This window comes from Hemiscyllium ocellatum, chromosome 14, assembly GCF_020745735.1.
Source record: "Hemiscyllium ocellatum isolate sHemOce1 chromosome 14, sHemOce1.pat.X.cur, whole genome shotgun sequence".
Taxonomy (NCBI): domain Eukaryota; kingdom Metazoa; phylum Chordata; class Chondrichthyes; order Orectolobiformes; family Hemiscylliidae; genus Hemiscyllium; species Hemiscyllium ocellatum.
This window is the reverse complement of record NC_083414.1, coordinates 33399802-33471890: the sequence shown is the minus strand read 5'-3', so window position 1 is coordinate 33471890 and position 72089 is coordinate 33399802. Positions and strand designations below refer to the sequence as shown.

The 72089-nt window shown below is 40.3% G+C and overlaps 1 protein-coding gene across 2 annotated transcripts; it reads left to right on the top strand.

Annotated features, from left to right (window-relative positions):
• The first annotated feature begins 40525 nt into the window (after nt 1–40525).
• Nucleotides 40526–69426, top strand: wnt5a (wingless-type MMTV integration site family, member 5a). 2 transcript variants are annotated; one of them, XM_060835587.1, is made up of 5 exons: nt 40526–41489; nt 50772–50902; nt 52269–52516; nt 55561–55853; nt 67220–69426. In XM_060835587.1, exons 1-5 carry the CDS (start codon nt 41484–41486, stop codon nt 67676–67678), a joined length of 1137 nt encoding a protein of 378 aa, XP_060691570.1. In that variant the 5' UTR covers nt 40526–41483; the 3' UTR covers nt 67679–69426. The 2 variants fall into 2 exon arrangements, with proteins under 2 accessions (XP_060691570.1, XP_060691571.1); XM_060835588.1 differs by lacking the exon at nt 40526–41489 and adding an exon at nt 42880–42904.
• Nucleotides 69427–72089: the final 2663 nt, after the last annotated feature.

The following is a 72089-nucleotide window of genomic DNA, read 5'->3' as shown; positions in this document are numbered from 1 at the left end:
GAGAACAGAACTGAGTCAGTCAGGGCAGGTAGGGACAAGGGAGGACTAATAAATTAAACTGCATTTATTTCAATGCAAAGGGCCTAACAGGGAAGGGAGATTAACTCTGGACATGGTTAGGAGCATGGGACTGGGATATCATAGCAAATACAGAAACATGGTTCAGGGATGGGCAGGACTGGCAGCTTAATGTTCCAGGATACAAATGTTACAGGAAAGGGAGGCAGAGAGGAGGGGGAGTGGCATTTTTGATAAGGGATAGCATTACAGCTGTGCTGAGGGAGGATATTCACAGAAATACATTCAAGGAAGTTATTTGGGTGGAACTGAGAAATAAGGAAGGGATGATAACCTTATTGGGATTGTATTATAGACCCTCTAATAGTCAGAGGGAAATTGAGAAACAAACTTGTAAGGAGATCTCAACTATCTGTAAGAATAATAGGCTCGTTATGATAGGGGATTTTAACTTTCCAAACATCAACTGGGACTGCCAGAGTGTTAAAGGTTTAGATGGAGAGGAATTTATTAAGTGCGTACAAGACAATTTTTTAATTCAGTATGTGGATGTACCTACTAGAGAAGGTGCAAAACTTGACCTACTCTTGGGAAATAAGGCAGGGCAGGTGACTGAGGTATCAGTGGGGGAGCACTTTTGGGCCAGTGACCATAATTCTATTAGTTTTAAAATAGTGATGGAAAAGGATAGACCAGATCTAAAAGTTGAAGTTCTAAATTGGAGAAAGGCCAACTTTGATGGTATTAGGCAAGAACTTTTGAAAACTGATTGGAGGCAGATGTTCACAGGTAAAGGGACGGCTGGAAAATGGGAAGTCTTCAGAAATGAGATAACGAGAATCCAGAAAAAGTATATTCCTGTCAGGGTGAAAGGAAAGGCTGGTAGGTATAGGGAATGCTGGATGACTAAAGACATTGAGGTTTTGGTTAAGAAAAAGAAGGAAGCATATGTAAGGTATAAGCAGGATAGATTGAGTGAATCCTGAGAAGATTATAAAGGAAGTAGGAGTATACTTAAGAGGGAAATCAGGAGGCAAAAAGGGGACATGAGATAGCTTTGGCAAATAGAATTAAGGAGAATCCAAAGGGTTTTACAAATACATTAAGGACAAAAGGGTAACTAGGGTGAGAAGATCAGCAAGGTGGCCTTTGTGTGGAGCCACAGATAATGGGGGAGATATTAAATGCATATTTTGCATCAGTATTTATTGTGGAAAAGTATGTGAAAGATATAGACTGTGGGGAAATAGATGGTGACATCTTGCAAAATGTCCAGATTACAGAGGAGGAAGTGCTGGATGTCTTGAAATGGGTAAAAGTGGATAAATCCCCAGGACATGATCAGGTGTACCCGAAAACTCTGTGGGAAGCTAGAGAAGTGATTGCTGGACCACTTGCACAGATATTTGTTTCATCGATTGTCACAGGTAAGGTGCTGGAAGACTGGAGGTTGGGTAACATGGTGCCACTGTTTAAGAAGGGCGGTAAGGACAAGCCAGGGAACTATAGACCAGTGAGCCTGACCTCGGTGGTGGGCAAGTTGTTGGAGGGAATCCTGAGGGACAGGATGGACACGTATTTGGAAAGGCAAGGACTGATTAGGGATAGTCAACATGGCTTTGTGCATGGGAAATCATGTCTCACAAAACTTGATTGAGTTTTTTGAAGAAGTAACAAAGAAGATTGATGAGGGCAGAGCAGTAGATGTGATCTATATGGACTTCAGTAAGGCGTTCAACAAGTTCCCCATGGGAGACTGATTAGCAAGGTTAGATCTCATAGAACACAGGGAGAGCTAGCCATTTGGATACAGAACAGGCTCAAAGGTAGAAGACAGAGGGTGGTGTGGAGGGTTGTTTTTCAGACTGGAGGCCTGTGACCAGTGGAGTGCCACAAGGATCGATGCTGGGTCCTCTACTTTTGTCATCTACATAAATGATTTGGATGCAAGCATAAGAGGTAAAGTTAGTAAGTTTGCAGATCACACCAAAATTGGAGGTGTAGTGGACAGCGAAGAAGGTTACCTCAGATTACAACAGGATCTTGACCAGATGGGCCAATGGGCTGAGAATTGGCAAATGGAGTTTAATTCAGATAAATGCAACGTGCTACATATTGGGAAAGCAAATCTTAGCAGGACTTATACACTTAATGGTAAGGTCCTAGGGAGTGTTGCTGAACAAAGAGACCTTGGAGTGCAGGTTCATAGCAGGTAGACAGGATAGTGCAGGCGGCGTTTGGTATGCTTTCCTTTATTGGTCAGAGTATTGAGTACAGGAGTTGGGAAGTCATATTGCGGCCGTACAGGACACTGGTTAGGCCACTGTTGGAATATTGCATACAATTCTGGTCTCCTTCCTATTGGAAAGATGTTGTGAAACTTGAAAGAGTTCAGAAAAGATTTACAAGGATGTTGCCAGGATTGGAGGATTTGAGCTGTAGGGAGATGCTGAACAGGCTGGGGCTGTTTTGCCTGGAGCATCAGAGGCTGAGGGGGTGACCTTATAGAGGTTTACAAAATTATGAGGGGCATGGATCGGGTAAATAAGCAAAGTCTTTTCTCTGGGGCTGGGGCATCCAGACTTAGAGGGTATAGTTTTAGGGTGAGAGGGGAAAGATATAAAAGAGACCTAAGGGGCAACTTTTTCACATAGAGGGTGGTACGTGTATGGAATGAGCTGCCAGAGGAAGTGGTGGAGTCTGGTACAATTGCAACATTTAAGAGGCATTTGGATGGGTATATGAATAGGAAGGGTTTGGAGGGATGTGGGCTGGGTGCTGGCAGATGGGACTAGATTGGGTTGGGATATCTGGTCAGCATGGACAGGTTGGACCGAAGGACCTGTTTCCTTGCTGTACATCTCTATGACTCCAAGACTCTAATTGCCTTGCGAACATTTTTTATTATCTGTAATTTTGTGTGCACTCCTGATGTTGGAATGTAGTGCGTCATGATCCAAGATGTTCATAGCAAAACAACATTCTGATTTTACAAAGGAAAGGTAATGGAGATCATCTTGCCAATGTATATCATATCTTGAAATCTGATTAAGAAAGATAAAGCATTATGCTTTGGAGAATAGGACTAATGCAAATAGTAATTTGACAAAGACAATATGGAGAAAGTGAAGACTGCAGATGCTGGAGATCAGAATCAAAAGGTGTGGCGCTGGAAAAGCACAGCCAGTCAGACAGCATCCGAAGAACAGGAGAGTCGATGTTTTGGGCATAAGCCCTTCATCAGGAATGTTGAAGCAACTTATTTTTGCAGTTCTTTGTCTTCAATATTTTTTTCTTATATTCAAGTTAGACCACAGTTCCCATCCATGCAGAATGTGTCTGTTGTGAAGCTGTGATTTTATTATCCATGCATTGATTACCATCAATAAGTTTAACAAACAATGAAGGAATGCACTGAACTTCTGCCAGAGGAAAATAACACACCAGTATCTCGAGGCACTAAATTGGATTTAACTGCAGATCAAATAAGTTACACTAACATAAGGCTATCGCGCATACTTTAAAAACAAAAATGAACTCAAAATTCTTGTGATTTTTAATTTATATATAACAATTTCTGATAGTGACCCTGGGACAACATTACCTCCTGAGTTTCTTTCATGACTCCACAAGAGGGCAAGGTTCTGTCCAATAAACAGCTTGTCATGAGTTAGTTTTTCCTTTGAAGCCCAACTAATTTATTATAGATCACTGGACTCCAAAACATTAACCATTTTTAATACTTCAGAGGGAAAGATCTGAACTGAAATTTCCAAGCAACCTTATAGTCTGTTTCAGAAAATCTGAAATAATTGGAAAACACAGCTGTATTTTAATGGTTGATTAACTTGGGAACAAAGACATACAGCAGCTTATTTTCATTCTTTGGACAAAAAATACTTTTGTCATATATATTTCTTTATATGCTTATATGTGGTGAATCCTTTGAATATTATTTGACCTTCTGTGGAAGGAATAGCTTTGTATTCACTAATCTACATATTGCATATGTATCTGTCAATTGCAATATTGGTGGGAATGACCACCACATAGTCCTTGTTGAAATTAAATCTTGACTTCAGACTGACGACATTGTCCAGTTTATGTGATTCATGCCAAATAACATAGGTTCAGAAATTTAGCAACTGAAGATTGAAAAATCCATGAGACATGATGTTACATTAATGGCAGTAGCAATATATTCAATCACAATCCATGCTCTCTTTCTTTTGAATAATGCATAATTTGTAAGCTCATGGTCTGGCGTATCCTCCAATCTTTATATCCAGTCAACAAATTGATCATGGTTCAATAAGGAAAGTAAGAGAATGGGCTAGGAAAAACATGAGGCATACCAAATCATGAGGTGAAAACAATGACTGCAGATGCTGGAAACCAGATTCTGGATTAGAGTGGTGCTAGAAAAGCACAGCAGTTCAGGCAGCATCCGAGGAGCGCCCATACCTCCTCCCTCACCTCCATCCAAGGCCCCAAAGGAGCCTTCCACATCCATCAAAGTTTTACCTGCACATCCACCAATATCATTTATTGTATCCATTGCTCCTGATGCGGTCTCCTCTACACTGGGGAGACTGAACGCCTTCTAGCAGAGTGCTTTAGGGAACATCTCTGGGACACCCACACCAATCAATCACACCGCCCTGTGGTCCAACATTTCAACTCCCCTTCCCACTCAGCCGAAACATTGAGGTCCTGGGCCTCCTTCACCGCCGTTCCCTCACCACCCGACACCTGGAAGAAAAACGCCTCATCTTCCACCTCGGAACACTTCAACCCCAGAGCATCGATGTGGACTTCAACAGTTTCCTCATTTCCCCTTCCCCCACCTCACCCCAGTTCTAAACTTCAAGCTCAGCACTGTCCCCATGACTTGTCCTCCCTGCCTATCTTTCTTTCCACCTATCCTATCCACCCTCCTCTCTGACCTATCACCTCCATCCCAACCCCCATTCACCTATTGTACTCTTTGCTACTTTCTCCCCACCCCCACCCTCCTCTCATTTATCTCTTCACCCTTCAGGCACTCTGCCTGTATTTCTGATGAAGGGCCTTTGCCCGAAACGTCGATTTTCCAGCTCCTTGGATGCTGCCTGAACTGCTGTGCTTTTTCAACAGTACTCTGATCCAAATCATGAGGTGGTGCCAACGTGGGGAAACTACAACATAGAATGACAGACATGCTAAACAATGGAAGCAGACTGCCGTGGTCAGAGCTAAGCAATCACCCAACCAATGGATCTGATCAAGTACTTCAGCCAATTAAATTTGTTGTGTTATTTTTCATGGTCTGTGTGTCAGTACACCTTTATCACATCTTATGATACCAAGGGTGGGTCATAGCATGGGACCTGAGGATATAAAGATCTCATACCCCTCCTTACCTCAGGTCACAAGAAGCATGAAAGTCTACTCGAAGCATGCTCCCTGGTCATAACTTAATAGCTAAATGTTAGCCTAAACAATTATATACCTGAGCAATGTAATGGTTAGTTGTAATTAAATATCTGTTGCCTTATTCAATACCATGATGTGTATGCCTAGTTTATTCTGTTATGGGAGATTATCAAAGCACTGCCATAAGAGGCAAAGCTCACACCAGAATTCACTCTGTCCTATAAAGCAAAAGTTGAGTACCTGAATACAGCAATACCTGTGGGCTCCAGCAACATCCTGGCTGCAGTGCTGATGACCTGTCTTTGAAATTAGCCGTATCTCTAGCTCAGCAGTTGCAATAAAATTTTAACAAATATATCACTCTGTAACATTGCTAACAGTCTGACAATGTCACAATCTGACAATATCAGCCATGACTTGGACGTGCCAGTGTTGGACAGGGATGGGCAAAGTTAAAAAGTACACAACACCAGGTTATAGACCAACAGGTTTACTTGGAAGCACTAGCTTTCAGCGCGCTGCTCCTTCACCAGGCTGTTGTGGAGGTTAAGATCATGCTCACAGAATGTATAGCCAAAGGAGTCCAGTGTCATGGAGATGTGATACAGTAAACAATCTTAGATTAAAACTTTCACCTTTTATAATGAGATATGCTGGTCTCTGTTCTTTGACATTTAAATCCCAGAACTTCTTTTAAATTATATTCTCAAGATACCTCAGCTTTTTAAACAATAGGTGTGAAGTCTGTCTGTGACCCAATGCTATGTCAGGCTGAAAAATCCTCTGCATTGTTTTGCAGAGGTTTGCATGGATTCATGCTGTTTTTGAGCAAAATAAAATTGAATTCTGCAAACACAAATTCATCCATAAATTTATACATGTGCGTATGTTGGAGTGACAGATTGAGTTTGCATGTGAGTCTGTACATGTGGGTGTGAGAGAAAGTGTATTGTGCACACTACAGATCACACCACTGGTGACCCCACTGCATGAAACACTCTCTCTTTCTCACATACACACACTCCTATATACTCACACCTACGCAGACCCTCCCTCATACATAAACTCTCGCTCATGAGCACATGCATACACCCTCCACACTCAGACCAACACATGCACCCTCTCACACACACCCCATCACACTCATACACACACTTAACCAAGCTTACACACACGCATATATACACACACACTCTGTCACATGCACTCACACCCACATGCACACACTCACATGCACAATCTGTTGCTCCTACATGCGCATACATATAAACCTATGGGGTGAATTTGCTTTTGCAGAATGACATTTTATTTTGCTGCATAAATCCATGTAAAACACTGTAAAACTATACAGAGGGTTTGTCAGTCTGTCATAGCATTGGGTCACAGACAGACTTCACACCTATTGTTTAAAAAGCTGAGCTATCTTGAGAATGTAACTTAAAAGAACTTCTGGGATTTACATATCAAAGAACAGAAACCAACATATCCCATCATAAAAGATGAAAGTTTTCATCTAAGATTGATTATCACATCTCACACCCACATGCACATACTCACATGACACTGGACTCCTTTGGCTATAATTTCTGTAAGCATGATCTTTTTACCTCCACACATACCTGATGAAGGAGCAGCGCTCCAAAAGCTGTGCTTCTAAGTAAATCTGTTGGACTCTAACCTGGTATTGTGTGATTTTTAACTTTGACAATATCAGGTAAGCACTGATAACAAAGAACAGGACAAATCCAATGTGACCATCACTGCCTCACCAGTCTATTGGCAATCATTTGCAAAGTGATAGAACGTATCACCAAAGCTGCTCTCAAGCAGCACTTACTCATGCTCAGTTTGCCAGTCATCTAGCTCCAGATCCTAATATCTAGACCAGGCTTGGTCCAGAATGCAGAATTTTCACAGAGTCAAGGCCCTTGACATCAAAACAGCATTGGTAACCCTGGGAATTGAGCCTAATCGGAATTGTTAGGGGGAGGGGTTGGGTTGCAAGGAAGCATCTTCAATAACTAGAATCACTTACCAAGCGCAAAAGAAGATGGTTTTGTTTTTCATAGTCCAATCATCTCAGCCCAAGACATCACTACAGGGGTTCCTCAGCACAACGTCTTGGGCTCGACACCCAAAGATCTTCAGATACTTCAAAAGATCTTTCTAGAAGTAGAAATGTTAATTGATGCTTGTGTGGTGTTCAATTCCATTTTCAAATCCTGAAATAATTACTTGCAATGAGCAAGACCAAGACAATGTTCAATCTTGTGTGAATTAAACAGCAAGTAACATTTGTTCAACATAAATGATTTCTAATTGCCATCTTAACAAAAGAAAATTTCACCAAAACAATGGCATTACTGAATTTCCTACCATCAATACCCTAAGAGTTATATTGACTAGAAACTTATCTGGATCAACCATCAAAACACTGCTGTTGGAAAATCAGGTCAGAGGTTGAGAATTCTGTGATGAGTAACTCACTTTCTGACTTCCTGTCCACCATTTACATCTCACGAGTCAGGAGTTTGATGAAATACTCCCAACTGGCCTGGATGAGTGAATCTCCAGCTATGCTCAAGAAGCTCAACACCATCCTGGACAAGCTAACCTATTTTATTGTCATTCCATTCACCATTGTAAATATTCATTCCCTCAAGTGTCAATGCACAGTGGTAGCAATGTGTACTATATACATGGTGAACTGTAACAAGTCATCAAGGATCCTTCAACAGGTCCTATCACCTAGAAGGGCAACAGATCATAGAAATTATAAACCTGCAGGTTTCTCTCCAAGTCACGCGTTATCCCGACTTGGAACTATACCACTATTCTTCCACTGTCAGTAGGTCAAAATCCCAACATTCCCTTTCCATCAGCACTGTGGGAGTACCTGCATCAGATGGACTGCAGGCAATCAAGAAGACAGCTTAGACCTTGTCAAGATCAGTTAGGGATGACCAAAAAATACTGGCCTAGCCAATGGTGCCCAAATCCTCTGAATTTGTTTTAAACTGTCTGGAACTTCATTGGTAATGAGTTTGCCCACTTCTCTATTTGCCAGTACCATACCATAATCTCTTCCATTCGCCTCTGTTTTCATTTTGGTTTCTTAGGAGATGACTTAAAGAAGTGTACACAAAACAATACAAGCCTCTTGCAGAAATAAGTAGCAATCTTGATACAAATAAGTCAGCACACCATATGTACAAAGGTGAAACCCCATCTGAACATAAGTTGTGAACATCAAACGCAGGTGGCCACACACAAAAATACAAGTAGGCATACACAGAAAATGAAAGCATGCATACCTAAACAGTATCAATGTTAGAATATTGGTTTTCAGAGTTTACTTCAAAAAAGGTTTTGGACCAATTTTAGTAGAAGCTGTTTTACAGATGGGTAGTTGATAAGGCAATCCAGCTGAATGTCTAGTGTAAAGTTATGGAGTTAAAGAGATCTACAGCACAGAAAAAGGCCTGTTGACCCATTGAATCTATGATAACCAAAAATAACCACCTAATATTCTAATCTCATTTTCCAACACTTGGCCCATAGACTTGTATGCTTTGCCATTGCAAGTGTACATTTAAATATTTCTTGCATGTTATGAGGGTTTCTGTCTCTAATACCCTTACAGATAGTGAGTTCTAGATTCCTACCACCCTCTACCTGAAAAATAAATCCTAATTTCCCCTCTAAATGTCCTGCCCATACATTAAATCTATACTGTCTGATTATTGATTCTCCCAAACAGGGGAAAGTTCCTTCCTGTCTACCTTGTTGTGTTGTCATTCTAAATCCATACCACTCGGGTATAGATTTCTAAAGTCTCTCAGTGGCAGTCATCTGAACATCAGCAAAATCCTGGAACTCCCTTGGACAACATTGTGGGTCTAGCTACACTACATTGATGGCACCAGAACAAGAAAACAGCTCACTACCAGTTTCTCAAGGCTATTTTGGATGGGAAATTCATGCTGGCCAACCCAGCAATGGCCACATCTGGTGAATGGATAAGCAGCATTCCACCACCCAGACAAAAGTTACTGGGGATACATCTCATGGAAGTGTTAGATGGCACTTTGGTTAATGTGTCAATATAATATTGAGGCTATTGTGTTAACCATTAAAGAAGATCAAGTCTTGACTACACATCTTTGACTGCAATGATGTCATGTACTAATTGGAGCAGCAATGTCAGGTGTGCATGCACAAAATGTGGTCTGAGATTCTTTATTACAGATGTTGTTAACTGGGAATTTGTAATGCCAAGGACTCACACAAAAAAAATTACAGGACCTGCCTATAGCTGGATGCCACCAACATGCAATTGAAAATAAATGAATGCTGCTGTCTGAAGGTTATAGACTCCAGCACATGTGGTTTATCTTCTGCTCAAAACCCGCTGCTTGGCCCCAGAGGCAATGGTTCACTGTGTTGTCAAAGAGATAGCATTTGGTCTGAGCAGACACAGTTTGATCAACTCATCAGTTATAAGCAAGAGAAATGGGAGCTGGTACATTTTTCAACACTATCAGTCTCATCCACAATCTGTCCATTTTGATGACAATCTATTGTCAGTTAGCTCAGTTGACTAGGCAGCTCATTTGCATTGCAGAGTGACACCAATAGAGTGGGTTCAATTCCTGGTCTGGTTGAGGTTATGATGAAAGACTTTCTTCTCAATCTCTCCCATGGCCTGAGGCATGGTGACTCTTAGTTTGAACCACCAGCAGCCATCGCTCTCTAATGACAGAGCAGCATTGTGGTCTGGTAAGGTTATGGTGACTTTACCTTTACTACTTTGATAAGATAATGGGCTGCCGCTTTCAAATTGTGTAAATAGATTACTTTTATAAGGATCCAACATTTTTAAAATGCTCAAACAATCCTCCTCAATAAAGGTGCTACAACTTCCCACAAATATATTTACTGCTAAATACTCACTTTCTCTCAGAAGATTTGGTTGTGATACTTTCTGTAAATATTGTAGATTTATGAATAAAAATCTTCCTCATATTTTGGGCAGTTATATGTTGCCAAAAATGTCAAGATCAGTCGACATAATAAGATTGTTGAGTACTTGCAAAACAAAAGCCATGTAATACGGATGGAATGCACTGGCTGAACCATCTTTTAATATCAATGATGGAAACTGTGGAAACCTGAGATAATATTTACAAAATGAGGTGAAGTGCTGGTTGTTGATGTCATGGTCAAGTTTGAAGGAGGTTCATTGCTGGAAAATGCATGGACACAACTAAGTACAAACTTTGGTGTCTCTGATGCTTGATAAGACTAAACTCAGTTCTATTGAATTCAAGGGTTTGTCATCAGAGTTCAGGGGAAATGGTTTTATCCTCATGATAACTTGATGACATTTTAAAGAACTACAAAAATCAAGACTCTTACCAGCCAGATTACCAGATTGACTATGTTGCTTTCTCTGGACATTTGAAGCATGTTTATGGACTTTTATTGATTATCTATCTTTGTGCAATCTGTGAATTTTGGTCCCATGCCTTCAGTCTTCTCATCTAAACCATTGTTGTAAATTGTAAAACGCTGAGGCCTTGGCACGAACCCTTGTGGACTCCACTTGTCCTTCCAATTAGACAATTTATATGTAGTCTCTGTTTTCTTCCAACCAGTCAATCTTCTATCCATGCTAATATATTACACTGTTCACCATGAGCTTCTATTTTCTATAACTTCCTTTGATGTGACACCTTATTAAGTACCTTCATGAAATCCAAGTATATCATTTCTATAGGTTAACCACAAGTATTATTCTTAGTCCAAAACATTTCCCTTTCAAACTGGATGTAAAATTAAATCATATTGTGATTGCTGCTCCATGGGGTCCCTTTAACCCTGACATCGTTGTTGAATCCTGTCACATTTCACAATATCAAGTCTATCATAAAATTCCCTGGACTCCAGAATGTACTGCTCAAAGAAATTATCTCAAAAGCTTTCCATAAATTCCTCATCCAAGCTGTTACAATAATCTGATATTTTCAGCTTACCTTCGGATAAAAGGCACCAATGACTAATACATCCCTTTAACACAAGTATGGCAATTGCTAAAAAAAACCTCAACAGGTCTGGCAGCATCTGTGGAGAGAAAACAGAGTTAACATTTTGGGTCCAGTGACCCTTCTTCAGAAGTTCTGCCGAACCTGCTGAACTTCTCCAGGAATTTCTGTTTTAATATCTGATTTCCAGCATTTGCAGTTCTTCATTTTCCCTTTCTCAAAAGTATTGACCTCTTATACACTTTGTTTTACTTTGTGATTGCCATCAGGAAGCCTGTAGACCATTTGCACCAGTGACTTCTTTCTCTTACAATTCCTCATCCGCACGAAAACCAATTCTATATCCTGACCTCTTGAATCAAGGTTATCTCGAACTATTGCACAAATGCCATCCTAATTAACAGTGCTAGACCCCCATCTTTACCTAGCTTCCTACTCTTCTTAAATATCATATAACTCACAATATTCAAAGTTCTGTCATCTTGCAGTTGCATCTCTGTAATGGCTATCGTATTTATATTTATTTACTTCAATGTGTGCTGTCAATTCATTTACTTCGTCATGAATGCTACAAAAAGACAAAAATAGTCTCTTGTATTTGAATGAATGCTACATACCTTCAAGTACAAGAGACTAGTTTTGTCTTTCATTATCTCTATAACATCCAGTCTTGTCTTGTTGTAACTTAGGTTACAGATAGCAGTATTTTAGATGGACTTCAAATTATGAAACATAGAAGATGGACACCAACTCGCAGAGCGCTTCAGAGAACATCGTGGTCGAACACTTCAACTTCCCCTCCCACTCCACCAAGGACATGCAGGTCCTGGGCCTCCTCCATCTTCACTCCCTGACCGACTGATGCCTGGAGGGAGAATGCATCATCTTCTGCCCCCATGGCATCAATGTGGATTTCACCGGTTTCTTCATTTCCCCTCTCCCCACCTTATCCCAGTTCCAACCTTCCAGCTCAGCACCACCCTCATGACCTGTGCTTCCCATCTATCTGCTCCACCGTCCACTCTGACCTATCACCATTACCCCACCTCCATCTACCTACTGCACACTTCCACCCAGCGCCACCCCCTCCCATTTATCTTTCCACCCCTGAGGCTGCCAGCCTCATTCCTGATGAAGGACCTTTGCTTGAAATGTTAGTTTTCCTGCTCCTCGGATGCTACCTGACCTGTTGTGCTTTTTCAGCACCACACTCTTGACTGTCATCTCCAGCATCTGCAGACCTCACTTTCGACCAGCCAGAAAAGCTTCATCCTCACCAGCATCTGGATCATCATCAATATTTCAGGGAGGGTGTCTTTTTTTCTGCAAGCTTCATATGAGGCTGTAATGCTCACCAAAGTTGTAGAAGATGCAACACACAGCCACAATGCAAACAATTCTCTGTGAATGGTACTGTAAAGAATACCCAGACCTGCCCAAGCAAGTGAAAGCATTCAGCCAAATGATGCCTGCATGATAGCTCTAGCGATCCCAAAGCTTTGGTTATAAGTTGGACTCAGCTTTGTAATTAGGACAATTGTACAGTGTTATCTTCTCATGGCCTTTAAAATATCCCATCATCTCCTGCTTGTATTTTCAGGAGGAGCAGACACAGTGCAGACCTTTGAGCCTGGCTGCCACCTCCTGTCAGGAATGGTGCACTGCTATCCTCTGAGGAGTCTTCTCTGGATTGTCAAACCTCCTCAGCCTGTAACCCATTTCATGCAGAATCACATTCACCTCACCAGTCATCAGACATGTGCACTGTGCCATCTCATCGCTTAGCCAACATATCAGATTCATGTCACTAAATTGCAGTTCCACTGATCTGTACTTCTATTCCTTTAGATTTAGCAATGTTTAACAAATATTTGATCAAGTTTGAAGTTCTGCCTTTTTACAGCAGCATGTCAGTTTTTTTCACAACGTCCATTCGGCAAGCTTTCAAACAATAGGCCAAAAGTACAAAATAACTTCAAAATAATCATGTATGTGAAATGACTCAGCTTCTTGATTAGCTTTGGGATAGCAGCTAACCAATTCATGGAATCATACAATCATAGAATCCTTACAGTGTTTAAGCAGGCCATTCGGCCCAACAAATCCACATGACCCTCCAAAGACCATCCCACCCAGAACTCGCTCCTCCCCACCCTATCCCTCTAACCCTGCATTTCCCATGGCTAACCCACCTAGCCTACACATCCCTGGACATGATGGGCAACTTAGCATGGCAAAATTTCAGCTCCACGTAGTGGAGACTGGAACATCTAGAATGTAAAGTGTTAAGCATCTGAGTGCAAAGAAAGATAATGGAGGAATACCCATGAATTGATTAGGATATTTTGCCTAAGGGATAAAGTTGGATCAGAGTAAAGCAGGAAATGGTTTGTACATTGGAATTTTGTGATGGGATCATTTGTACAGTTATGTGGAGTTGGCTCTGATATGACAAGAAAATTTTCCTGTTGAAAAACTTCAGAGCGTCTGCTTTGAATTTAAAGCAACTGTCTCTCTTTATTCTGTTCTTCTTCATGTCTTCTCTGAATCTGAGCTGGGTAGTATGCCACATAAAAACTAGTACAAAGCCTACCTGTGCTCTAGCTACCACTGGTTTCATTACTGCTGCCCAACAGAAACCGACAGCTAGGAGAGTTTAAACCACCACCATGTTTCACTTTCTGAGGAATGTGAGATTCTGCCAGTTTCAAATTAAAATCAAAACATTTCTTATCTGAAAGCATTTTACCTCATACCCTGACAATGAAGTTAAACTAATCTGTTTACACAGAGATGAGGGCTTAGCAAAATGGGGTGCTGGTGAACTTGGGTGAACAGAATGGGAACCTTTGTTTTAAATTCTGACTTGTTGCACTCATGTACAATCTGACCAATGTACAAAAAAAACTAAGAGTGTTCTGTCATTAATCTGCTGCAAGAAGAAACTAATAAAGAAACTGTGGAGTGAGCCAAAAAAGCTGTTGCTGACTAAACCATTAAAAATGTTTAGAGGCATAAATGGGTTGTAAGGAAACAGTCCTTTTTTTTGTTTTGAAAAATCAAACTGGGCTGTTTATTGCCTTTGAGAATGAAAACCCCCATCTCAGCCACACCTACTCCTGAAAATAATACTATATTCCTCATTCAAGCAGTGTCCTGCAAACTCCAAGCACGTCATGTTGAAATGATAGCAGCATGCTGAAGATCATTGAGGGCCCTCTTTGTTTGAAGCCCAGTTGGCAAAGTACATTTTTCTTCTTCTGAGGATCCTGACTTCCATTCTTCAAACTGATTTTTTTAAAAATTAGGTTGGCCCATTAATAGAGACTCAGGGCTGAACCTTACATATTTTTAGCTAATTATCAGTTTAGCTGAGTTTTAAGCAGGGGTTCTCTCTGTGAGGCCTGACAAGATCTTGCTAAACTTGCCTCATTAATCACCTAAACCCATCCCAATGATTCCAACCCCATTTTAATATCCACCGTTCCCAGAAGAACTCATCACTCACTTTTTATCACTGAAGATTGGCATTCACTGTGCCAGCTCCATCTTTAAAAGACTGTGCACCCAGACCAGCTTTGGCATCACAAAGCTTCCTTGCTTGTCAAAGAACAGTCTTTCCAAAGATGTCTGTGAAATTATTATTGATATCAGGCAGAAGTGAGTTCAGTGGATTTAAATAGCCTTCTTTTAACAACATAATACAGAACAGTGAACTATTGTCTCATCATGATTGTGTTTGCTATATTTTATAGGACATTTATAGTATAGCCGAAATGTCATTGGACGGCTAATCCAGAAACCCAGTCTAATGCTCTGTGCTTTTGATTTCAAAACTTAATGCAGCAACTGCTGAAATTGAATTTCAGTCAAAAAGTTTCAAATGTAAAACTCATTTCCATAATGGTCACCATGAAACTATCAGGAAACATGGACACTGCCTCACCTGAGGCCCACTGAAGATGTTACCCAGTAGGGTGACAAAACGTCTGGAAATGAACCTTCCAGCTCAGCGAGCAAACCTACATCCAGAACCACAACCTGAGCTACAAATCTTCTCAAAACTCATTATTATTAGATTGTATAAAATTCCCATCTGGTTTATTAATGTCCTTTAGGTGAAGGTGGAAAATGGCACTCTGATCCTTGAACAGGGGCCTGGACATCCTGGTCAAAGGGATGTTGCAAAAGAAAAGAGTCCTGTTCTCAGAGGGCAGGCACATGAGGCCATGCCACCAGACTCTAGTATCCTGGTCCGAGGTTACCACCTAGATCAGTATGATCTCCACAGTCTGTGGAAATGGCTAGCAGTGCCATAAGAAGGTCAGATCCTTCTCCACTTATCCAAGGTAAGTGCCACACCCTTCTCTCTATCTCTCTTTCTGCACCCAGCTCCTACCAACCTGCTACTGTTATTATTGTCTAGAATATTTCCCTCATTTACTTTTATTCTGAGGAAGAGAGTTCCGAGGTATCGGGGAAGCACCAGTGAAAGGTATCATTGGCAAGTTTGCCTCCTGCACCTCCCAGCAGCTCAGATACTAATACCTCAGTGGGAACGTCAGGTTTAGGAAGTTTGGGAGCCCAAGCAGGTGAGCAGTCCACTGTGATACCTCTGCAGCTGACTGAAAAAGGAATGTCCCAAGCCACTGGCACTTTGAGATGTGCCAGAGATCAGGCACCTGCTCAGCCCCAGGCAGGAGAGAATCCTGTGGTGAAGACAATCAGGGACTTTGTCCACGTGCATAGGGAGGATCAGACAGGGATGTCAGTCATAGTAATCCACATTCCCAAGAGGCTGTAAGAATGCAGCTACACAATGGTGACACAGCTGTTGCAATTATGTGATCATCTGCCTTCTCCAAAGATAGGATGGTGGATGCCATGGAGAACCAGGCCCAGCATATGCAGTACCTACTTCTGCCCAGTGACCACACAGCCTGCTGGAGAGGTACACTCATCTACACTCTAGCAACTCAGTCATTGTTCCTCAGGACTGAAGAAATGGCGATAGAGTGATGGAGAACCTGGAGTGGATCCCAGGTGCTCCTCCCTCACTGGGAGCTGAAAATGTGTTGCTGGAAAAGCACAGCAGGTCAGGCAGCATCCAAGGAACAGGAAATTCGACATTTCGGGCATAAGCCTTTCATCAGGAATGAGGAAAGTGTGTCCAGCAGGCTAAGATAAAATGTAGGGAGGAGGGACTTGGGGGAGGGGCGATGGAGATGTGATAGGTGGAAGGAGGTCAAGGTGAGGGTGATAGGCCGGAGTGGGGTGGGAGCGGAGAGGTCAGGAAGAAGATTGCAGGTTAGGAAGGCAGTGCTGAGTTCGAGGGAATCGACGGAGACAAGGTGGGGGGAGGGGAAATGAGGAAACTGGAGAAATCTGAGTTCATCCCTTGTGGTTGGAGGGTTCCCAGGCGGAAGATGAGGCACTCTTCCTCCAACCGTCGTGTTGTTATGTTCTGGCGATGGAGGAGTCCAAGGACCTGCATGTCCTTGGTGGAGTGGGAGGGGGAGTTAAAGTGTTGAGCCACGGGGTGGTTGGGTTGGTTGGTCCGGGTGTCCCAGAGGTGTTCTCTGAAGCGTTCCGCAATTAGGCGGCCTGTCTCCCCAATATCGAGGAGGCTACATCGGGTGCAGCGGATGCAATAGATGATGTGTGTGGAGGTGCAGGTGAATTTGTGGCAGATATGGAAGGATCCCTTGGGGCCTTGGAGAGAAGTAAGGGAGGAGGTGTGGGCGCAAGTTTTGCATTTCTTGCGGTTGCAGGGGAAGGTGCCGGGAGTGGAGGTTGGGTTGGTGGGGGGGTGTGGACCTGACAAGGGAGTCACGGAGGGAGTGGTCTTTTCAGAACGCTGATAGGGGAGGGGAGGGAAATATATCCTTGCTGGTGGGATCCGTTTGGAGGTGACGGAAATGACGGCTTTTGATACTCTGTATACGGAGGTTGGTGGGGTGGTAGGTGAGAACCAGTGGGGTTCTGTCCTTGTGGCGGTTGGAGGGGCGGGTCTCAAAGGTGGAGGAGCGGGAACTGGAGGAGATGCGGTGGAGGGCATCGTCGATCATGTCTGGGGGGAATCTGCGGTCCTTGAAGAAAGAGGCCATCTGGGCTGTACGGTATTGGAACTGGTCCTCCTGGGAGCAGATGCGGCGGAGACGAAGGAATTGGAAATATGGGATGGAGTTTTTACAGGGGGCAGGGTGGGAGGAGGTGTAGTCTAGGTAGCTGTGGGAGTCAGTCGGTTTATAGTAGATGTCTGCGTTGATTCGGTCGCCCGAGATAGAAATGGAAAGGTCTAGGAAGGGGAGGGAGGAGTCTGAGATGGTCCAGGTAAATTTGAGGTCGGGGTGGAAGGTGTTGGTAAAGTGGATGAACTGTTCAACCTCCTCGTGGGAGCACGAGGCAGCGCTGATACAGTCATCAATGTAGCGGAGGAAAAGATGGGGGGGTGGTTCCAGTGTAGTTGCGGAAGATGGACTGTTCCACATATCCTACGAAGAGACAGGCATAGCTGGGGCCAATGCGGGTGCCCATGGCAACTCCTTTAGTTTGGAGGAAGTGGGAGGATTGGAAAGAGAAGTTGTTCAGGGTGAGGACCAGTTCAGTCAGTCGAAGGAGGGTGTCAGTGGAAGGGTACTGGTTGGTGCGGCGGGAAAGGAAGAAGCGGAGGGCTTTGAGTCCTTCGTGATGGGGGATGGAGGTGACTGGGAGACAAGATAGTGCCAGGAGGCGCCAGCCAGACGTGGAATCACACAGACGTTCTTCTAACATCTTCTCTCAGGACATTCAGGTGGCTGGATTCTCCACATCCAGTCCATTTGCCTTCTTCCCACCCTTGGGAATTCGAGTTTAGGGTCAATTACTTGATCAGGCAGCCCCAGACGAGAAGTGCTCAGAAGGGTCACTGGGTTCAAAACATTAACTCTGTTTCTCTCTCCACAAATGCAGGCAGACCTGCAGTGTTTCCAGCAATTTCTGCTTTGGTTCCTGGCCACATTAGCCCCACCTCTGGGACTGGTTGCTATGGAACCACAGAACTGACAGTGACTCACTCCCTGGACTGCATAGACATCCTGAGCAGAATTACCCTGATTGGATATGTGGCCATGGCCAATCCTCTGGACTGGTATCAGATTCTGTCCTTAGCTTGTTGTGCCGGGACTCCTGATTGATGGGTACTGGCATGAACTTTGGTAAGGACTACTCTCCTTCGACTTTGAGACATGGCTGCCAGCTTGCCCCATGTGCCGTGTGCAGGTCACATAAGCTGCTTGGACATGGTACAGCTGTGAGTTGGATGTGGTACAAACATAGTTAGAGACAAAACAACTGCAGATGCTGGAATCCAAGGTAGATAAGCAGGAGGCTGGTAGAAAACAACAATCCGGACAGTGTCAGCATGTAAGAAAGTCAATGTTTCAGGTGTAAGACTGAGGGTGGGTGTGAAGAAAGCTGCAGATAAAGGGGGCGCGGGGTGTGTTGAGGTGGCACCTCCTCCATTCCCCATTCCACAGTTCCAATGCCACTCCCCCAAACACAATAGAGTGTCCTCCTTGTCCTCACCCATTACCTCACTACTCTCTGCATTTAATGGATAATCATTCAACACTTCTGCTAACTCCAATTAGACCCCACCACTGAGAACATTTTCCCTCCTCACCCCTCTCTGCCTTCCACAAGGACCAATCCTTGGTTTGCGCCACTCTCCCCACCAACCCCCTGAACCCACAGGTACCTTCCCCTGTAAATGGAAAAGATGCAAAACCTGCTGGTACACCATCCCCCTCATTTCCATGCTGGGCCCCAAACAGTCCTTCCAGGTGAGACAGTGGTTCACTTGCATCTCCTCCAACCTAGTTTACTGCATCCAGTGCTCTTGGTGTGGTTTTCTCTACATCGGGGAGATCAAATGTAAACTAAGAGAATGTTTCGCCCAATATTTCACCCGGGACTGCAGGGGCTGACTGGATTTCCCAGTCACAGCCCATTTTAATTCCCCCTTCCAATCCCTTTCCGACATGTCCATCCTTGGCCTCCTACCATTGCCACAGTGAATCAGATGGCAAATTGGAGGAAAAACACCTCATCTTCCATTTGGGCAGTCTGCAGCCCAGAGGACTTAACATTGTGCTCTCCGATTTCAAATAACCTCCCTTCCCATCCCCCAACTCCCTTCCCAGCAACCCCCCTTCCTTCCATTCCTCTGACCGGCCATTCCTTCCAACTACCAACCGGATTCATTCCTCCTGTCGACCAATTTGGTTGTACCGTCTACTTGGGTTCACCTAGCCTGCTTTATCACCCTTCCCCACCCCCTTTCTCATCAGCTCCACTTTCATCCACCCCAAGTCCTGAAGAAGGGTTACATCTGAAATGTTGACTTCTCCACCTCCTGATGCTGCCTGGCTTGCTGTGTTCTTCCGGCCTCCAGCTTGTCTACCATGAGTTGGATGTAGCACACTGCTGTATAGAGAGATGTATGTCCCCTTAATGCAAACTGATTGGTTGCCTGACTGTGCTAATACACAAGGCATGGATGGTTTGGGCATGCAGGTGGGTATGAAGTGTGCACACTAAGAGAGCAAGTGAGCATACCTGATACACAGCCTGAATGAAGACTAAACTTGCTAGTTACCAGACTGACCTGCAATGAAGTTTGTGCTTCTGAGATATCCTGTAAGTGAATGAGAGAGGTGCCATGAAGATAAGTCATTGATCATTATCAAATACCAGTCGCAGGTCTGCACACAGCTGGTGCTCATGGATCATATCCCAGGATGCTGTTGCACGGTGACCAACTTCTTCACAGCCAATCGCAAACTGAAGTTGCCAGGTGCGCATTCTGACTTCTATGTCAAGAATTCTTAGCATCTAGATTGTTCGTGACGGGTGATACAATAGAAAGCTGAATGATCATGAGATATGCATAGAATTAGGTCATTAACAAGCAATAGTCTTCCTCAACAGGGTACTGCATCATGACAGCTTCACCTCAATGCCCAGAACTTAAGAGATACAGTGAGTTGTTCCTGATGCCAAAGCAGGCCCTAGTGAACTTCATGTGCAATTCTGCTATATTTAATTAGATTATTTTCCCTACAGTATGGAAACAGGCCCTTCAGTCCAACAAGTATACAGTGACCCTCCAAAGAGTAACCCATCCAGACCCATTCCTCTACCCTATATTTACCCCTGACTACTGCACCTAACACTGTGGGCAATTTAGCATGACCAATTTGCCTAGCCTACAAATCTTTGGATTGTAGGAGGAAACCGGAGCATCCGGAGGAAACACCTTGCAGACACGGGGAGAATGTGCAAACTCCACATAGACATTCGCCCAAGGTGGGAATCAAACCTGTGTCCCTGGCACTTTGAGGCAGCAGTGCTAACCACTGAGCCACTGTGCTGCCCCTCGCGCGCATCATTCAGGTCCCTGTAAGATTACACCCACAGAGTTCACCCCCTGCAGCAGAGTGCAATGAATGCGTTGCTCTCTCAAATCACTAGATCTACTGTCAGTGCCTGCTCTGCCATGGTGGGCCTCAATGGTATGGTCCCCTATCTTGGCTGTTTCCATGGCTCCCACCTATGTAGCTGTGATCATGTGAAGATCAGTGTCTCCTCTATTAATATAGGCCCTTTCCTAGATATTTTAACCCATTTCTCCTAAGAAAGGAATGCATGGTCTGGCACTGATCACCTTTAAGGTCAATGCAAACTGTTTCTATTCATTAGAAGCTGCTAAAAAAATCCATGCTTACAAATCTTCAATAACGCTTCCTCTCTGAATACTGCGGAGAGGTCATAAGTAGCCCATGCATATATTTCTCCTATACTTATGTAGAGATTGTACCAGCCAGGTGGAACTCATAGAATATGGCTTCCCTGACTGGGACTGTTCCAATGGGGAGTCCTGGCTGACAGAAAAGAACTGAAATCTCAGACATCCTGTTCACTCTGAGAGCTGGCTCTGAGAGAACTGGATCATGTAAATAAAGAGTGATTTGGTGACCAGATAGTGGCCTCTGTGGAGCTTTCTCAGCTGAGGTGCAGCATGCACCCTGAGGCTTCACAGTTTCTGTGCTCGGTAGATGGTGAACATTTACACCTTGTCCTATCCTAAGAGTTAGGGTACTGCTCTCCCCTAGTTGGAGTGTAACATGTGATTGAATCTTTTCCTACACCGGATCCAAATTTGTCAGTTCACACTTTTTCTGCTGGTTGTCCAGTCATGTCAATTTCATCTGAGGTTTTGGTCTCTTCTTGCCACCCACTCCATGTTATCCTCCAGGAGGTCGCTTGGTCCACATAAGGGAATCTTAAGATTGCCCTGCCTGAGTGCCAGGTATTTCAAATTGTTTTCATTCTAATATCCTCTACCCTGAAGGAACAGTATGCAAAAGGTAGCTGCACTAATGCCTGCCATGGTCTGTTTAAAATCAGCACTTGGCCTGCACCAACAATTGGCTGCCAAAATCTATCTCTGTGCCAGTTAAGAGATTATTTCTGTGAGACTTGGGGTAAATGATTATCTCATTCCTGGGCAGAGTCAGGATCATTTGCCTTTTGTTCTCTGGCTCTGCATCAAGAACCATGTTCCCTGGTTTCTTTGATAAGCTGAATGAGCAGAAATCACTGATTACCTCTGGTGTTTGTGCCATTAATCTTTATCTGTTACTTTGTCAACATTGTAACTTGTGATCTCAAATGAAACTCTGACATCCTAATTTTTTATAACAGATTTCCAGAGGCTTATTTTCCTCTTTAACAAACACCTTTTCTTTCAACAATTCCTAATTTTCTGCAAAGCTCAGTTTTGTCCAAGACTCAAACCTGGCTCAATGGGGAGATCTATCAAACATTTCCCTCACACTCTTGAGTAAAAGTAAGAAACAGCTTGTCATTCAGTAGACTTTTAATCTTTAACTCTCTTTCTCCACTATAGCCTTCTTGTTTTGCTCTTTTGTCAATTTTCCAGATCCTGTTTTCTCTGAATTTCTCTCTCTTGTTGCTCTTAAACTGAAGAACTCTCTCCTACAAAAGTTCTCCATCCACAATTGCTTATCTCAGTGACTCAATGTGACTATAAGCAGATCCTTGGAAAGCTTCAACAGTGCCACGATGATGAAAACAATGGTCTGGCCTTAATCAAGCGTGGATGTTTGTGTTCCATCTGCTTGGTGTCATGCACTCAGTTCTCTTTAATCTCAGAGCAGGCAATGTCATTAGATATAAATAATAATTTAAATGGGCCCTTTCTCAAATTTTTCACAATATTTTGAGTGGATAAATATTTGAGGAACCAAACATTGCAAGCTTTCTGAGAAAATTGGACAATTTTAACGAGTTTACTGCTGAAGCAAATTTCCTCTTTTATCAGTGGTGACTCCATCAACTTGACTAATTGCTTCTTCCTGATTCATTTTTGGTATTCTGCAATGTTTCAGAATTATCCTCAAAATATCTTTGTAGCACTTCCATTGATTGAAACGGTTGCAGGCACCAACGCGCTCTTTACAATAGAAAATGATTTCTCAAACTCGTGACATGAAGAAATGGCGGGCCATTCAAGATGTACCCCCATCATCAATGCCCACATGCTGATAACATTAGTTTAGACAAAGTATCTGTTAAAGTAGGTGTCTTGCCAAACAGTTATCCCTCAGCCAATTTTAAAACAACAAATCTGATGGCCATTTGTCTCTACTATTTGAGAGTCCTTGCTGTGCACTAACTAGCTGTTGAGTTTCCTTACATTGCAAACATGATCAAGCATTAGAAATATATTATTGGTTGATGTCCCAAGTTCATGAAAGGCACTATATAAATGTAAGTTCTTTTTTCCTTTTCTCTAACTGGTTGATCGTTTTATCTGCGGCCATAACATTGATTGCCAAGGAATGTGATGAAACATTGCTGCTGGTTTTGTTTTCTGGTAAGATTGAAACACAAGCTGCAGATCCAAAATAGATCATGATGTGTTGGAAGTTGTATTCTGACTAGGCCATTAGGGCACCGAAATCAACAACCAAACGTTCATAAATGATCTCTTCAGAGACTTTTATCCTTGCCTGTAGTTGATTAGCATTGTATTTTGAACCTGCTTTAGAAACGGCAGTATTCTCAGAAAAGATGTAGTACATACAACAACTCAGAAGTTAAGAGTTGTATAGAAATGACAGGCACATGCTACCAATACAATGCATTTCCCTTGGCCTCACTTCAATCCAGATTCCTCACTTGATGCCTAACATTGATAGGAATACACATGCGACTGAAAAAAAGCTAGCCCCATCAAGGTGACTGGTTGAGAGACCAATTTCTCAGAAAAAGAACAAGGAAAACTACTCATTAGGTTGCCATGAATGTGCAGTAATTTCTATTGTCATTCAGTAGAAACAGAGAATTAAAAAGAGGAGAAGCACATATTCACAGCTGTAGAAAGAAAAAGTTTTTATTGCTGATGGTATTCAGATGGAGCCTGTCTGGCTTGAGTTAAAATTAATAAGAATCTGGTTACCATGTTCAGAGTATGTTATGGACAACTGAATAATAGGAAAAGAATTGAGATTTGGAGAGGTTTGCAGCAATGCCAGACTTGTTTGACCATCTCAAAGCAAACTGGGGTAAAACAAATGTTTGTAATCAGATAAGGAAGAGATCTTAGAATGCACATAGAATGATTTCTTTTTCAATTGGTATAAAGCATAGCTTACAATAAAGAATATAATGGCAAATTTGATTCAGGATAATGGAGCAGGACACGCAATGGTACACAGGTAGGACAGCACTGAAGGAATGAAGGCGCTGACCTCAAAATGAGCTAATCTTTCACCCTTTTCACAGACAGGAGACAGCATGCATGCAGTTCCCATTGGAAGCATGCCTCATGTCATATTACCAAAAGCTGAAGTATAGTGACCAGGAATACCACCTGAGACAGGCATGAAACTCTGCAAAATCAAAGGTTTGCACCTGTTTCAGACCTGTCTTTCAGAAATTTGGCTGCCCTGAATTCAACTTGTGTCAAACTAGTTGTATTCAGGAAAACTACATCTATATGCAGTCTAGCAATTAATCTGTACAGGAAGCACTCAGGAGCTAGTGGGCGGCAAGGTGGCACAGTGGTTAGCACTGCTGCCTCACAGCGCCTGAGACCCGGGTTCAATTCCCGATTCAGGCGACTGTCTGTGTGGAGTTTGCACATTCTCCCCGTGTCTGTGTGGGTTTCCTCCGGGTGCTCCGGTTTCCTCCCACAGTCCAAAGATGTGCGGGTCAGGTGAATTGGCCATGCTAAATTGCCCGTAGTGTTAGGTAAGGGGTAAATGTAGGGGTATGGGTGGGTTGCGCTTCAGCGGGTCGGTGTGGACTTGTTGGGCCGAAGGGCCTGTTTCCACACTGTAAGTAATCTAAAAAAAAAATCTGAACACTCGAGGCTTTTACAAACAAGGTTAAGTATTTTTTTAAAATGCTGCTCAGAATGTGGAACCAGAATGGGCAAGAGTTCTCTTCCCATCTGTGTGAAAATATTCAGGACAACACTCAGGTGGTGTGGTGGCTCAATGGTGAGCACTGCTGCCTCACAGCACCAAGAACCAGTTTTGATTCCAGCTTTAGCCAACTGTGTGGAGTTTGCACATTCTCCCGTTTTGTGTGTGGGATATTCCCACAGTCCAAAGATGAGCAGGCTGGATGGATCAGCCATGGAAATGCAGGGATAGGCTGTGGGAGGGGAGATGGTACACTGTGTAGGTGGCTGCCCTTCGGGGTGGGGGGGGAGGGGGTGCAGTGTGGACTCGAAGGACTGAATGACCTGATTCTATACTGAGGGATATGATGAATTTCCAACCTAGTAAGGCATGTTCCATTTACCTCCCATCATCCTAATCACTTCCTCCTTCTAAATCTCCTTCTCAATCACCTCCCCATCCCAATTCCCTTTCTCCACAGCACTCAACCATCTTCCTCCAACACCAGAATTGTATAACAGCCCCTACTAGCAACAAAACCTGCCAAAGCATGCATTTCCTTTGTTTGTGAGTTGCCTGATGATTCAAAGCACACATTTGCAGCTTGCCAGTGTAAATTAAATGAGATCCAAGGCTCCATTTTTATGTGCCTCTGGCTAACTATCAGTTATGCTCGTTTGGCTGGATGGTTGGTTTGTGAAGCAGTGTGACACCAACAGCATGGATTCAATTCCCATTACTGACTAAGATTGCCACTAAGGATTCTCCTTCTCAACCTCTCCGCTCACTTGAGGTATGGTGGCCATCAGATTAAATCACCACCAGTTGTCTCTGTCTAATGAGAGAGCAGCCCTATGGTCTGGTAAGACTATGTGTACTCTCATTCCAATGTAGAGATTATTTACTGAGTCTAATCAATTTCATTGCAAAATCTTACTCGATTCAGGTTAGTTATGTGAATAAAAAGGATTAGTCAATAGTAAAATGTCAGACTGGAAGTTAGACAATATTAGTGGGATGAAATGGATTTAGTTCACATTAACTAGTTCAAGAATAGCTCACATACATAAGGTGAATAACACCCAGACTAAAAACACACACCAATGAGTCAAAAGTAAGACAGAAAAGATTCCTTGGATACATAGGATGGCTAGCTTTTAACTAAATTTTAAAAATGGACACCTGATAAATATAAACTGAAGGAAACAATGAAAGTTGTAAAAGCAATGCACAAGGGAAGAAAAGCAGAAATTAGGAGATCCAAGCAGAAGTATGAAAGAAGAGTATTAATCAACATGAAGCAAATAACAAGCATTTTTAAACAAGAATATTAAAAGTGAAAGGATGGTCAAGAAATTGACAGGTTCAATTGTGATAAAAGGAACAACCTTGTATTTGGGAGTGAATGGGAAAGATGCCTCAATTTTTACAGAACAAGATGAAAAATACTTTATGGGTGTACCTGAGGAGGTTGAGAAAAAATACCATTGGATTTAAATACACAAAAGCAATTTATTGATACTATAAAAGAATGAAATTGGAAAAGTCACCAGGTCTAGAGAGCATACAATTAGAATGTTGAAGAAAGTTGTCGTGGGGTTGCTAATCTTTCATTAGGTACCATATGTTAGGTTCATGACAAAGGTCAGGGTGTGGAATTAAAGAAGAAGTACCTGAATTACTTGCAAATATAGCACAAATATGCAGGTTGCGGGATAAGTAAAAGCAATAATCTATAAGATTAGGTTTGGGACCTCTGTTTCATAATTTATACTATTCGTTCGAATTTAAGATCAAGTAACACAAAGTCAACAATTGAAAAAGTTGCCAAATTGAGGAATACAATTAACACTGAGAAAGCATGTTACATAGGGCAAGATGAAACTGGAAAACTTGTAGACTGGACAATTAAATAGTAAATTAATCATAGCATTGTGGAGTCATAGAATGATACAGTACAGAGGGAGACCACTTAGCCATTGAACCTGTGATAGCTCCTTGGTAGGTCTAAACAATTAGTCCCACACTTCTCTGATAACCCTTAACTGCCCTGTGGGCAATTAGGGATGGGATTTAAATGCTGGCCTGGCGAGTAACACCTTCATCTCGTGAATGAATAAAAAAATTACTTCCCTTCAAGTATTTATTCAATTAATTTACTTTCACCATCTTTTCAAGCTGTCCAATCCTAATAACAACAACTCACTGTGTAAAATATTACTTTCTCAGTTGCCCCTATCTTAAACACTGTCTCCAGAATACCAATCCTTCTTCAGCCAGAAACAATTTATTTTTATTTATTCTATCAAAACATTCAGAATTTTGAACACAGAGCCAGGGAGGTGGTGCTCACCCTTTCTCCTGCAAGGGTGGTGCTCCGCCTGGCCTATCAGTACTGGGCTCTCTCGCTTTTAGATCAGACGAGAGGCTGAATTTCGAAAGAGCTGAACTCGGTGCCAGGATGACCTCCGGGGGGAGGCTCGGGCACCAGTTGACCAGTGAACACTTTTGGGTTCGGCTATCTGATTGATCCTGCCAGTAACATATGCTTATCTCAACGATTAAGCCATGCATGTCTAAGTACTCACAGCCGGTACAGTGAAACTCTATGACTCTCTCAAATCTTCTAACCTTCTCTGCCTTTTAAAGAAAACAACTCACTTTTTCTAGTACTTTCTGTATGTAACTGAAGTCCTGAATCCCTAGAATCATAAGTTAATTTCTTAGACTCCAAGACCATAACAAATAGGAACAGGAGTAGGTTATTCAGCTCTTGAGCCTGCTCCACCATTCAATAGAATCATTGCTGATCCAACTTTCCTCACGTCCACTTCCTGGCCCTTTCCCCACAGTCCTTGTTTCCCGTACAGATCAACAATCTACCTACCTCACTCTCAAATATACACTAGGACTCTACCCCAAAACTTTCAGTGGCAAGGTGTTGCAAAGATTCACAATGGTGAGAGAAGAAATTGCTTCCCATCTCAGTCAAAATTTGCATTCCTTTTATTCTGAGGCTAGGGTCAAGACTCCCCCATAACTAGAACTATCCTCTCAGCATTTACCTCTTAAGAATCTTATGTGTTTTTGGAGATCACCATTCATTCGTTTAAATTCCAAAGAACTCCAATTTGTTTAACCTTTGTATAAAGACAATCCCTTCATATCAGGAAACATCGTCATGAACTTTCTCTGAACTGCCTCCAATTAAATAATGCCTTGCCTTAAACATGCAAGCCAAAGCTGCTCACAGTACTCTAAATGTGGTCTCACCATCATCCTGGACAATTGCAGTAAGACTTCCCTATTCTTATACTCCAATCCCTTTGAAATAAGGGCCAACATTCCTTTAATCTTCCTGATTAACTGATGTATTTGTATGTTAGCTCTCTACGTTTCATTAACAAGTACCCCCTAGTACCCTTGTGTTTCAGTTTTCTGCAGTTCTTCCTGATTAAATAATACTTTATTCTTCTGTTTTCCTTCAAAAATGCACAAATTTGCATTTACCCATGTTATATTCCATTTGCCACTTTTCACCTACTGAGTTAACATGTCAATACCTCTCTGTAAACAGCTTGTATCGTTCTCACAACCTGCCTTTCCACCTATTCTTGTAATATCTGTAAATGTAGCTATAGTACACTTGCTTCCTTCCTCTAAATTGTTAGTATCTTCATAAACACTTTCTCATGCTTTGATATTCTTCTTACAGTGTCCAAAATTGAACACAATGCTGAGGCTTAACAAATGTTTTATTAAAATTTGGCATAACTTCTTTCAAATTATTCAGTTTCTCTATCAATTAAGCCAAAATTTCCACCTATTTTTAGCAGCCTGCTCAATTTGTCTGACCACTTTCAAAGATTTCTGTACATATACCCTAAACTCTCTCTCCTCCTGTACCTCCATCAAAATTTAACTATTTAATATATAATGCTTCTCCACAATTTTTCTATCAAGATAACTTTATGCACCTTTGTGTTACATTTAAGCTTTCATAAAGAGACTAAATCGAAACTCCCAAAAATAATCATACTTGACTTTAAACAGTTACTGTTTTTGTCCATGGATGATGTTGATTCTGTTCCACTTATTGAACACTTTCTGTATTTTATTTTATATATCCACTTAAGCAGAGCCAGTTTCTGCATTCCCATTGTCAATTACATTTCTACATTTTGTGGCATCTGCAAACTTTGAAATTGTGTTCTTTGTACCCAAGTCCAGGTCCCTAACATGAAAGCAATGTTCCTAATGCAAGAACCAAACTGTCTACCAATAACGCCCCACCCCATTCTGGCATGAAAGGCACTAATTCACCACCAAACTCTGCTCTCTGTCCCTTAGCCATATTTGAACAATTGCTTCCACTGCTCTTTCATTTATCATTCAACTTTGCTAACAGGTCTATGAAGTGACAACCTGTCAAACAGCTTTGAAAAATTCATAAATGTCATCAATTATACTATCTTTGCTAATCCATTCAGCTGCATTATCAAAGAATTTGATAAATGCAGTAAAATGTCTTTAACAAACCTGTGTTGACTTTATTTAATTAGTCCAAGCATTTCCAAATCTCTACTAATTTTGTCCTGGACTGCTACCCATAAATGTTACCACCACCCATCTGTACCTTCCTCCACTCACCAATCCCAACCCCTGGGCAGCACCAACGATCCCAGAGCTGATGTTAAGCCAAAAGCAAAAACAGAAATTGCTGGAAAATCTCAGCAGGTAAGGTAGCATCTGTAGAGAGAAATCAAAGTAAACTCTGACTTTTCTCCACAGATGCTGCCAGACCTGCTGAGATTTTCCAGCAATTTCTGATTTCCTGCATCCGTGGTTTTCTCATTGTTTTTTAAATCTGATTCTAAGCCGATAGGTCTGCAGTTGCCAGGTTTCAGTATCTTTGAGAGTAGTAACATAGGGGCAGGAGTAGGCTATTCAGCCCCTTCATATTGCTCTGCTATTCACTATGAACTTGGATGATCATCCAACTCAGTACTCTGTTCCCACTTTTGCCCCATATCATTTGATCTCTTTAGCCCTAAGAACTGTGACTATTTCTCTCTTGAAAAGCCTTAATAGTTTGGCCTCAATGATTTCCTGTGGCAGAAAATATCACCGGTGGTCTGGGTGAAGAAATTCTCTCTCATCTCTCTCCTAAAAGGCCAATCATTTATGCTTAGACTGTGACCCCTGGATCTGGACTCCACAGTGATTGAGAACATCCTCCCTACATCTACTCAGGTGAATCCTGTTAGAATTATAATCCCAGCTATATTCAGTCTATTCCCGTATGTCAGTCCTGTCATCAGTCTCGTAAAGGAGGGATTAGAAAGAGGGGAAGAACTGGCAGCTCAATATTCCAGGATATAGAGGTTTCAAGTATGATAGAGGTGGGGTCATTACATTATTAATAATGGAGACCATCACAACAGTAATAAGAGAGATATATCTTGCAAGGCTATCAACATTTGAATACAGGTTAGAAATGATAATGGGGCAATCACTTTCCTGGGATTATACTAGAGGCCATCTAACCTTCAGAGGGAAAGAGAAGAGCAAATATGCAGGCAAATCACAGACTTGCATGACAGGAATACGGTTATAGTAGGGGATTTCAACTTTCCTAACAATAACTGGGATTGCCTTAGCACGAAATGATTAGGCAATGTGGAACTTTTAAAGATCATCCAAGCGAATCTTTTATGCCAATATATAGGTGATCCCACTAGAGATGGGCCAGTGTTGGACTTAGGTAATGAAGCTAGTCAACTGGTTGAAGTGTCAGTGGGCAAACATTTTGGGAATAATAACCACAACTCAATGTTTCAAAGTCATTGTAGAAAGAGATAAGTGAGGATTTTAAATGTCTACATTGGGATAAGGCTGAGTTCAATTTTTTTTATGCAGGAGCTGGCAAACTTAGACTGGTAACAGCTACTTGCAGATAAGTCTTAAAATGGGAATCTTTTAAAGGTAGAATAGTGAGAATTCAGGGTCAGCATATTTGTCTAAGAGTAAAGGACCAGGGGCAACAAGTCCAGGAATACCAAGAGATAAATTGAATCAGGTTTTTTGGAGAGATATTTGGTCCAAGGTCTAATAAGATTTTTCATTGTATCTAACCAAACCCACCTTGTTAACTACCTATCCTTCATTTATAGCACTGCTCTTGTCCAATTCCAACTCCATTTTACCATGCACCATTCCTGAAACAACTCAATATTACCAGCATATCCCAGAATTGACAAGCATCACTTGCACATGTGTCATTTAAATGCTCACTGTGTGCCAAGACAAGAACTGTCAGTCTGGAGCTGTTTGTTCCTGGCATTTGTCCCTGACATATAAGACAGGCCTCCTCATCCCTTATGTGGACAACATCCTGACTCTGACCGCTGTGATAGGTTAACTGACCATTTTCAAGCCCCTCGCCTGCAATTGGAAGCTGCCCTTGGAAGCACCTGAGTGAAGCCTATCCCTTCTGACTTGACAGAAATCTGCTGACAACTATAACAAGCTTCCTTCCTTTGTGTCTGAGTAAAACAGCATGGCAAAATGGAAATAATATGAGACTGGTCACACTGGCTGATGGGAAAGTGCACAAAAGTGAGGCAAGGCAGGGCTGCTGTAAGCATCTGGACAGAGTAAGTGCGAAAGACACAGCAAACAAATAGCCCAGAGATGCAGCGTGGTCCAGTTAATGAGCTGGGTGAAACATGTCCTTGCTGACACATTACACATTACAATGTAATTTGCTGGTGCAGTACAAGGTGAACATTGAAGTATAAAATCGTACTGTAAATGGATTGGAGATGTGCCATGAAGGTTCTTAATGGTCAGCACATAGCAGATACCAATGAGAATAAATGTAAGGTGGGTGGCTGGTGTCCATCAAACATGCTTTGATTTATTGGTGCCGGTGTCCAATATAGATACCCTTCGAAATAAGCAACAAGCAGAATTTGCCAGGTACCTGCTCTGGTTTCCATGTCGAGGTTTATTGATGTCCAGTTTGTTTGGTGCATCTGGAAGCTGAATATTAATGAGAAGAGTTGGACCATTAAATAGGCATTTAACAACCTCTAATCCTCCTGGACTAAATACTTGCTTTTGCTGAGCGAGGAACTCAGTGCACCACTGTCAAGAAAGATGCCCCTACATCAAGGTAGACCCCTGGAAAATGTTCTCACACAATTCTGTCAGAAGTTTCATTGACGCCTATATCACTTAGACCCCTACAAAATTTTACTCCCAGTTAAATGTGACACAATGAGTTTTTTTTTGGAAAAAGAGCCACAGAAAATGGGGGAGATACTAAATGAATATTTTGCATCAGTATTTACTGTGGAAAAGGATATGGAAGATATAGACTGGAGGGAAATAGATGGTTACATCTTGCAAAATGTCCATATTACAGAAGAGGAAGTGCTGGATGTCTTGAAACGGTTAAAGGTGGATAAACCCCCAGGACATGATCAGGTGTACCCAAGAACTCTGTGGGAAGCTAGAGAAGTGATTGCTGGGCCTCTTGCTGAGATATTTGTATCATCGATAGGCACAGGTGAGGTGCCAGAAGACTGGAGGTTGGCAAATGTGGTGCCACTGTTTAAGAAGGGCTGTAAAGACTAGCCAGGGAACTATAGACCAGTGAGCCTGACCTCAGTGGTGGGCAAGTTGTTGGAGGGAATCCTGAGGGATAGGATGTGCATCTATTTGGAAAGGCAAGGACTGATTAGGGATAGTCAACATGGCTTTGTGCATGGGAAATCATGTCTCACAAACTTGATTAAGTTTTTGAAGAAGTAACAAAGAAGATTGATGAGGGCAGAGCAGTAGATGTGATCTATAAGGACTTCAGTAAGGCATTCAACAAGGTTTCCCATGGGAGACTGATTAACAAGGTTAAATCTCATGGAATACAGGGAGAACTAGCCATTTGGATACAGAACTGGCTCAAAGGTAGAAGGCAGAGTGTGGTGGTGGAGGGTTGTTTTTCAGACTGGAGGCCTGTGACCAGTGGAGTGCCACAAGGATCGGTGGTGGGTCCGTGACTTTTGCTCATTTACATAAATGATTTGGATGCGAGCATAAGAGGTACAGTTAGTAAGTTTGCAGATGACACCAAAATTGGAGGTGTAGTGGATAGCAAACAGGGTTACCTCAGGTTACAACAGTATCTGGACCAGATGGGTCAATGGGCTGAGAAGTGGCAGATGGAGCTTAATTCAGATAAATGCGAGATGCTGCATTTTGGGAAAGCAAATCTTAGCAGGACCTATACACTTAATGGTAAGGTCCCAGGGAGTGTTGCTGAATAAAGAGACCTTGGAGTGCAGGTGCACAGCTCCTTGTAAGTGGAATTGCATGTAGATAGGATAGTGAAGAAGGCTTTTGATATGCTTTCCTTTATTGGTCAGAGTATTGAGTACAGGAGTTGGGAAGTCATGTTGCAGCTGTACAGGACATTGGTTAGGCCACTGTTGGAATATTGCATGCAATTCTGGTCTCCTTCCTATCAGAAAGATGTTGTGAAACTTGAAAGGGTTCAGAAAAAATATACAAGGATGTTGCCAGGGTTGGAGGATATACGCTATGGGGAGAGGCTAAACAGGCTGGAGCTGTTTCCCTGGAGCTTGGAGGCTGAAGGGTGACCTTATAGAAGTTTACAAAATTATGAGGGACATGGATAGGATAAATAGACAAAGTCTTTTCCCTAGGATGGGGGAGTCCAGAACTGGAGGGCATAGATTTAGAGTGAGAGGGGAAAGATATAAAAGAGACCTAAGGGGCAACTTTTTCACGCAGAGGGTGGTATGTGTATGGAATGAGCTGCCAGAGGATGTGGTGGAGGCTGGTACAATTACAGCATTTAAGAGGCATTTGGAAGGGTAAATGAATAAGAAGTGTTTGGAAGTCGCGTGCTGGCAGATGGGACAAGATTGGGTTGGGATATCTGGTCGGCATGGACAGGTTGGACCAAAGGGTCTGTTTCCATACTGTATGTTTCTATGACTCTATCACTTAATATCTTAGAAATTAAGAAACTAAATGGGGCAGAAAAGCAAAATAATAAAGAATACAGGATGACACATTAGAATATGAGTCTCACTACCACAAAGAATGATTGAGATAAATAGATTAGACTCTTTCAAAAAGATATTAGACAAGTACATTAAAGCTAAGGAATAAAAACACCAGCGCAGTCTTGTTTGACTGAATGACCTAAATTCTCTGCCCTAAATTCAGCATAATTTTACTCCTTTGAATCAGAATTTTCCAATTTTTTTTGGATATACAGATTGTACAGAAAGTCTGAACTCAGAAAATATGGCACAGTGTTTAAAAAGAGAAAATGTTGAGAAGCTATTTCACATTACTTATCGTGGATATTGGCAAATTTCTAAGAAACAACATTCTGAATACCAAATGCAGAAAGGACAACATGCATTCGTCTTCTGAATGGACAGAAAATCAGGAGCAGTAGTCACAGTTTCCTGGTGCTCAAAACCAATTAGTGAGACTTGCTCACACTAATGAGCATTCTTACTACTGCCATTTGGAAATGGAGTCCATAATGAAGTGAATAAATGCTTCAAAAGGATTAAGCTGATTGGGCCCAGTCAATATGAATTTCTAAAAGACTATGATGTGCTTGACCAATGTAAGTAATTTAATTAAGAGTAAATTTTAATAAAGGGAGTGCATTGGATATTCAGACAACTAATCCAACATCTTTAAAAGGAACTGAATGAGAGAAAAGTCAGGGAAATGGAACTAGAGTAGATGGGTGAACTTGAAGAGCTGATGATGACAGATGTGGGCCAAATGGCCTCCCATCATTCTTTAATTCCCATAATTCATGAAGTCTCAAGCAGAATGCTTCATGGCAATTAACTTCCTTTGTGCCATAGTTTCTTTGGAATAATCTTGCTGCCAAAAAATGTGATTTTAATATCTGTAAATCTTTTGGAAATTTTTCAACAAACTACATATTATCCCAGGTACTTTCTCATATCTCAGTATTGAGGATGGACATTGCATCTGTAATGCATTCCTCGTGGTCTTGGAGTAGGGACACAGTTATGGCAGGTGTCAATGTATGACATTCATTGCTTTGTTTGACATTTACCAGACTCCTTCCTGTCTGACTAGGCAACACATCTGGGGAACAGATGAGCAAAGAAAACATGTTATTTTTCAAGAGGCAAATAGATAGATTGCCCTTAACTGTAGTTTGGTTGGGCCGAAATTTTTCCATCCTCAAATGTAAGGTCACTCGGTTGGATGACTAAAAGCATAAAGAGATCAAATAAGATTTGGATGGCAAAATACTCTGAAGGTTATGTTGGAAAAATAATTGAAAATATCTTTATTGACTGAACATGTTGCTAGAACTAGCAATTGATTAGTCTTCTGAAAAGTAATCCAGCATAACCTTGCTAGTGGGATCATCAGCAAATGGCAAAGCAAATAGTGCGGAAATGGTATTTCACACAGTTACAACACAGAAGAATTAAGGAAGTCAAAGAGTTCCAGGATCAGGAATGAGGCCAACAGAGCCAACCCTCAAACGTCTGAGAATAAAATATTAAGAAAAAACAGTTTCAGCCTTGTTTTATTACCGTTAATCCCATATACAGAGCAGGATCTTATTTATTTAGTGTTTATCACAACTAATCAAAACATTCCAAAATTCTTCACGTAATAAATTTCATTGAAATTGAGTAGTTGTTCTTCAGCCGGAAAATTTAGCAAACAATTTTGTATACAGCAGGATCCCACAAACAGTAATTTGACATAAAACTAATTCCCTAATTTTTGGGGGCTGTAGCTAAAGGAAGAGTTCTGAGAGTGAGACACTGAAATAACTTTCTGCTCTTCTCTAAATAACACTATACATTTATAATATGTGAGTCATTGCACACTGCACCTCAAACATTTGGCTTTGAAAATGCCTCTTACAACTGGACAGTTTTGTCTCCCTGTTTATTGTATAAGACATCTCCCAGAATGGAGGCAAGTTTTGACATCGCAGTATTCTATGTACAAGTCCAGTTTGGCCTGTCCTATTCATCTCCCATCCTCCTAATTACCTCTCCATTATGGTTACAAGCAATCTCTTCCATGGCAGTTATAATGCTAAATGGTCATGAAAAACTTTATAACAACAAATGTAGATGCTTAGAGGGAAGACTTGATGAGAAGGTGTGACAGGTGGTCTCCTCAGTGGTCGGTACTGGAGTTATCATTATATTCACAAGAGACTTGGATAAAGGAATCAGGAGCTGTTATCTTTGTTCATGATGACATTAAATTAAGCCACACGGTAACTAGAGTAGATTGAAACAGAAAGTAGCCAAGAGGCATTGATAGATATAATGAATGTGTAAAATTATGACAAATGGTGTGGCAAAGCATGAAGTCATCTACTTAGGACATATCAACAATAGATCAAAGGATTTTCTAAATGATGAAAGATTGGAACTATGGTTGAGGAGAGATATTTAGAAGTCTAAATACAGAAATTGCTGAAAGCAAGTGAACAGTCATAAAAATAACTGGATCCTACAATAAGAAAACTTTGGATAAACCTGCCATCAGGGAAAGAATTGTTGGGTAATCATTGCAATGCAGTCCTGTATCTTGCAATTAGGATTGCAAAATCAGTAAGTAGAATGTCACTCTGCTGTTAATCTATTTGCTATTTCAAAGATTACATTAAATTGGATTATGATACAAAACATTTTGGGGGCTGTACCTGGTCTAATTTCACATTTAACTTCTATCTGTGGAATTTTGAGTGAAATTTGAGTGTTTTCATTATGCCTCTTATTTTAATGGATTTAGATAATTCAAGTTGCACAAAACACATTTTAGAATGAGTAACTGTGCACCACAATAACTTCTGAACTTTTCTTATTGTCTTTGCCTTTATGAAATTGCAATATGGCTTTCTTTGCATTTTTTATTGTATGGAGATTGATTTGTAAGTGCCAAGAGTTATTGAAGTTATATGACTGCTGATCTTTCATGCATTCTCAATTAGAATTTCTCCACCATTGGTGGCCAGTCCTTCAACTATCCTGGCCCTAAGCTGTGGAAATCGCTTCCTACATATTTCTGTCTCTCTGTTTTCATCCTGTAAGGCACTTCATGAAACTTACCTCTCTAAACAAGCTTTTGGTCATCTGATTTAGTATCTGTTCATGCGAATTAATGTCATTGAGCTGAGAAAGACACTTTTGATCAGCAAGTGAATCAAGGCTCATGGGGGAAAGGCAGGAAAGTGGAGGAGGATTATCAGATGAGGCATGATCTCATTGAATGGTGGAGCAGACTTAATGGGGAGAATGGCCTACTTTGGCTCCTGTGCTTTGTGGCTTGTTTTATAATGCTCTGGTGAACCACCTTGGGATGTCTAATTATGTTAAAGGCATTATGCAAATAAAAGTTGTTCGTATTTCTTTTCCAGAGTCTGAAAAGGCTTCAATGTGGCCTTATTGGCTAATGTGGCTACTGATGAAGGGCTTTTGTCTGAAATGTTGGTTTTCCTGCTCTTTGGATGCTGCCTGACCTGCTGTGCTTTTCCAGCACCACTCTGATTTAGACTCTGGTTTCCAGCATCTGTAGTCCTCACTTTTGCCTAATGTGGGTACTATGTTATTGAAATGGGTAGTGTGTTCCATCTCCACACAATGGTGCCACCAACAAATGATGAAAATTCTGGTAAGCTTGTCACACTATATATTACATGGAAAGAGAAATTAATAAGCAGGCTATTGTGAATCATTTGCTAAACAACAATATGTATATGCACTGATTCAGGCAGCAATTTTATCCCTTCTGGGATGAGTAATATTGAAGGCTGGAGTTTTGTCAGACTAAGGGGTGTCCTGTCTACTGGTCAGAAGACTAATGGGGAACACATGTCAATTCTGTGGGAGAGAGCTGAGGGAACTCAGTACCATTCAGGCATTTAAGTAGCCACCAATGACTAGGGTCACCAGTGCAAATGCTCTATATTCTGGGAGCTGCTGGTTAATCAGAAGTTAGCAACTCTTCATGTCACCCAATACCAACAGGACTGCCCAGTGTCAGTGAAGCACTCACCAGACTCCCAGGATATGCCCATCACATACCCAGAGGTGAAAGGTGAATGAACGCCAGTTGTGGTTTGAAAGTTGTAATAGTAGGGGGGAGAGAGAGCGTCAGAAGCAAGGGCAGAAAGGTGATTTCCTGCAGCCACCTGCTGCCCATTGGCACCTTCAGGTTTGCAGATAGTGAAGGATCCACTAGGAGACCACTGGCAAATCCTGAACGCATGGTTCCTCTTGAATCCCTGAGCCATTACTAAATGAGAGTTGGGGTGGGGGAACATCGTGGGAGGGAGTGGGGGATATTGGGAGAAGGGGTATCAGTTTATGAATGAGTCTCCTGTAGAGCCCACCTCTGGTTAACGGGAATCCCGCAGTGGCCCCGGGTGCTTGTTGGAAAGAGTGGCCGCAGGAAAGGGCTCTCTCTCTCTCGAGTTTAAGAGAGCCCCCAGCCCCGCCCGTTCCTTCAGTAGATCCTGAGCGGTAATTAAACACACACACACAAATTCTGCCCCACCATTCGGAACAGCTATTCCAATCCCCAGCTGCAAAAGTGAAGCAACCCCCCCCCCCCCCGACTTCAGAGTTTTACACGCTGTAAAAGCAGCAGCTGAAGGGTTTGATACACATTCTCTTGACAAATATGCGTTAGATGGCGAATAATGATTTGGATTTCACTCCCTCGCGGTTAGGAAATGGCTCGATCTCCCGGTGCGAGCCCAGCACTTTTTCCTGCAATGATCACCGTCTGGTCTCGAACCATTGTCCGCATTTTCCATGAACTCTGTTTTCCAGATCCTGGCTGATTTTAGTGAATCCCGCATATAAGTGGAATGCAGTGAAAAGTTGGATTTGGCGAAACAAAACAATGAAGGGGGTTAGATCCGAGTATCACTGAACAGTGTCCCCTTTAGTTTTCTTAAGGTGAACAGATTTCTAGCAGCCATTAAAACCGTTAGTTAGATGGGAAACTTCTATTTAGTGCAACAGATGACCTTTGTAATGTGCTATTGCTGAAAACACGAAAATGTTAGCCTGGGAGTACGAAATACCGCAGCGATTCCTCCCTGTTGTGTGTGTCTCCCACCCTTTCCGGACGTAAGATCGCCTTTAATTACAGCATTGGAGCAAGGTTCGGAACTGAACTGCAGTGAGAGAGCGGCTGGAGGATGAGGCAGAAACTATTCCAATCAAAGGATCACCAGGAAACCAACGATTCCGTGGCGTTAATATTGCAGTTGGTTATAGGAAACGATTCTGGTCGGGAGTTTTGTAACGTCTGGATGGAATCCTTCACTTGAATCCGACACTCCTCCGAAAGCAGCTTTTTTTCTAAAAAAAAACAATGTTTTTCTTTTTCATTATTAACTTCAGTGGCGTCTTGTGAACCTTTGCCGGATGTTGTTGGGAAAGTCCGTGAGCGGACAGTTTACGTTTCCCTTCGCTCTGCCTTTCACTATCAAATCAAACTTTCTTCTCTTCAGGAAAGTAAAAACAAACCCGATCAGAAACTCAGGGGCTCTTTCTGTTGTTGTCCCATCTTTCCCCAAGTGAAATCGAAGCAGCTACATTGGGAGCGTGTGTGTGTGTATGTGTGGAGACCTTACAATACTTGAACAGGCTGGACAGTTGTAAACTTCGATGCAAGGTCGAGATGATACAACAGCTCATGGGCAGGATGGCCAGCATCCGGCCCACCAGCTCTTCCCCACCACCCCCCCCCCCCAAAAAAGAAAGCGCAGTCTGACTGTCTTCACATTTCTCGTTTGCCCCTTCAGTTGCTTCGTATTTTGTTGGAAAGGGGCTCTTTGTTTATCTAATTGCCTCGCTGATGGATAAATCAGATCATATCAGTCTCTCGAACTTGATGCAACTATCAATTAATATCGGTAGATATATGTTACACACAAATATATAGCAAGGTACAAACTTGCACTCTTCAAATTTATGTATTTTCCATAGTCTTCTATTGCTTGTGTAATGAGGACCCTTGCACCAGAAATATAAACCCACGATTGCAAATAAAATTTTGAAAAAGATAAAATAAAAAGTCAGCACTAACATTCTTTCTTAGGTCATTCGTAGCTAACACTTTAATTGTAGGTTCATGGTTTCCACTCAAGTTGTAATGGTGTGGAAGTGGATCCTCCAGCCGGGGCTGTGATTCTTGTTGCTCAGTTATAAATTGCTTCTGGTTTTAGGTGGAACAAAAAGCCTGAGCAATAGGTTGCCCATGGGTTGTGAGTGGTGGAACAGTCGGTGTGAAATGGCGAGGGGGTTCCCATGGCTGGTGGGGAACAGAGCAGTCAGCTTCCAGGCTGGGGCTGGGGAGGGAGCGGCGCATGCGCGGGCTGGTCCAGCCACTTGCCCGCGGGAGGAGTCAGGGCTCCGAGTTGAGGAGGAGAGAGTGAGGGAGTGAGGAGGAGGGGGGGTGGGGGTGGGAGGGGGGGTGGGGGTGGGTGAGAGGGAGGACAGGTGAGATCCAGGCGCTGGAGCAGAGAGCACGGAGCCTCTTGTGGATCATGGTCCTGTGTGGATCGCGCTGCCTGGATCTGCTGTGGCTGCGGACGCCAGTGGATTGGATATAAAACCTGAAGGCTGAGCCGCACAGAGGAGCTCAGGAAATACTGCAAGCAGGGGAGGGGAAGGAGAGAGAGAGAGAGGGAGAGAGGGGAGCGCTGGGGCTGTCTACAGGCAGATCACCCAACTCCGCAAAGTGCAGGCTTCTGACCACAGCCCCAGAATGTCAGCCAGGACTTTTGAACCATGTGTGTGGGACCGCTCAGGGTCTGCGGACTCCGCGCTCTAACAGCTCCCGGACGCTGTGTGGGCTGCTGCAAAATCCCAACTCCGAGGACCGACCGAAAACTTGATTCGAGGCTGGAAGAAGGAAATCTTGCCTGTTTGAACCCAGTGCCAGCGGAGATCAGAAGACAGAGAGGGAGAGAGTGCGGGGGCAGGGGGGGAGGGGGGGTTCTGCTGGGGAAAGCACTCCCAGTTTATTGCTGACGATCTGGCCAAAGGCATTTTGTTCCTGAATATTTTATTCCTTCCAAAGTGTTTCCGCACATCACGCCCACAGTTTGTTAGAAGCACTAATTATTTCTATTGCAGATGGACATTGATGTCAATAGCCCTCATTCCTTGGAGGGGAAATAGTGTTGATATTTTCCACTTGGATCAGTTAAGAAAGGGAATGCGGTTGAGACGCTTAACTCGCTGAGCCAGGTTTCAATAATTCAGTCTGAAAGCCAATTTTCATCGTGTTGATCCTCGGAGCCCTCACGCCAAGGACATCCCGTGCCTAACCCGTTTCATGCTTTGGCGGGAGGGATCAAGATATTAAGCACCAGATCACCGCAAGAGGAGTTACCTGCTTGATACTCTAAGCTTGGATTACTTGGTGACCGCTTTGCCAAAGAAATATGGGGGTAGGTCTGCCATGAGGCGGCAGGATCGTTCGTGGTATTTTTTAAAGCAGAGATGTACAGTGTGTTATCTTATAAAGGAACTTTTAACATAAGCGTGCGGTAGCTGTGCGAATCATGACCATTTCTACCATCGGACGCTGTAGTAAACTATTAGTCGCTACAATTATGTGTCGGCTCTTAAGTTTAGACGGGAACTTTGCTTTTTTTAAACTTGGGTATTGTATAAAAACTGCAGAGCCTGTTCCTAACACGAAGTGGCTTTTATAAATTGCACCCAGGCAGATTGCGGCTGATTATGCCATCAAAGACGCTTCTTTGAAGCTTCTCCGAGCTCACCATCTCAATGGTTCTCTATTTGAATGCTAACTGTTGTACATGACAGGAATGTAATAACAATGACATGACTGAAGTCCAGTCCAGAACTGGCTTCAGTTTGGGTGAACATGCATATTGTCTCAGATGGTAGTGCAGGTATTTCTGCCCACACCGTGTGAAAATGCCCCCCCGGGAAATTTATGACATAAAAAAAAACGAAGTATGTGCACAATTACTTTTAATTCGTAAAAATATTACAAACATATACTTTCTAAATTCTGTGTAACTAACCGGATTTTCCCAAACGGTGTGTAGCTCCATCTAGTGTGGAGTGACCCTTCGAGCGTCTGTTTCATTCCAAAACATAGTTCAGGTTAATCTCTTTAAAGATGCATAGCTCGAATTAAAGGGAGCTAATAAAAAACTATATCACAGTTTTTAAAAAATGTCACAGTGAACAAAATAATGCCGAGGTTTTGTATACCAATAACGTAGTGCAAATAAATATTTTGCTTTCCGTGAGACATCACCGTTGAAGTCAAAGGGGTGATTTTAAATCACACTTAAGTGGCCCCATGTCAGTTTGCTGAACTGCCACTTCGAGAATGTGGAGAAATACAACCACAGGAAGTTGTTCCCATGTAATGATTCCTGGTTTTTCACCGTGCACACTGCTGCGGGGGGAGAAAAGCAACAATCCGTGACTATAACGAATATGATTTGATTTACAACCTGCTAAATTCGCAATGTTAATGGAGTGCCAAAGAAAATAGAGTCGTCCACTGGTCTCATATGACCATTGAGTTGAAGGCTTGTTAACCTCAAAGTAGTGTTTACTGACCCGGGCTGGGGCAGCTTCTGAAAGAATATGTTTTCAGGGCTCCGGCACAGAATGACAAATCAAAGCTGATTGTCCCCGTACATAAAAACAAACGTTGACAAACCCAAGGCCCGAAATTTTCAGCAGCATCAAACTTCAAGCGTGCAAATGAAAATGAAATTTGGGCCATTTGAAGCTAGTGGATTGGCAGTGCCGGGGAATCTCTGCTCGCACGGCTACCCGGTAACATCATCATTTGGAAAGAACTGCGAAGATTAAGGTGCCGGTTTTTGTTAGTTTGCACACATGCTATGGGTCGAATTCCACTTTTAGTTGGAAGATAGCACCATTATTTCGAAACACTCAAACAGTAGGTGACCCTAAGCAGAATGGTTGACAGTGCTTGCAAGCGGCAGACTATACATTGGAGAACAATTGGGACTGCGTTCGCAGTTCCGGATGATCACGAACTTTATGCTGATGCCTTTAAGCAAAACGAACGGAAATAGTGTCGTGGGGCAGGGTTTTCTCTCCCTTTCGCCAGCTTTATGTACAGTTGCAGGGGCCAATTTACATATTTTTATATTCAGAGGAAGTCTTGCATTATTACAGTTTGCCCTTTTTAAAACAATCGCCCTGAATAGTTCAACCGACCGACTTAATGGGATTGGACATGTAGAAACGAATTCTCTGGAATTAGAAGGGGTCCAGGCATCGGACAGGGACGTGTGTTTAGAAAAAGATGCCCATGGATAGGGGAAAATGGGGTCTTATTATGGCGCAGTTTCTAACCCGGGCCTGAAACAATAAGTTGTTATTCCTGTTGATTGTGAGGGGAATGGGTTGGGGGGGGGGGGGGGGGGGGGGGGGGGTGTGGTGGTGGCTGTAATTGGAATCGATAGACTGTCTGCCTTGAGCAGAAATAATAATCGCTGAAATAACGTCGTATAATTGGCTTCTGATTCTAAACTCTCCGAAGAGAAGGAGGCACTCTCTTGGGGGCGGGGAGATGAGAGCCTGGCGTACAAGGTTCCTACCTTTGCAGGAGGTTACATGTCAGTGTCTGCATGTTCTGGAAAACTTTACTAGAAGTGGCAGGCTCTCTGCTGTTGGGGGAGCGTGAGGAAGTGAGTGTTATTGGGGACGATGAACTCTTGTGTTTGAGAGGTTTTTTTTGGTGGTGCTGGCTACCTTGTCTTCCTCCAGCAACCCCCCACCTCAACTCTAGAAGTTAGAAAACAAATTGCAAACGACTCGTCAAATAAGTGGTATTGTTTTTGTTCGGAGGAATTCAATAGCTGAGACTAAACTTCTCCAGAAGATGTCTTAAGATTATGTTGTATTTCTTGCTAACGATTAATTACTTGCGAAGTTCCATCATTTTACATATTCATTTTAATGAAGATGATTGCCCTGGCCTATTATAATACTGGACGCTTGACTTTTTTCTAATCACAGCCCGACTCCTTAACTTACACTGAGCATCCAAATAAGTCAACCGATGACTATTTCTGGAATTTTATTTTGCGAGAAATAGCTTAGATGTGGAAAACGTCAAATGATACAAGGGTTTTCTAAAACACATGGACAGACGCTTCTGGTGAAACTAACTGCGGTATGCTATTGAAGAGTGAGGAGCAATATATTTACAGATTGCTATATAAAAAAAGCTACCTCCGTTTCAGAGGTGTGATGTATATCAGATTAAACCAACACAATCTATTCCACAACGATTGTTATTTTTGGAATTGCAGCAAATGCACTCAGTTCGCCATTTTGACGAACACAGGCAGGTAACCTATCAGTTCACCTCGAGTGGAAACTATTTCGAAGTCTCACAGCTATATCCCCACTGCCCCCAGTATTTTGTTTTCGGAGGTGCCCTGGTTCCATCCCATTAGATCATTCGAGGGGTGAGGGAGCCCCCATGTGTCGAACACAAGATTCCTGAAATCATTAACCCCTAAGCTGGTTTTGAAGATACCTTCTTTACCACTTTGACGGGAAGTTTGTGTGTGTGGGCGTGGGTTGGGGTTGGGGTGGTTGGTGCGGGTTTGGAATTTAACTTCTACGTTTCGGAACCAATTTCAATTCAAACAGCCCCCGATTTCTAAGTGGTTGGGACTTAAACCTTCTGCGTTGATTGAACATATTAAATAGATAAAAGTGTTTTAGATCGACTGCAAATTCTTCTGACAGTTTATTTTCAAAACAGACGAATTGTGAAAAATAAATGACCGTAGGAAAATCAAATCAACAAAATAGCCCGCAGGATGTCACTTGCAAAGCTCCTGCCTAACTCCCCTCCCTCCCCCAATGAACACACTTCTTTTTTTTTGATGGTTATCATATAATCATATTACGGAAGTAACGTTCGCATTGTGAGGAAACCTCATCCATCCACTCTCTGCTGTTTACCGTGCAGCAGTCTGTCCGAGCTGTGCAGAGTGGCCGCTAGCTGCAAATTGCATTGAGTTGGAATCCTTTGTTATAAACTAATAGCCGAGTGCTTCTAGCTTCCTGATATCTTACGAGCATAGACGATGGTTTTGATATTGCTTTTCAATTTGGCTTTGGACATTGGAATTTCCAGATAAGTAAGAGTATCTGGAGACAGGTTTAATGATAAATGACCAGGCTGTGACATCTAGGTGATAGATGTGAGGTTGCGGATATCAAGTAAAGCCGCTCTGTGCTTCATCATGTTTGGGACAAAATCAGTGAAGACGTTTGGACGGCTGTCTGTCAGCTCTTTTCCCACTTCTCAATTTCTCCTAAAACAAAAGCATTCTCCACTTCCTGCAGTGAAAAGCTGACTTACTTATTTGTTGTCTAAGAGTATTTAAATGAACAGAAAAGTCACGGGAATGGGAGAAGTGTAGATCACTCCTAACTGAACAGCAGCAACAGAAAGAGGACATGAAATTGTTGGGCTTATCGAAATAACCTGTTTCCTTATGAGGTGCTGTCGTTCTGCTTTTGAAGGTGTAAATGGTTCTTGGGTCGGAATCTTAACTAGTCAATCTCTGTTCTCATTTTGCTCTGTCACCAGCTCTAGTTAAGAAATCGAGTTTTTCACGTATATTACAGTATGCTGTACAATCTCCACCCAACCCATGTGACTGAAACAGTTTCCTGTTTAAATATTTCTGCTTAGGAAGATATTTACATAACTTTTTGATGATCTCCTAACATGTACTAAGTGCACTTAGTGCAATTTATATAAACAAATATTGTGACTGCTAGCGGTAGTGCACTTATCTCGCATTGATTATCATCAAACAGTCGTAGAAGGACGGTTGACTCCACACAATCCTATCATCTGTTAGTGTATCAGATTGCAGTCTGAATATTTCAGTGATAAAACATTTTTAAAAAGCCCAGAACCGACAGAACGTTTTATAAATTGGCTTAGACTCGGGAAATTGAAGTGAATCGTACCGCGCATTAAATAAAACAATTAAGGACCTTGGGAAAGTGAATTTTCTTTTTTTCATAATAGTGTCTTTAAACTCAGTTGCCACAAACTTGTCTGTGGACACCAAGCCAAATATTTCGTTTCATACTTAATAATTTTATTAGTTTACATCTGCTTTGATGAAAAAAAAGGTCAATTTGCCCACAGAACTATTGCTTTGGATCTCTTCAGAACGGGTTTGTTGTTAGAAGTAACTCTCAAAAGAGTCGGCTCCTCGGCTATAGAGGCCACGGGATGCAAAAGTCACCCCCCTAGCATCAAGCCTATTTTAATTTCAAACGGTCACATCGATTTTCGTTAGAGTCAATAAAGGCCTATTGTATTTGCTTTATAAAAAATGTATCTGACGTGACTAGATAAAATCCAGATATTCATCAGCCCTCTAATTTTAATGCACTTTTCCTTACTTTCGCCATTTACAATGGGAGTTTTCGTGTGGCAAACAGAATTGGGTTTGTATTGACTAGGCTTGTTGCTGTTTTGGTTTAAAACTCAGCATTTTTATAAATTTTCGCAAGAGCGTTGAATTCTTACTGGAAGCAAGAACTAGCGTTTGAAACTTTGTTTTCAGCTAGTAACTACAGATGGGTTTGTTATGATACACGTTGATGCGTATAGTTTGTTCCTCAAAACGAAGATCGTCTCAAGATTAGAATAATTGAGCTTTTTGTGGTAATGTACCAGGTAGTAGCTTGAAGTACAAAACCATGTTGCATGCCTTTTGGCTTAAATTACAGACATTCATTGCTACGAAAATCATTGTCTCCCCAATTAATTCTTGATAAAATTTTAATTTTTGATTCAATTCCATATTATAATCACTGTTCCTTTTCATTAAGGACTATATTAACATCGTGAATATTTCAATTTCTTCAATTTAGAATCTTATCACGTGAATATGACAACATAAGAAAAAAAAATCTGACTAATAACCTTTCCACGTGTTTTGCACAGAGTATACCAAAACCTTCCTCTTATAAGAAAGAAAGCTTTTTCACATACTGTAGTCGCCTCTTCACTGACTACCAATAACATTTGAAACGTGGGTGTGTAAATTTCTATTTTTTTTTGTGCGTAAATGACCATCTTTAGTCTTATCTCAGTGCAGAATCTAATGGAGATATTTACAACATGTTCTTCTTGGATAGGTTTTATTTGAGACAATAGACTGCTATTTCTTCCAATTGGAAGTTGCTCGAAAATGGACGGTAATAAACTTTGTATGTAATTGAAGGTTAATAAAGCATCTGATCCCCGTTCTTAAGAAAAAAAAACTTCGATGCTGAGAAATATTCAGAGAGTACCTGTTGAGGACACGGATCTATCAGCTGCATAGATTTTTAATACATCTATTTTCAGAAAGTATTGTAACTAAGGATAAAGGGCATAGCGTTACCCTTTTTTTTATCCGTGGACTGTTTCCTGTTAGTAATGGTAAAACAAATCCAGCCTCTATCTTTCTTGGGTTAACCGAAAGCTGATTTGAAGTCGGGTGTTTCGGGGATGCTGGAAGTTGGACGCCCATTTAAAAGCGAGGTCGTGATGCAGTACCTTAATTTTCAATATTATGCCACTTGATGGGAACATTTAAAAGGTGCCAGATCAATCATTAGACATTGGTAGAATGAAAATCTATTGGCAAAGTACTGTTATGTTTTAGTTTGGTGGAAATGTAGTAATTTTGAGCATGTTGGTACACAGGCAAACTGAGTGTAACCAATTTCATTGCTCAAAATCCCAGTGTAACTATTAGACATCACTGGAGAAAAAGACTATCTGAAACGTTTGATTTGAAAGCGAAACCTTTGTGTTCATATTTTAGCTCAGTCGAGCCACCTTAATTCCCTTCCCAGCCGACAGCCTGGTTTTTCGCTGAACTTGCCCTGTCACCGTTTCATGGTGGTTCAGCATTATTAGTCGGTTGGCAGCAAGTTTTCATACATATTTTCACGCCAGCAGTACAACTTGTAGGTCAATGCAATCATATCCGCATACACAGTTCTGGCAAGCAATCTGAATGTTTTGCTTTGCAAACGGATCGCAAAATTCACTGCTCTTTCTGTCCATTTGTTTGCTTAGTGGGAGTGTGTTAGTTGAAACCCAAACATTTTAAATGTCACCCAGGTATTCGCGAAAAGCCCTTTAGGTTTCAATGTGCCTGCAAAACGGAGGTGATTTTGTCCAGTCCTGAGATGGGAAGACTTGCCAAACATTGTCTTTCGGATGCCTGTCAAAAGTAGAATGAGATGTTAGAATATGTAAATTGCTGATGAAAACTTATGTCTAACAATTTGATATCATGCTTCACCAATAGAAAGCAGCAGGACGAATTATGCAACTGGTGTAGAACTGCAGTCTGAAATTGGAAACATGGACACAACTAGGTTGGAAATGGAAAGGGTCTTTAATTTATGGGCGCGGTGCAGTTCTATTTAAGATTTCTTGAAAAAAAAGTTAGCTACACCGCAGCTTGGTAACATAGAGAACAGATGTTCCAATGGTCGGATTTGATTAAACATTGGTGACGAAAGCATTTACATGGCGTTGTAGAAAATAAAATACTTTAGAAATTTCATACTTTGACAGTTAACTGGAGGTCGACAAAGTGCAGGGAATAAACTAATTATTAAATAAACCAAACTCCTTCAAGTTTTGGCTTAACTTCATTTTGGGTGAGTCATTTTTTTTTGTTTCAACGTTTCCAAATGTAATGGATCATTTAGAGAATTGCGTTTGATGTAACGTTTGAGTTTTGGATCGGGTGCATGCCTTGGATTGGAAGCACACAGTTTAGCTGTAACGATTTATTGAGTTGATTCGACTGAGAGGTTTAGAGGACTGTACACATAAACTCTTCCTTGTGTGAGGCTGAGCCCCTAATATTTCCAAAAGTGTGGACTGTACATAACACTAATTCACAGCAATAATCTGTATACTTGTTGTGAGTTTTCAGGTCGAGGGGTTAGATTTGAATTTAAATATAATGTTCTCTCCATGCAAAGGAAACATGGTCTCTAGGATGGTCCTCAGATCGACGTGTTCTTGCTATACCGCACTCTCCTTGTACATCAAGGGTGGTGGTGGGATATTTAGGATGTGACGTGTGTGCATATTACAAAGTTAATAAAATGACTTTCTTTTTGGTATAATCACTTTTCAATCTCTGCCTTTTAACGTGAAGTCGCATTGCTGAAAACGAATTCCTTTTTGCATACGTAAATCTGGATAGAAAGTGATGCTGGCTGAACTTTCCTACATGTTACTTGTTTCAAATCGTTCGGAAGAACGTGTTCGGGTTTTTCTAAGTAGTTGCCACCTGTTGGCGAAGTGTTATTTCCCAGGGGAAACATCCCGTATCAGTGGAGGTGTCAATTCAAGTCTCCGTCCCACTTAATTAGCCAAAGCTGGGAGGAGAAATGGAATGTGATAGAACCGTTTTTTCATGTGTAATTCATCGACTTTTGCCCTGCAAAAATAAAATCCAGTTAGATCCTCAATCAGAGCTCAGCAGTGACGTTAGCTCCAGGTTACAGTAATCAGTGTAGGTACTAAGGGCCGAATGGCGTCCTCCCTAAAATTCTGTGCTTGTCAGGAGTTATAAAGTCGAGGAAATATGATTTGGATTGGTATTTATATATTTAAAGGGCGGTACAATGGCTTCAGTAAATAATAGAGAAAATTATCTTTAAAGAACCAGTTATTTGATCTCTTGCTCTAAAACCAAGCGGATTTTTTTTCCCGGACAGTAGTCATGTTTCTTGCACGAAATGGGAATATGTTTCACTCCTTGTACATATAAACCTGTGTGAAAGTTCAGACTGCCCTATAATGTTAGACCATCTCTCATAGCCTATCTAATCTGTTAACATCTAAAATGTAGAAAAGGACTGTTGAAGGACGCTAATATTTATTATGTATTGCTTCCCGAAGATTAGAACGACTTTAGAGGCTGCCACTTCAGATATGGACACATTTCTTCCGATAATTATCTGTTGCGTTTTTATACTCAAACGCAAACTAGGAGTTACCACCTCTTGGCAAATGTTTACACGTAAATTATCACCTCCGTTGAGAATAATTAAGGAGACTTCTCCCCTTTCCTTTGGTTACCTTGGCTATATTTCAAAACTATCAAAAACAGACCTGTGCAGGATCAGTTGAATTCAGCCTTTGCCAACAGGTCAGAGGATGTTAAAGAGCGTCAAATGTTCATTTCTGTGACATTAACCGTCCAAAGCCATAGATCTTGGTTTGTCCAATTTTGGTTCAATGAAGAAGCTAAGCTGAAAAACGGTGGGTTTCCCAACTGAGTGATTAGGTCACACTTCAGTCTATTATCTGTTACACCCCTGAATATCCCACTTGAGGCAGAATAGCAAAGTTATCTTCAAATTGTGGTTCATGAGACTGATCTGGTCCGGGCTGCAACTGTTCGCCAATGACAATGATTCAGATCCACCTGGTAAATTGTCCCAGATGTGCGTGAGTTAGTGTAATTGATGGTCAGTCAGCCAATGAAGGGTAAAAATGGGACTTGAACAAAAGGAGCTATCTTTTCACCTAAAGGTACGTGTTAACATTACTGCATTACCAGTCATCATTCTTGTGAACGTCTATCTATTTTCATCGACTTCCTTGATGTGTATGGTTTCTGATTTATGTTGTGCAGGGTGGAGGAGAGACAGTGCAAAGGGCGGTTTACTCAGCTTTGAAAAGTGCCATGGCCTGGAGGTACCTGCTGGTTACTGCCACTCTCTTATCGGGCTGCAAACAGGTCCTGGTAGAAGCAAGCTCCTGGTGGTGAGTTCCACTTTTAAAAAGTCTAATTAATAAGTGTGATCCTTATTAGGCGTTAACGGTGCAGCTTTGTGTCTGAGTTGTATGGTTATGGGGTAAACCCGTTGAAATCCCGTGGTGTAGACATCATCCCAGTACAAAGTTCGCACATGTGATCCCTTCGTGTTTTTTTTAAACTCCAAACGACATTAATACCGTGACATATGCTTAACATATCTGAAATGCAGAGTCCATTTCCTCAAAATGTTTATCAAAGCGGTAAAATGTGAAAACCGGACCGACTGAGGTAAATGCAGCCTCACGGCGTCGGTTATGCAATGGTCTCTAACCGTTATTAAAATCTTGTATTAGACCGATCAAAGTAATTGACAGAATTAAAGAACCTCCCTTGCACAGATGACTTTACCCCCATTGATGTCTAAGAATTCTGTATCATCTGGGAACTACGTTCTTTCTGTGCTGGGATAATCATGCTGTTTGTATTTTCACGATATTTTCCTCACAACTGTATTTAGAGACATATAGCTGTGCTGCACAGAAACAGACCCTTTGGTCTAATTCGTCCATGCCGACCAGATATCCTAAATACATCTAGTCACGTTTGCCAGCATTTGACCATTACTCCTCTCAACCCTTCCAGTTCATATACCCACCCAGATGCCGTTTAAATGTTGTAGTTGTAATTGTTAAAATGAGTACTTTTTAAACTGATAAATGTAAAAATATCTATCACTTAATTTAGCTGATAACTCAAATGCAGTACTTTATTAAGAATTAATTCATGACAATCATCTGGAATATTCTGCAAGGATTGTGTCTGTTGCACGTAACTGGGCAATCTCAACACCTGAATAAATCTGGCTGGCTACAATAAACTGTATTTAAGTCAACTGAATTTAAAATGATTCAACCAGAGCTGTGAAGGAAGTACTGAGTTTTCTTTCTGTGTTAATTAATGCTGTTTACTGTTACACCAAATCTACTTTTAAATATTACTATTGTTTTCTTTTTTGGATGGTTGTTAGCAACGGTGTTTGCAAAATGAATGGTTCACCAACACTTTCAAATTATGAAAACATTTAATTTTCAAATGTTTAATATATATCTATAATTGTCCTATTGTCTTAGAGTTGATTTATACCTTAATTGAGTTAAATTTCACATAGACTTTCTTGCTGCACTAACACTTCAGAGTTATGAATTATTTTTGTACTTTGTCTTCACCATTTTCTATGCTTAGTAGATTATGAGTTTTGTTTTTGTCTATCCTCAAGTTTCCTCACCAAAATCCCCCCTTAAATGACAAATTCTTGGCAATTGTGTTTGGAGAAGACACCTTTTCCTAAACTTTTTCTTTTCCCCACTTCAGGTCTTTAGCCATGAATCCCATTCAAATACCAGAAGTGTACATTATAGGAGCCCAGCCTTTGTGTAGCCAACTGGCTGGGCTTTCTCAAGGCCAAAAGAAGCTTTGCCAGTTGTACCGGGATCACATGCAGTATATTGGAGAGGGCGCTAAAACTGGCATCAAGGAATGCCAACATCAATTCAGACACCGGCGGTGGAATTGCAGTACTGTTGATAACACATCTGTCTTCGGCAGGGTCATGCAGATAGGTACATTTTCCCCCAAAATTATGCATATTGTATTAGAAATTGTAGTTTGTGTGTACCCATGTATACATTTGTATAAGTATTTTTTGCATTTCCTAATAGCTTTACAGAAATATATAAATTGTGACAAATCTGCCTTTGTTCATACAGTTCCTGTTGAATAGACCTCCTTACTATTTTTCTGCTTGAATGACCTAAAGCCTGTTCATTTTTACTCAATATTTCCTTTATATTTCCTTTTATATTTCCTTTTAAATAATCTGATGCATTTGTACCATCACTAACCTTTCCATAAAGTCACATATGAGAAAAATCTTAATGACAGCAACTCATTATTAAAACAAAACTACATTTTGAACAGGTAATTACATAAACTACAAGTAATCCACCATCATACTTATAATAAGCAAATTAATTCGATATCATCAGCCATATTGAAATATTTCGTTCAGTCAGAAACCTCACCAATAGTAGGACACTATTACATTCTAAATCCATATGTACAAAGTACATCTTGTAGCCAGTAAAAGTATTAATGTTTGTAAAATCTGGATGAAATAATCTCTTTTACTAGTAGTTGGTTACTGGTTAAAGGCACTCATTAGTTAAAACAAACAGGGTTATGCACTTCATGATTTAATTGTTTAAAAACCCAATCCCTTTAATGGGTTTGACCTCATCAAGCGTTTTAATTCTATATGTTTTGCACAATTTGAGAGCAGTTTTAATTTTTAGAAGTTGACTGCATGACAAATGTGGTAATGACAGCTACATCTTCTGGTTTTGGGTTGGCCTTGGATAACCCACATCAAGAGAAAAATCATGCTAAAACTGCCAAAAGTTTAAACTATTTATGTTTGAATATAATATTTTTTAATCTTAGAAGCAAACAAATACATTTATTAATTTTTCAAGTCTGCTCACTTTTTAAAGATAATTCATTCAATATTTATCCCTCAACAACATCACATAAACTAAGGATTATCTGGTCATTATCACATTTTTTTGTTGGACCTTGCTGTGATTAACTGCCTGCTGCCTTTTCTATATTAATACATTCGGTGACACAGCTTCAAAAAGGGAAATTCATTGACTGTAAATTGCTTTGGATGTCTTGAGGTTATGAAAGGCACAATATAAATACATGTCTTTCTTTTATAAGCTATGACAGGCTTGACTTCTAGGCTCAAAGAACTGTCATGGAACTAAGTTGAATGTTCACAATTTTCTTCTTCTTAATTAACCTTAGCATAGTCAAACCTATGTAAAATTGGTTTAATAGCATTTTTCATCATGGGCAGGGATTGTATTCTTCACTCATTCAACCATTGTACACTTATCCAATCTTGGCCAGTATCCAGTGACACCATAGTTCTAGTTTATTGAAATATTGGAAACTGCAATAATTGCAGTTCCTGTTTGCATGTTGCTACAAATTACAAGTCAATTTGAAAACCATGACCTGATGATAAATCTGAACAAATATTGCCCATTGCTCATTTCTTTTGCAAGTAATGATATAATGACTCAGAATCATTTTCTGTCTACTTCTGTACACTTTTTGATATTACATTTTTATTGCTTTTCTTTCTTAATTTAGCTTTAACTATTGTGTAGAATCACTGGCAAAGAAACTAGGTTGTGTTAAGTTACATGGTTGTTTTGTATTTCTTCTGTATCTGATTCTATGTGGCCTCTTGAAGTATTTCTTTAACTACCATACAAGCTCCTTGCCTGCTTTAAATCAGCACTTTATTCAAAGTTCCTTCTTCTTAAAATGACAAGTGAAAACTTAATCCAGACCTTTATTAAGAAAAATGGCAAGTAATCTTTACATTTTTTTTAGTAACAAATGGAATGTGTTCTTGTATCAATCTTAAGCAGTTATTTGGAGAAATATATTTTGGACTTTTGGTATAGTGTTGAATAGAAGGCAGGAGTTTTCACTAGGTTATGCTGTTCTCTCCAGTGCAATTCAATTGAAATTGAATGGAAGATCAAAGAATTTTAAATACAAATTATGTCCTGTACAAATCAAATTTCTGCAATTGTTTGCACTTGTGTTACATACATACTACTTGGAAGGCAGCCTTAAATCTTCAAGATTGGTCACACCCCAAATCAGATTAATCACTATTGTGAATTTCTAATTACTCCTATTTGCAGACCTTCAAAGAGCCTCTTAAAATTAAGGCACCTTTTACAAGTGTGTTTTTGTTAACTTTCTGAGAAACTGACTACTGTACTGTAATATAATTTGTAACTGGCTTTGTGTAGACTTTTGAAAAGTCAATTTCAGTTTTTAAGATCAGGCTACTGACAGGTAGTTTAAATCACTATGATTAAAATTTTTACTTGGTGTTAGATTGATTTTCACCTGTACCAGTAAAACTACATTAGATTATTACTCTTACGTATGTAAGGAAATATTCATTACAGCAAATATTTTTTAAAACAAAATTCTAATATGTTTCCTACTGCACTGACTGTGTTGATTTGAAATGAAAAAATACTGCTCAACAGTGGTACAATTTTGAACACAATTTATGTCTGGCCCTCTGGTTGTATTCAAAAGAGAAACACGTGGCATAGTTGACTACATGATGTAGCTCAAACTATATATACAATGGTTGGAGTTTTCAAATTAATTTTAGAGCAAAGTTGCAAGAAACTACGTTAAGATTTTATTTTCAATTTGTTTTTCTTTAATTCACCAAGAAGATCTAGGTTAGAATATTATGTGCTAATTCTATAGAAATAATCTACATATTCTTTAATATAATGCAGGGACACACTGTAATTATTTGAGACAGTCATCTGTGTCGTATAGCTTTGACATGGAAAGAGTTTTCACCTTTGTTTGTATAGCATGTAATAAACACAATTACTTCATTTTCCCAATAACTGAGGGCCTTCTGGGTCTTCCACAATAACCCATGATAATATGCCGGAATTATTACCAGACTGATCTTGAATGTGCGTGTTTTTAAAAAGAAATGTTGATTGATTTACCCTGCTGTATTGAAGCCTTTTATTATTCCCACTAGGAAGCCGAGAGACTGCGTTCACCTATGGGATCTCAGCAGCTGGAGTGGTGCATGCAATCAGCCGTGCTTGTCGTGAAGGGGAGCTGGCTACATGTGGCTGCAGTCGTGCTGCACGGCCCAAGGATTTACCACGTGATTGGCTATGGGGTGGCTGTGGAGATAATGTAGAATATGGCTACCGATTTGCAAAGGAATTTGTGGATGCCAGGGAGAGGGAGAAGATCTATCAGAAAGGAACGTATGATAGTGCCAGGACATTCATGAATCTTCATAACAATGAGGCTGGAAGAAGGGTAAAGTGATATTATCTTCTTTGAATTTATTGAACATTAATGTATATTAGTAGATTGAAGAGATATTCATATAGTTTTTCTTTCCCTTTGCGATTTCACTTTTAAAATTAGCTGTATATAGCTTTTGTTCCACAATTACTTGTGACCAATTTTACAATATCTCAAAGTATCAATTAAACTCCATGTATAGCCTGTGAGCCAAGAGATTAAAAAGTTCACTCCCCATTTGTGGGGTGAGACTTCAGTGAGATATTGAGGTAATGTTACATTGTCAGATGTGCTGTCCTTCAGCTGAGAAGTCAGACATTGTTCTCCTGTTAATTTTAGAGGTGAAGGTAGTTGCATGAGATCAGATAGCATTAGCCAAAGAACAATGATTTCTCCAGTTCTTTGGCTAAAATCTCTCCCAGAAATAACACCACCTGAAACAGGTCTCACTAACAGGTTGATGCATCTTGCTGTCTGCAAATTTGTTGTCACTGTTGCCCCCATGTTAGAAGCTGCACATCAAATCGAGGAATACCTAGGTTAGCATACGTGGAAAATGAGAGAAAAATAACATCAAATGATATTCAGAAATTTTGAATAAATGTTTTACTATATCCATAACATAGTAAATACCTCTAATAAACTTTCATAATTGGCATTCTATTATGCTGCTAATTTATATAGCAGCAGAATTTGTTTGTATGAACAATTAAAAAAATCAACAAATTTATTTGGGTCTATAATCAAATATGGATTTGTTCAGGTGAGGATGGCAGATTTTCTTCTCTAAAGAGACATTAGCAAACTAGATGGATTTTTAGTAATTTGGTAGTTTAATTGTCACCATTCCTAAGGTTGGCTTTTTAGACTGGATTTATTTAATTAAAATTAAATTCCCCAGCTTGTGTGTAGGACCTGAGATCATGTTCTGGATCATTAGTTCAGGTCTCTGGTTTACTAATTCAGTAACATAACAACTTTGCTACTGGACCCTCTTAGGTCAGCTTAGCATAGCCAGATGCAGAGTAAAACTTCATCTACTCTGCCCCTCCTTGAAACTTGCTTTTTCCTGTGTTGAGACAGGATTCTTTTATGGAAGTAAAATAATTAGCATCTCTTTTTGGTTTTCAGCATTCACATTTTCAGACCATTGTATAAATGAAAGTTTTTTGCCAATTTAAGTATAAAGTATGGTCAGTTGTGGGCCTTTAATTTCTCTGCCTGAGTGTGAGATTAAATAATACTAATTTAAATAATCTCAGAGATTTTTACAATTTCACAAAGATCATCATTTCAATGACTTTATCTACATTCTTATACTCAGAAGTCTGATTCAGCTATTCCCAATAATGGTTAATGTACAACTTAGGGTAGGAATATAGAAGAAATAGGTTCAACAGGATAAATTATAAAACAAGCCTACACATTCCATAAAAGATGCAGCAGTGTTCTATGGATTCCAAGACCTAACCATAGAAATTAATACAGCCCTGTCAGTTGTTAATTTCTAATGAGCAAAATCGGAGCAGACTATTAAAATGCAACAGCTTCTTCACTGGCTTGAGCTCCCTGCTTTGATTGCTCTTAAATGTAGAGAAACATGAATTGATTTTGGCAGGAACAGAATTTGCTCAAATTTAAACATATGGAACATTACAAATGTTTTTACATTTCCCTGTCATCTGTTGCAAATAGTTTATAGTTTGTCTCCATGGGCACTAATGCATATAGCCAGCTGTCTAAAAATTGAGTCTGAAGCTGACAATGACAGGCATAATCCTTGGTAGTGAGATATGGTCCAATGCTAATAAAGTAAACTCTAGGCTTACTTGAGTGAGCTGTCATAATAGTCACTTTTTTTCAAAAAACTGTATCCATTGACATCATGCTTTTCTTCCTATTCTAATACTTATTTAAAGTTTTATTACACTGGTAAGGCCAATGATTAGAAACTTGTCAGTGACAAAAGACTAGTACTTCTCATTTCTGCGCCTGTTTGTATCACTATGTCACAATTAAACTTCTTAGGCCTCTGATTTCTAATAGGTTGGAAGATAAGATTTTGAACAAAATAATAATTTGAAAAGAAAGATATGCACAAAATGTTAATTGACACTCTCTTTTCACATGCTCAATGATCAGGAATGCTTATTGGGATATTATGGATATAAGTTCAATGATTTCATGACCATTCTGGATGGAAATCATAGAGATCATGCATAAGATTTCCTACATAAGATTTTCTCCCTGCATAAAATGTACCCCGGCAGATTAGCAATCCAGGAATCTGGAGTAATGATTCAAAGAACATAAGTTCAAATTCCAGAAGCCATTTGAGAATTTGGATTTTTAACATCTGCAAATCAGAGAAAAAATATAGTTTAATATGGTGGACTGATTCACTAGTATTCTTTAGGCAAGATAACCCACAATTCTCATCTGGTTTGCCTGTAAGTTCTGTCCCATACCAACTTGGTTGACACCTTATTTTTTGAAATTGTCTACCAAGTAACTCAATTGCACCAATTACTACAAAATATATTTTCACCACAGGCTCAAGAAAGTGATCAATTGCCACCTTTATCAAGCTATCTAGGGAAGAGCAATAAATGTCACGCCAGCGATTCTCACATCCTGAAGTGTTGATGATTCCTGCCTGAAGCAAACATTTGAAAAATTAACCCCTATATTCCAGATCTGTAATTTTTACTATCTATCATTAAGTGGCAAAATGCTTCTCTATTGAATAATATAACACACTAAAGTATAATAATGTCTTGAGTATTTATAGGAGTTAGCCTTTATCTGAAACTTCAGACAGTCATTTTAAGTATTTTTTTCAAAGCAGCCCAAACTTACTAGTATATTCAGTTAATCAATAAGTTATTATTGCTAAAGTTGATATTGCTTTTGGGACTTGTGGAGTGAAATTGTATTGTATGATAGTTGTGTAATAACATCAAAGTTTGTGTGAAGTCCTTTTGTCCAATAGTGTAACGGCGATACTGAGTCAATTGAAAATTGTATTTCCAGCCAATGAGTAGAAATGGCTCATGTGTAGATTTCTTTTAATTGCTTTGTAACTACAATAAAAAAAAAGTTTGTAACTGACAAATACCCTAATTGGCAGTTGCAGTCATATGTCGATAAAGTATGGTGCTGGATAAAGCACAGCAGGTCATGCAGCATCTGAGGAGTGGGAGAGTGATGTTTTGGCATAACCCTTCATCAGAACTGGGCCTGAAACATTGACTGTTTTGCTCCTCAGATGCTACCTGATCTGCTGTGCTTTATCCAGCACCACATTTTCACCATCTGCAGTCCTCACTATCTCCTAGTTTAGATTAGATTACTTACAGTGTGGAAACAGGCCCTTTGGCCCAACAAGTCCACACCGACCCGCCAAAGTGCAACCCACCCATACCCCTACATTTACCCCTTCACCTAACACTACGGGTAATTTAGCATGGCCAATTCACCTAACCTGCACATCTTTGGACTGTGGGAGGAAACCGGATCACCCGGAGGAAACCCACGCAGACACGGGGAGAATGTGCAAACTCCACACAGTCAGTCGCCTGAGGTGGGAATTGAACCCGGGTCTCTGGCGCTGTGAGGCAGCAGGGCTAACCACTGTGCCACCTCAGACATAGTTGTAGTCATTTGAAATATGCAAATAAGTAAGGTTTTGTAAGAGTTAAAATTAAGATTGCTTTAAAAGACTAAGATGGTTTGAGATTTTCTTTCATGGTTTAGGTCATCTCAACCCTTTAATTGGATTGTATTCTTAGATTCCTTGAGTTTAATTAATTTTCTATTCGGTACAAGCTACAGCAAGGTTGTTGTAGCGTTATATCTGGGACATAAGAGAGCTCATCCATTCTGGATAATGGTAGCTTTAATAGAATATATGTTATATATGCTTTATATCTCATGCACATATAAAATATATAAACATTTCAATGTTCCTGTAAATGAAATAACCTGAGCTCCTTTTCAATGAGGCATTGGAAAATAGCAAAAGAGTGTTTTGTTTGCTCTTCCAAACAATGAATATATAGCAGTAACTATTGTAATTTCTTTCTTATTGCTGTTTATGAGCTTCCGGAAGTGTCTGGGGGTGGAGTTTGGGGAATGGGAATGAAACCCCTGATTATTGAAAGATTACCAATTCACAAAACAAATCTTAAGTTACATGTCCAATCTTCAAATAGAATGGAATTTGTCAGAAGAAATGTCATCGTTTTTCAGAACCCCTTGCAGTTCCAAACAAAATCTGAATAAGCTACTTTCCATGTGATCCGTCACTTAAGGCAGAAATTATTATTTCAAATTCGGTTTCCTCACATCTTCAAAATTCAATATAAGCAATATTGAATGCTAATTTAGAAGCATTTATTGGTTAAGAAATAAATCAAAGCTAGCTAAGATCTGTGTATAAAATAAATAAGAAATTAAAATTTGAACAGGTAGAATATTCTTGAATTATCTCCAGTTTTTCCTTTCCTGAGGATAATGATTAATGTTTGATTAGAGTCCAGTGGGTTCTGGCCTACACCCATTTTTAATGCAATTAATAATGCATAATATGTTATTTTAGATAATAAATCTCATTGAGAAATTTCACAGTGTGGATATATTGCAGCTATATTCAATTTTCTTCTCTCAAGGACCCTGACAAAGCACTTCATCAGGGGTCATTGACTTCCAATGGACTTAGAAACATAGGGGCAGATGTAAGCCATGCAGCATTCAAGCCTGTTCTGCCATTCTAGTTCATAGCTGATCATATACCTCATCATCATTTTTTCCTCTGCCGTCACCGTATCCCATAATGTCATTAGTATCTAACAATCTTTCAATTTCTCTCTTGAATACACTCAATGATTGAGCATCCACAGCCAAGACGTTCTCACCAAAATCTGGAGATACCTGAATTGATGGTGAATCCATTGTAACTCAGTATGATATCACATTGATCGATATTCAGGACTCTTTATTGTACTTGCAAATAGAAGTGAATACTTGCATTAATACCAAATTTCTGCCTTCAATAACACGAGTTTGGCAAAGTACTCATAAATGTGATAAGCGACAGAAGACAATGTTTGATTTACATGTATTATATGAAAGCTATTATTATAACCTCCTCAATCCAGTATGATGAGACCTCTTCTGTATTTAATATAAAGTTACAACATTAATTCAACTTTGCTGCTTGCAAAGAGAACACAAATCTGCTCTCTATTAATGTTGACATTTTGCAGTTCCAAATTCCTAATGATTGACACAAGTGATGGATGTTGAATTTTTACATATTAGTTGTTGGATACTGCAATTTGATCAAACTGAGGTGCTTTATCTGGGTACAAAACTCAGTTTAATGAAACTTTTAAATGATAAGTGGGAGCTCTGGTAGCACAGTAAATATGAACTCCAGGAGCAATGGAAACAATTTGCTTCTTTTTAATTCCCTGTAGTATTCCCAGGGATGTAATGCAGTGTTCATAAATCAAGCATTTGGAATCCATTCTCATCAACTATCCAAGCACAAGGACATAAATGGTCCATGTGCAGCTCTTTTTTCAAGAAATGTAATAATTTTACCGATTGGAAATTATTAAACTTGCAAGCTTAATAGTTACAACAGTTGTGTTGACCTAGCAAAGGAGAGGTACTAAGTTCATACATTAGCTAAAATCACCACTTGCAAGCATATAGCCCCAATTGGCAAATAGACTGGTGTTTCAGAATTAAAAAAAATGATTAAGTTATGTTACATCTTTTCAGAAGCGCAATTTCTCATGATGGATTGTGAAGCAGCATTAATTGTGTCCCCAGAGAGATATACAGACATTTTGGAAGGAGCAGAATGCAGCTTGGGTATTTAGAATTTTCACAAAAGTCAAGAATTGCAGCTTCATTAGATATTTGACTCACAGCTGTACAGCTAGTAATTATTCCATGTCCAGTAGAGAAACTGGGCAAGATGTTATTTTTAAAGTGTCGGTCTTTAAACTGTCAGTAGATCTGAGGATGTTTCAGTCTACAGAGGCTAACCACTTTAAAAAAAATCAGTTTACCCAGTAATGCTTGAATACTTGAATCTGAAGTGCAATTTTATTGAGATTTAGACTTTAGACAAATGAAATAAATATTTAAACATTGTAATAACAACTGTTTATATTTGGAAATATAGCTCTGTGAAAATAAAACCTCTGAAGTCTAATGAATAGCATAGGTTAAGATTGACAAATTTACATCACAAGGACAGCCAGATCGATCTGAGCATTTTCATATTTGGGCAAGATGTGATCTACTTACAATATAAGCAGGTTTGTCCTGCAGTGATTACAACCTGTTTGAAGTTCAGGGAACAATTGCTTTACATTTTGTTCTTCAGTTTTTCATTATACAGCTAAATTGGTTAATAATTAAAGATTTAGTCTTGATGATATAATTTTATATGTTGGGACGAGGAATGGATATGGTGCCAATTTACTATCCAAAATATAAACTTATTGAACTTGTTTATAATTCAAAACTTTTCTTAGGCCATAATTCAACCATCAAACCTCAAGGATATGCAAGCAAGTTTATACAACCTGTCCTTATAATTTAATCCTTTAAGTCTGGCTTTCATTTCAATGAATCTGTGCTGCTGTCCTCCAAAATCAATGGGTCAGGTTTTGCTAAAACTATAATGGGGGTTGAACTAGTAAGTGATTCCTGGAGAACTATTTATTGCATGATTTACACTGCACCACAGTAAGCTTTCAAAAATAGCATATTTTGGATGATGCTTTTGATAAATTTTCTGCATTTCTCTGTTAATTGCCTAATAACTCATCAGAGAAATTTAAGCCTAATAATTCATAGCAAAGCAGCCTCATAATGTTGTCATAATTGTTAATGATTGCCAAGTCAACCTCTTACCGAGGAGGTAAACAGTTATAAGCATGGAATCTCATTTACTGAAACTACAATTTGTTTTAACTTCTAAGGTATTTTAAACATTGTATTACTTTTAATTTTTCCTTTTAATCTCTTTTTCCTCTCTTCCAATGCAAGTTTTCTTTGTTTTGTTAAAAACATTCATGACATGGAATTCTCCCAATCTAATTCACCCTCCTTCTCAGCCCTTTCCTTTGTTTTTACATCAGTCTTTAAATCTCATTGGTTAAAGAGGTTCAGCAATCATCCTATTATTCATTAAGGTACTTGGTTCTTTTTTTCCACTATTATCAGTTAGTCTTTCCAGAAATCTGCAGGTAAAAAACCCAGAAAAAAACAGGTCAAAGTAACAGGTTTGTGAGATGCATCACTATAGCAAAGCCTGACCTAACACTTATGATAACTAAAATCAGTGGTCAAGGTGGGGTATGACCAAAGTTCTATAAAACTGAAGCATTGATTCATTACTTTTGTCTTCCAATTCACATGAAATAAAGGCCAATGTTTAATTGGCATTTTAGCACCTGTGCACTAGCTTTCATGATTTGTGTATATACATACTGAGTTCCTTTTTTCTCCTTCATAAATCATATTTTTTGATCCTTAAGAAATTATTACAATTTTTCTTTCACAATCTGAAGTGGGTGAACTCACACTTTCCAATGTTTAACTCTATCTGCCACTCGTTTAGTCTTTTGTTCCTTTGTAAATTCTCTTCTTATTTTGAGAATAATACATAATTTTGAAATGAGCCACATTTGTTCTTTTCACTGTGACTTGGGGCAATTGAAATTTAGGTATGTCCGTGTTATGGCAAAAAAGAATTGCACAAAGTGATAAGTAATAGCATAGAAATAAAGTAATAGCATATAAAACAATCAGGCATAAAATAATTTCCTCCTTGTCCACCTTAATTTGAGCAATGAATTGTGGGAGTCCAGCCTTTCCACAGATTCTCCAACAAGGAGAAGGGAGACAACCTGAAAGTTAATTCAGTTTTCAAATGTTTTAAATATCACTCCAGACTGGGTATCATTTGACTGAAAGACAGTGCTTGATGTATCCACTAAGCACCTTAATTTTGTATTTTTCCATGCTCTGAGTCTACGAATACTGAACTTTCTAATTTCATTTTAATTATGGTTAAGACCATTTCCATTGTTTACTCTTTCCTCATAGAAGTTATATCCTGGGGATATAATATTCAAGAAAAATTTGTACTTTTTTGTCACTGGACCTCCTCGTGTCTTCCTAGGCTTAGGAGTACAGCTATGCAAAACATGTAGAATGAATGAGAGTAAAGTATAACTATTCCCTTGATTTGCAAAAAATTGGTCCTGCTGCAGCTGATCTACCTCTGTAGTACCGCACTGTGACTCATTATTTGTATTAATTCTGGTTCAATTTCCATTCAAGAAAGTTCCAGCTGGTTTACTAATCAAAGCACTTTTTTTTCTAAACAAGCAGGAAAGTGCATTATCTAGATACAGCTAATGTTTTCATGAAATGTTTTAATCTAGTATGCTTGAAAACTTTGAGGCCCATTTCTTTTCACGAGCAGTTTGCTGAAGTGGTTCTCCGGTGCCGACTATTATTCCCCTTGCTGTTGAAAACCTGTATTAATCGACCATTTTAACATTTCCCTCAGGATGCTGCAAAGTGTTTCACAATAAATAAATTACTTTTGATATCTAATCATAGTAAACATAACAACCAGCTCACAGATAGCCAGGTCTCACAAACAGCAAATAAATGAAGTGTTTCTTGTCATTGGTAGTGGGAGGTATGTTGACCAAAGGACCACCAGAAATCTCTGCTATCTAAATATTTCCACAAGAGCCTAATTTCTATAATCAATTTACACAATAGTTATTTGTATTGTGGGTTTTTTTGTATTAAATATACTGAATTGTGCATATGCAACTGTTTTAAAGTTGTTCCTTGAACAACAACATCACTATTGTTGTAAATAATTTCTGTTGGTTGGGAATAACTGAAAAAATGACCATAAATGTCAGTAGAAGCAAAGCTCATTCAGCTAATATAGATGCAGGCAGCAGTGTTTTTGTCATTCAGCTCTTGGCAACTGTTCCTGTTTCAGTAATTTTTCTACCCAGCAGTATTGCAGCTTTAAAACCGTATTGTTGTCGATCTAAAAGTGCAATTGCAGTTCCCCTTGGAATTTATCACTGACTAGTCAATTAATCAGGCTTCTGCTTTAAAGAAATCATTAATAACATCACTCTTCCTTGCTCCCTCCTGAGATAGGTACTTGTTTTCATGCTTTGGCACGACTCTCCTCTGTTGAATGTGAATTTCAGGGACATAACGTAATAATGGAAGTTAGCCTTGTGATTAACACAGTATCAGTTCAATACTGTGCATTACTTTCGAATGTAATGCAACATGATTTGACTGGTGTATGCATTCATGCAGCACCTCGTCTGTTTTAGTGAGCTAACACTGATTGTTAAAATGTAGATTCCTATCAGATTTCAAACTACTGGATCTATATTTCCAGTTACTGTTCACTGCAGTGACTTTAGGTAATCTCCCACTTGGACCTATTTGAATCTTGAGTTGATGGCCATGTTCTGAAATAATCAACCCAGGCAAAGTAGATTCTGTCGAAGTATTAAAACATGTTGAGGAGCTGGAAGGAGATTCAGTAGAAGCATTGGTCAACTAACTTCTAATTTGAAGAGCTGGTATTAATCGACTTTCTTCCTTTTGGATTTAAAGTTCATTCATTATTATGTAAAAAAAATTATTTTAGGTTGGTGCGTGAACTATTTTAATCTATGGCAGTAATTGTGACAAATTAGGTTTAGTCAAGTTTCTAGAATACTAATCAAAGTATTTTTAAAAACACAATCAATATTACTGCAATAAAGAAGTGCATTTTTGGATTTTCATAATTTTTTGCTCTGTGAAGACTAAATGAGACATTAGACATCTTGAGGGTGCCAAATACTGAGCCGTGTATAAAACTTATGACAGTATGAGTTGTGTCAGTCAGAATTGCAGTTTGAATTCAGTTTTCAGAGGATTCTGGGAATTTTAAATACCTATCTCCTGAGTGTCAAAGTCTGTAGGACTGGATCTGTCTGAAAGTCAGTAGGACTGAGGTGACAGAGAATAGGTAAGAATTTTACATACGAAGTATGTTTCTTTGGGTCTGAATTTTGCAGTCCTCTGCCCGGTCTGTTTTTGGCCAGGGGGTGGAGGTGCAGTACATAAAATATGATGGGTGGTTAGTCCACTGCTTTTCAGCTTGCCCCTGACCCCTCCCCCATAAAGCAATTGACACACATCATTTTTGAAAAGCTATTAATGGCCAGTTGGGCATGTTAAGAAACCAGATATTATGTTAAAAATCACACAGCGCCAGGTTATAGTCCAACAGGTTTAATTGGAAGCACACTAGCTTTTGGAGCGACCCTCCATCAGGTGATAGTGGAGGGCTCAATCGTAACACAGAATTTATAGCAAAAATTTACACTGTGATGTAACTGAAATTATACATTGAAAAATTGATTGTCTGCTAAGCCTTTCATCTGTTAGAATACAGTGATAGTTTCACTTCTTTCATGTGATATTATGTTTGCATTCTTAAATCAACGGTCTTTTTGCCTGGGCTCTGGCTGGAATGGGTATGTCCTTTTAACTAGATTGCTTTAAAAAATGGAAAAGAACATGCATGTGTACTTCAAGGGCTGTCCTGTACTGTATGTGTTGAGGACATCACCTCCAGATACTAACCCACCTTTTTCACCAAAACGTGCCTCCCTCACACCACTTCTTCAGGGCTAGCTGATGTTTCCCCAGACAAAACTCATGACATACTTGGGTCATGGTGTCAGGGCTTCAGGTTTTGTGGAAGAAGGGGTGCAGTTTTGGAGCTTTTGAGACTGCTCCTGCTGCTGACCAAGTGGTTCGTCTAGTAGCTGCTGGGAATGTGATCCCCTCCAACTGAAGGGCACAAGTCCCACTCTCTGTACTGACAACACCTCCCATTTGGAATTGCTATATGGATCAGTGATTTTTTTTAATGGATGTCAATCGACATCTCACTATTTTTCTGGGGTCGGTGGGGGTGGTCAAGCAGTATATGTCTCTCACCACCACCCCCGATCAATATTCAGCATGAATTGACCTGCTGAGCATGTGGTGTTGATAGAGTGGATACCCTTGAGTAAGGTGGGCAGGTGGGGGTGAGAATCTAGGGGATGTGGAGTAGAGGTGTTTCAGAGTCTTTCAGCCAGGTGAGGGTTGGGGCTACTGAAAGTGTGTGGAGTTTGGTGGGGACAGAGTCAGGCCAGTCCTGTCACAGTCCCTGGGTTGTGAAGCGGTGGAAAGGAACTGTTTCTTGAACTCTGCTTTCCCCTTTATTTTAACACCTTCCTCTCTGCTCTTTCTTCCAGATGGTCTATAACTTGGCGGATGTGGCCTGTAAATGCCACGGCGTGTCGGGTTCTTGCAGCCTGAAGACCTGCTGGTTACAGTTAGCTGACTTCCGCAAGGTTGGCGACGCGCTCAAGGAGAAATACGACAGCGCCACAGCCATGAGGCTGAATGGCCGCGGCAAACTGGTACAGGTGAACAGCCGCTTCAACCCGCCCACCACCCTCGACCTGGTCTATGTCGACCAGAGCCCCGATTACTGTGTCCGCAACGAAAGTACCGGCTCCCTGGGCACGCAAGGCCGCCTGTGCAACAAGACCTCGGAGGGCATGGACGGCTGTGCGCTGATGTGTTGTGGTCGGGGCTATGACCAATTCAAGACGGTTCGCACTGAGCGCTGCCACTGCAAATTCCACTGGTGCTGCTATGTCAAGTGCAAAAAATGCACAGAGGTGGTCGATCAGTTTGTTTGCAAATAACTGGTACCCCTCCAAACACAGAAAACCTGTAGCTACAGAGGGAAAGAGAAACCTTGAGAAATTCGAGACTCCTAGGAATGGGCTGCAAAGCGCAAACTGCCTCTTAATATTTCAGCCAATGGAAAGCAAATTGATCAAATCAAACGACAACTGCAAAACTACGTACATTTTAAGCTTTACAGAAGATCCATTTAAAATGCATTTAACGCCAAACACTGACTAATATGGAATTAGAAAGTAATGGGAGACGGGTCTGCTCAATTATCAAATATCTAGAGACTAGGATCAACACTCAACGTGCACTCAAGAGTGGCCCCGCCTTGAACTCTCTCCAAGTGCAGACTGGCCCTGAGGGAATGATTGGTGTTGACTATTTACGAGATAAAATTTTCCCTGAGATCCGAACACGGAAACAACGTGAACGCTCTTAACACTCTTGATCTTTAAAGAGAGGGACTGCACCCCCCAACCCAGCCCAACCCAACCTCACCTAACCTGGAAGTGAACTAATTTCGGATATAAATGTGTCAATCTAGTTTTACACTTCAGAAAATTCATTAAAAAGGCAACTCTGCTGACGCTCACTCATTTGCTACCCCGAGACTTAAACTTGACAGAAGTTTCCTGGGTTTCTGTGTCGCCTTCTAATATTTAAAAGCATTGTTTAATTCCTGGCTTGCCATGTATTTATTTTGCAGAAAATATTCGCTGTGGTGGCAGTCTGGTTTCTGTGTGTTTAAACCAGTTAAGTCCACACAATGCACAGACTGGGAGAGCTGTAGCACAGATGGACATTAACGTAGAGAACATCTTTCATTGCAATATTTTAGTTTCCAAAATAAAAGATATATAACTGCAGGTCGCAAATGGGAGGACTTGCTGGTATGGTAACTATATATTACGGGCAAACTAAGGTTTATTGGTGTCTAATATTCCAACTTTGTATATACGTCTACAATCAGCGATTTAAATTGTATTTATTACAAGTTATATTTAGATTAGATTTGTCTAAATCTGCATTTTAATGGATTTGCTGCAATTGTAGTCATCTAACATGTCCAATTTGTTTTCCTTTTGTAAATCCGTAGAATGTCACGCAAAGTGGACATTGCTAATGTTTGTAGGATGTGTGTCTTCCTCTAACCCCCGAACAGTTTGGGAGTGGGTGGGGGAGGAAGGTGGTTCAGTTCCCTGGAATGTTGCACTGACCTAAGTTGTAAAATTGTTACAAACAGCACTTGTGCACCGCACCATTCCCATGTCATAAAACGTTAGGGTATTTTTTTGGGGGTTGAATTGGTTTATAGTTTGTGTTGCGTTCGTTCCCAAGAAACAGGAGACTTTTTTTTGTCGTGTCGGGTTAGCGTAGAACTTGCATACGTGGGAAGTATGGTAACTTGGTGACTATCTTGTTAGGGCAATATTTGTCTCTGTGGTACCACAGTTTCTGGCAGCGTGTCTTTATAGCGATGCATTGAACATCTCTTAAGTGCTGTACATTTCAAAGTGGATTTTTTTCAATTATAACGGTACAATGTTGCAAAAATAGATATAACCCAGGCCAGTAACAAAAATGTCATTGCAATTAATTTAACCGTGGATAACTTTAATCTAGTGTATTATGTTGTATGCTTTTGGTGGTCTGACTATGGAACAGTACTTGATTATAGTTCATTGAATAACCTTAATCATTATACCACCCCTTAATGTTTAATGGCTATTTATGAGGAGAGTTATTTTCAATGTTGGAAATAAAACTGCTATAGTTCCAAATGTTATTGTTTGTCTATTCCCATGCAGTAGTGTTTGTTTCAAAAAATCCTTTCACTAACTCAGTATTATTCTTAACTGTTTTCAAGGGTTATCCATGTTAATTCACCTAAACACACTTTTCAAATGATTTTCTTTTATTTCACCTTTCCAGTTAAATAATTAGTATAACGTTTGAGATTCAGAGGAAATGAATCCTTTCACCTGTCGATGGGAAATGCCATTAGTTGCAGGACTGGGTGGTCACACGTGTCATCTTTTAGGAAATTATTTGGGAGAGGGGGAGTCACAATTTCTGTCAGTTTTAGAGGTAGAATAGCTTTTTATCATTTCTACCATATACAACTGATACAGTAAGAATGAGAGTATCCAGCATCTGTTCTGATAGTATCTCACAAAGCCTGTCTTGATTTATTTTTAATACACTTTGTCAATTTTGAGGAAGAAACGGAATGTATTTGAAAGTTGTTTCCCTTTCACTGATTTGGAGATAGGGAGACATGAACTGAATGAAGGATAACACTATTAAAGACCTCCTTTATGTTCTGATCCTTCAAAATAGGGCGGTGTCCTGGGTGCAGGAGGCTGGATTCACAGCCATCTGTCCATCTATTTCCATTCTTACTTGCCTTACTGGAGTTTCACCTCAAGTAGCCCGATCAAAAGCAAAGCCCGCCGATGTATCGACTGCCTGAGTTGGGTCTTAGCTCTATTAAGGTTGAGTTGGAGGAGCTGGACTGAGGTGTACAAAGTTAAAATTCACACACACCAGGTTAGTCCAACAGGTTTATTTGGAAGCACTAGCTTTCAGAGTGCTGCTCCTGCAGGTGATGAAGATGCAGTGCTTTGAAAGCTAGTGCTTCCAAATAAACCTGTTGGACTATAATCTGATGTTGTGTGATTTTTAACTCTATTAAGCTGCAATATTTCCAGCTTACACTATCAGTTGTATTGTCAATTTGATCTGCTGCATTTTGGAAGAAGGTACTTGCATCTGGTCTGGAAATATCCATCAACATAGATTTATAAAGCAGATATTATAAAATCAGTTTGCAGTTCATGAACTTGTAGTCATTTCATAGCTCACAGTTCACTCTGACAGTGTGAAGGTACTGTAGGATCCGATAAGTGCAGCTGTTCACTCAGCTTTTCACAATGTTAATTTCTCTTTAAATCGAAAATGTTTCATTCTCCAGCCACCACAATTCTAATATTCTTCCAAAAACACACACATCTCTCACTGTCTTTGGTACCAAACTGCAGAAAGATGTTGATGAAGTCATTCTCAGTTTTTGACAAACCTGTGATGTTTACCAAACATTTCCTGCGTAATAGTAAGCGCTTGCAGTCAGAAAACCAGTCATGCTTGTCAATGGACGAGGAAAGACTCATTACAAATGTAAATTCGCCATTGGGAATGTTTCTCTGCAAGCAAATAATTTGTGGGTTTTCGACAGAGAACATCTGGTTCTATTCTTCCTCCACCCATCATATCATTGATCAATGTGCTGTCGTTTGGGAAATTGTGCAAACAATTTTAAAATATATCAGCACCTTGTCCTGCATCTGTTCAGATGGTGAGTCTATAGATTTAAAAATATTAATTCATTGCCAAAACAGAGCTTTTGTGTTCCAAGTAGATATGTGCCTTCAATTCAAAGGCAAACCTTCACCTGGAGATTTGCTTTACTGGACATAATTATTCAAATATTCCTGTTTTCTGGAAAGATATTGTCCAGTCCATAAACAGCAAAACTTTGCAAGCACTTTCATGTAATGATGACAAATTGAATCATGTATTTACTGACAGTCTACAAGTTGTTTCACTGCTGAGTTTGCAGGTCAAAATCCAGACAACAAGGAAAGGTTTTCTGGGAAATAAATCAACTTGATCGTGTAAATGGATGATCGGTCGAGGCTTCGTTCTCTTGAGTTAACTAGCTCAAGTTATTTCCCAGAAAGATTATTTTACCTTCAAAAAAACACAAGCCTCTATTCATATTTTGATTGGATGTACATTGGTGGAAATGGGAGTTGTTAAACTTCCTGCATAAGCACATGCAGCATTTTCATGAACTGTTGATATATTACAAAATTTTGCTCTCCAAGAAAGCAGATCTTGGAGGATAAACTCCAAGTTTCTGCACTGGCAGTTACCAGAATGATTGAGCTTTGGGGAACGCCTGGGGAATTTTTTTGAAGGTTCTTGTCAACAATGACTACACTCCAGGCTTACTTTGTTTTCTGCATAGTGCAATTGGAAACGTCCTGATAAACTCTCAAATAAATGTACATATTTTTTGACAATCACGTACCTGTGTCTGAAGCTTGGTAATGGACAGTTCATTCATTCATTACAGTAATGAGAAATACAAATACATCTAACACAAAAAATTGTTGCAGTCCTTTTTTTTTCAAATGCTTCAAATATACTATAGATAAATAACTTACACAATGTTTCATGTTCTGCACAGTGAGATGCTCTCGCTACCCTTGGGTGATGGCACTCATATTTCTGTGCCAATTCACAATAAATGGAAAAGCTTTGAGGGTAGGAAGATAATGTGCATTTATATTATATTACTACTGCTGTATTGAAATTGGATAATAATTATTATGATAGAATGATTATATTCTATAA

Excerpts from the sequence above, each read along its gene's own strand:
- wnt5a (XM_060835587.1), top strand. Across the intron at positions 52,517-55,560 it reads CGGCAGGGTCATGCAGATAG|GAAGCCGAGAGACTGCGTTC; the intron begins GTACATTTTCCC and ends TATTCCCACTAG. Across the intron at positions 55,854-67,219 it reads ACAATGAGGCTGGAAGAAGG|ATGGTCTATAACTTGGCGGA; the intron begins GTAAAGTGATAT and ends TCTTTCTTCCAG.